Below are 72,089 nucleotides of genomic sequence, written 5' to 3' on the forward strand. Positions count from 1 at the left end.
CTGCGCCCACTGCTGCCACGCTGCCGATTCCCCGCCCGCCGCCATCTTGTTTCTCCTGCCTCGCACCTTTCTCTGCTCCAAAGCCGATTTTTTAACCACTCCGCTCCTGGTCCAGTACATCCACCGGCAGATAAGCGCAGTGGATGTGTTCCCACACCGGGAAAAGTCCAGCCAGCACTGCTACGGGCCCTTAAAAGAGCCCAAAAGACCGAAAATAGCGGGAGCTACCGAACGTGCGGCTTAGCTCCGCATCACCGCAACCGGAAGTGATTAATATCCTCATTGATACCTGGCCAATTGGTCTTTTCGGCGGGAATTCAGCTGCTGGAATGGGCGGAGCTACAGAGTCGAGCGGTGAGTATTTAAACTAGCTGCTTCGCGGATTTGAGTCTTTTCGGTGGGAATTCAGCTGTTGGAGTGGGCGGAGCTACAGAGGCGAGTGCTGAGTAAAATCTTTATTCCTTTCACTTATTCATTATTTGTTTTATATTTGTAATCAGTTAAGGTAAAGTGTAAAAATGGCAGGAGATCCCAAACCCGTGTTATGCTCCTTGTGCTCAATGTGGGAGTTCAGGGTCGCGGCTGATGCCCCTGACTCCTTCATGTATCCAGCTGCAGCTCCTGTTAGACCGCATGACGGCTCTGGAGCTGCGGATGGACTCACTTTGGAGCATCCGCGATGCTGAGGAGGTCGTGGATAGCACATTCAGTAAATTGGTCACACTGCAGATTAGGATTGGTGAGGGAGACAGGGAATGGGTGACCAAAAGCAGAGAAAGAGCAGGAAGGCAGTGCAGGTGTCCCCTGTGGTCATCTCCCTCCAAAACAGGTATACTGTTTTGGATACTGTTGGGGGAGATGACTCACCAGAGGAAGGCAGCAGGAGCCAGGCTCATGGCACCGTGGCTGGCTCTGCTGCACAGAAGGGCGGGAAAAAGACTGGCAGGGCTATAGTCATAGGGGAGTCAATCGTAAGGGGAGCAGACCGACGTTTCTGTGGTCGAAAACGAGACTCCCGAATGGTATGTTGCCTCCCGGGTGCACGGGTCAGGGATGTCTCAAATCGGCTGCAGGACATAATGAAGGGGGGAGGGTGAACAGCCAGTTGTCATGGTGCATATAGGCTCCAACGATATCGGTAAAAAAACAGGATGAGGTCCTACAATCAGAATTTAGGGAGTTAGGAGATAAGTTAAAATGTAGGACCTCAAAGGTAGTAATCTCAGGATTGCTTCCAGTGCCATGAGACAGTCAGAGTAGAAATTAAAGAATAGTCTGAATGAATATGTGGTTTGAGAGATGGTGCAGGAGGGAGGGGTTCAGATTTTTGGGACATTGGAACCGGTTCTGGGGGCGGTGGGACCATTACAAATCGGATGGTCTACACCTAGGCAGGACTGGAACCAATGTCCTAGGGGGTGCTTTTGCTAACACTGATGAGGAGGTTTTAAACTAATGTGGCAGGGGGATGGGAACCAGATTAGGAGGTTAGAGGTCAGTAAAGAGGCAACTAAAGCCAGTAAGGTACTAGATAATAAACTCAATGTGACTAAGGGGAACAGTAGACAGGGAAGAGATGATGAACGCAAAGGGACAGGTGGTCTGAGGTGCATTTGTTTTAATGCGAGAAGTGTAGCAGGTGGTCTGAGGTGCATTTGTTTTAATGCGAGAAGTGTAGCAGGTAAGGCAGATGAATTTAGGACTTGGATTAGTACCTGGGAATATGATGTTATTGGTATTACTGAGACTTGGTTGAGGGAAGGGCAAGATTGGCAACTAAATATCCCAGGGTATAGATGCTTCAGGAGGGAGGTAAAAGGGGTGGAGGAGTTGCATTACTGGTCAGCTGTGATTAAGGAGGGCACTATGGAGGATACAAGCACTGAGGCAATATGGGTAGAGCTAAGAAATAGGAAGGGTGCAGTAACATTGTTGGGACTTACTACAGGCCTCCCAAAAGCTAGCGTGAAGTAGAGGTACAAATATGTAGACAGATTATAGAAAAATGGAGGAGCAATAGGGTGGTCGTGATGGGTGATTTTAACTTTCCCAACATTTAATGGAACTCATGTAGTGTTGGAGGCGTAGATGGAGCAGAATTTGTAAAGAGCATCCAGGAGAGTTTTTTTAGAGCAGTATGTAAATAGTCCAACTCGGGAAGGGGCCATACTGGACCTGATATTGGGGAATGATCCCGGCCAGCTGGTTGAAGTTTTAGTCGGTGATTACTTTGGGAGTAGCGATCACAATTCCGTAAGTTTTAGAATACTCATGGACAAAGACGAGAGTGATCCTAAAGGAAGAGTGCTAAATTGGGGAAAGGCCAAGTTTAACAAAATCCGGCAGGAGCTAGGGAATGTGGATTGGGAGCAGCTGTTTAAGGGTAAATCCACATTTGAAATGTGGGAGTCTTTTAAGGAAAGGTTGATGAGAGTACAAGACAGACATGTCCTTGTGAAAATGAGGGATAGAAATGGCAAGATTAGGGAACCATGGATGACGGGTGGAATTGTGAGACTAGCTAAGATGAAAGAGGAAGCATACAGAAGATCTCGGTGACTTAAAACTGATGAAGCTTTGGAGGAATATCGTGAAAGTAGGACAAATCTCAAACGCTCAATAAAGAGGGCGAAAAGGGGTCATGAAATATCTTTGGCTAACAGGGTTAAGGAAAATCCCAAAGCCTTTTATTTGTATATAAGAAGCAAGAAGGTAACTAGAGAAAGGATCGGCCCACTCAAAGACAAAAGAGGGAATTTATGCGTGGAGTCAGAGGAAATGGGTGAGATTCTTAATGAGTACTTTGCATCGGTATTCACCAAGGAGAGGGACATGACGGATGTTGAGGTTAGGGATGGATGTTTAAATACTCTAGGTCAAGTCGGCATAAGGAAGGGGGGAGTTTTGGGTATTCTAAAAGGCATTAAGGTGGACAAGTCCCCAGGTCCGGATGGGATCTATCCCAGGTTACTGAGGGAAGTGAGGGACAAAATAGCTGGGGCCTTAACAGATATCTTTGCAGCATCCTTGAGCACGGGTGAGGTCCCGGAGGACTGGAGAATTGCTAATGTTGTCCCTTTGTTTAAGAAGGGTAGCAGGGATAATCCAGGGAATTATAGACCTGTGAGCTTGACGTCAGTGGTAGGTAAACTGTTGGAGAAGATACTGAGGGATAGGATCTATTCACATTTGGAAGAAAATAGACTTATCAGTGATAGGCAGCATGGTTTTGTGACGGGAAGGTCATGTCTTACAAACCTAATAGAATTCTTTGAGGAAGTTTTCATTTCATTTTTTTTAAAATTTCAAGTGACAGTTAATTGACGAGGGAAGGGCTGTAGATGTCATATGCATGGACTTCAGTCAGGCGCTTGATAAAGTTTCCCATGGCAGGTTGATGGAAAAAGGTGAAGTTGCATGGGGTTCAGGGTGTACTAGATAGATGGATAAAGAACTGGCTGGGCAACAGGAGACAGAGAGTAATGGTGGAAGGGAGTGTCTCAAAATGGAGAAAGGTGACTTGTGGTGTTCCACAGGGATCCGTGCTCGGACCATTGTTGTTTCTGATATATATTAATGATCTGGACAAAGGATAGGTGGTCTGATTAGCAAGTTTGCAGATTATACTAAGATTGGTGGAGTTGCAGATAGCGAGGGGGACTGTCAGAGAATACAGCAAAATATAGATAGATTGGAGAGTTGGGCAGAGAAATGGCAGATGGAGTTCAATCCAGACAAATGCGAGGTGATGCATTTTGGAAGATTCAATTCAAGAGCGGACTATACGGTCAATGGAAGAGTCCTGGGGAAAATTGATGTACAGAGAGATCTGGGAGTTCAGGTCCATTGTACCCTGAAGGTGGCAACGCAGATCGATAGAGTGGTCAAAAAGGCATACAGCATGCTTACCTTCATCGGCCGGGGTATTGAGCACAAGAGTCAGCAGGTCATGTTACAGTTGTATAGGACTTTGGTTAGGCCACATTTGGAATACTGCGTGCAGTTCTGGTCGCCACATTACCAGAAGGATGTGGATGCTTTAGAGAGGGTGCAGAGGAGGTTCACCAGGATGTTGCCTGGTATGGAGGGTGCTAGCTATGAAGAAAGGTTGAGTAGATTAGGATTGTTTTCATTGGAAAGATGGAGGTTGAGTGGGGACCTGACTGAGATCTACAAAATTCTGAGAGGTACGGACAGGGTGGATAGCAACAAACTTTTTCCAAGACTGGTGGTGTCAATTACAAGGGGTCACGATTTCAAGGTGAGAGGGGGAAAGTTTAAGGGAGATGTGCGTGGAAAGTTTTTTACACAGAGCGGAGCTGGTAGAGGCGGGCACGATAGCATCATTTAAGATGCATCTAGACAGAAGTATGAACGGGCAGGGAACAGAGGGATGTAGATCCTTGGAAAATAGGCGACGGGTTTAGATAAAGGATCTGGATCAGCGCAGGCTGGGAGGGCCAAAGGGCCTGTTCCTGTGTTGTAATTTTCTTTGTTCTTTGTTTGTTCTAATATGTGGACTGACGATCTCTTCGTTAGCATTTTTCCATCCCCAGGTGGCCTTCATGCACCTTGCTGCGGATCATGTGTCTCAACAAAGTCGGAATTACCATCCGGCCTTGTCCAAGCAGGAATCCGTACACACTGCTCAGATCCATTCATATGTTCCTGTAGTCGGAACAAATTCCGTTGGGCCAACCGTCTTGCATGTAATGCAACACATGTTGGATTGTTTCATCTTTGGATGTTTCTTCCTTGATGAGTTTCATCTTTTCTTCAGAGACAGGGAGACATTTTTGAATCAAGGTTGCTTGAGCTTCGATGACCCGGTCGATGTTGGTCGTCCTTGGATCGTCAGTTGCACGCGACAGTGAATCCGCTACAATGATCTCTTTACCCGGTGTGTAGACTAGCTCAAAGTCATACCTCTGAAGTTTCATAACCATTTGTTGGAGTCTCGGAGACATGTCATTCAAGTTTTTCTTTATAATGAATACGAAAGGATGATGATCAGTTTCTACCATACACATAGTTATAGAATTAAAAAAAAAAAATTCAGAGTACCCAATTTTTTTAGGGGCTATTTAGCGTGGTCAATCCACCTAAACTGCACATCTTTGGGTTGTGGGGGTGAAACCCTCGCAGACATGGGAAGAATGTGCAAACTCCGCAAGGACAGTGACACAGGGCCGGGGTTGGAACCCGGGTCCTCAGCACCACAGTCCCAGTGTTAACCACTGTGCCACATGCCGCCCTATAGTTATGGAATTTGTCCATACCATGGAGGAAATCCAAACATTCTTTTTCAATTTGCACATAGCGCTGCTCGCTTTGTGTCATCGCTCTCGAGGCATATGCAATCGGTTGCCAATGCCCGTCACATGTCTGCTATGACAGCACAGCTCCTATGCCGTCTTTGCTAGCATCTGTAGATATTATTGTGTTCCTCTTGAGATCAATGAAGGCCAGAACTGATGCTGTGGTGAGTGCTGTCTTTAGGTCAGACCACTCCCTCTTGTGTTCTTCAGACTAAGTGAAAATGACATTTTTCCGTATTAGCTGTCTCAGCGCTGTGATACGTGATGACAAATTCGGAATGAACCTTCCCAGAAAGTTTACCACGCCTAGCATTCCAATAACTGCTTTTTTGTCTTTAGGAAAAGACATGTCGTTGATGGCCGCAACCTTTTCAGTGTCTGGCTGCACATCTTGAGCTGTAATCTGATCACCTAAAAACGTAAGTTTGGAGATGTCAAATTGGCATTTGGCTCAATTTAGTTTCAAACAAACTTCTCAATTTGTTGGTTGACTTGAAGAAGTTGTGCGTTGTGTTCTTCTTCATTTGCTGACCATATGATGATGTCTTCAACATATACTCTGACGCCTGCAATACCTTCTATCATTTGTTCCATCTCTTGATTAAATATTTTGTCAATTAGAGGTTTTGTTTGTAGTTTGGCCGCGTCTGTTTGATTTATGAGATTGGCTTCTGCACCGGTACCCAACTTGATTTGAATATTGGTTCCGTTGATTTTTAATGGAATCGTACATTTTAAAATGTCATCAGAAATTGTGTTGATCTTTGTCTACACTTTCAACTATATCGACAAAGAAAGAGTCTTCTAAATTGAATACATCTTGCACAGTGTCAGGTCTACTTGCTTTATTTTCATGTTTTTAAAAACTTATTTCCTGTACAGATCTTTCCTTGTTAACTATACCCATTTTCTTAAATTGTTGCAATGTAGTTCCCGTTCTACACTGAGAAGCAAAGTGATTCAGTCTGTGACACTTTGCACAAGTTTTACCGAACGCAAGGTTTTTTTTACTTGGTGGGCGTTGCCACAGCGTTTGCACGTCATAACGCTCCTGACGTCATGCGCAAAATGGGCGCTGTCTGGAGCGCGTTTCTTTTTCAAGTGTGTCAAAGCATCAATGTTGTTTGTTTTCGCGCCACTTTCACGGACCAACATTTTAGAATACTGGTATTTCACAAGTTCGATTGCTCAGCATATACTAATGGTGTCTTCTAACTTTAACTTTGATTGTCTCAATAATCTCTCACGGAGCTTTTCGCTTTTAGCTCCATACACTATCAGATCGCGCAGAAGGGAGACTAAGAGAATGGAAAAATAACAGGTCTGCTCTTTAAGCCTGAGATCTGTAATAAAGCAGTCAAGTGTTGCACCTGCTTTCTGGACTCTTTGTCTGAAAATATATCTTTCAAAAGTTTCATTTATCTGAAGCTCAATGATTATCTCAATCAATGCTTGTCAAATATTTTACTATATATTTTTTTATCAGCCTCATTCTCAAAGTGGAATGAGTTGAAAATTTCTGGGGCTTGCGGTGCAGCCATTCACAATAAATCAATCAATCTAGGGTGTCACGTGATCTATGTGACTGCTCTTAAGAACAGAAGAACATAAGAACTAGGAGCAGGAGTAGGCCATCTGGCCCTTCGAGCCTGCTCCGCCATTCAATGAGATCATGGTTGATCTTTTGTGGACTCAGCTCCACTTTCCCGCCCAAACACCATAACCCTTTATTCCTCAAAAAACTATCTATCTTTATCTTGAAAGCATTTAATGAAGGAGCCTCAACTGCTTCACTGGGCAGGGAATTCCATAGATTCACAACCCTTTGTGTGAAGTTCCTCCTAAACTCAGTCCTAAATCTACTTCCCCTTATTTTGAGGCTATGCCCCCTAGTTCTGCTTTCACCCGCCAGTGGAAACAACCTGCCCGCATCTATCCTATCTATTCTCTTCATAATTTTATGTTTCTATAAGATCCCCCCGCATCCTTCTAAATTCCAATGAGTACAATCACAGTCTACTCAACCTGTCCCCGTAATCCAACCCCCTCAACTCTGGGATTAACCTAGTGAATCTCCTCTGCACACTCTCCAGTGCCAGTACGTCCTTTCTCAGGTAAGGAGACCAAAACTGAACAGTTTTGTTCTGAACAGCACGGTTCGATTCCCGTACCAGCCTCCCCGGACAGGCGCCGGAATGTGGCGACTAGGGGCTTTTCACAGTAACTTCATTGAAGCCTACTCGTGACAATAAGCAATTTTCATTCAGTTGCAGCATAACCTCCATAGTCTTAAACTCCACCCCCCGCCCCTCTAGCAATGAAGGCCAAAATTCCATTTGCCATCTTAATCACCTGTTGCACCTGTAAACCAACTTTTTGCGACTCATGCACTAGCACACCCAGGTCTCTCTGCACAGCAGCATGTTTTAATATTTTATCATTGAAATAATAATTCCTTTTGGTGTTATTCCGACCAAAATGGATAACCTCACATTTGTCAACATTGTATTCCATCTGCCAGACCCTAGCCCATTCACTTAACCTATCCAAATCCCTCTGCAGACTCCCGGTATCCTCTGCACTTTTTGCTTTACCACTCATCTTGGTGTCGTCTGCAAACTTGGACACATTACACAGGGACCCTTGGTCACCATCTGGTGGTTAGATGCATTTACATAATATTGTCAATCGTTCATTTACCATACAATATCCATATTGTCACACTTCGGACTGTGGGAGGAAACCGAAGCACTCGGAGGAAACCCACGCAGACACGAGTAGAATGTGGAAACTCCACACAGTGACCAAGGTCGGAATTGAACCCGGGTGCCTTGTGCTGTGAAGCAGTGGTGCTAAGCATGGTGCCACCCTCTTTCCAATTTCCTTTTAAAAGTTACTATTGTAACCGTTTCCACCACCCTCTCATGCAGCAGACGGTATATCTGCCCAGATACACCCATTGAGCCATCACTTGGCTGCAGAGTGTGCACCTCCTCCTCAACCAGAAGGGGTCAGTGTCACAGACCAACGTGAGGCCAGGCCTAGCCGTCACTGCGCCGACGTCACGGTCACGTGCCGTACCCTCTCCCCAGCACAAACAACAGGAGAGGCGGCGGCCGCGAGAGCGCAGGGGCGGAGTCTCCCAGCAGCGGCGGCCGCGAGAGCGCAGGGGCGGAGTCTCCCAGCAACAGCGGCGGCCGCGAGAGCGCAGGGGCGGAGTCTCTCAGCAGCGGCGGCGGCCGCGAGAGCGCAGGGGCGGAGTCTCCCAGCAACGGCGGCGGCCGCGAGAGCGCAGGGGCGGAGTCTCCCAGCAGCGAAGCGGCCGCGAGAGCGCAGGGGCGGAGTCTCCCAGCAACAGCGGCGGCCGCGAGAGCTTAGGGGCGGAGTCTCCCAACAACGGCGGCCGCGAGATGTTTGGAGCCGGGTTCCTGGGCGCCATTTTACTGTGTTTCCTCAGCGAGGGAGCTCTCGGCTCCTCTTCCGCCTTTGGTGGCGGCCCGCTGGGAGGTGCGGCTTTCCGGAGCAGCGATGACCTCTCGCCGGAGAGGCCGGGCCCCCCGCCGATCGGGTGGGACGTGTTCCGGGCGGATGGGCCTCTGCCCCGCAGGGTGCGGGAGGCCGGCGGCGGGCCGCCTGATTGGGACAACGCCGCCGCCTGGTGGATGACCTCGGGCCCCGATCGGCTGGACTTGAGCGAGAGTTGCCGGCAGCTGCTGCGGGGCTTCGCCCGGAGCAGCGCGGCTCTGATCGGCTGCGTGGCGAGGAACGCGCGGCCGGTGCGGATCTGTGAGGAGTGCATCCCGCAGTTCCACAGCTTGGGGGAGGCGTTCAATAACATCTCAGTAGGTGCCTTGGTAGCGAGTGTTTGATGGCCTCACAGTTCCACCAAGTCTCTCACTGTCCCTTCCTCCTAGTCTGTTGAACCGCATCCGCTATTGCGTGTTAATTTGTCCTGTCTTGTTCAAAATGCACAAAGAAAGGATGTGTGTTAACCTTGCTTGGCTCCCCTCCAGCACCCACCTCTCCCACCTGCTGATGTGGCGCCTTTTCATCAAGATGCATATATTCTTTACCACTGAAGATGAGCAAGAGGTAGTAAACGTTGTGAATCATGTTATCAAGGTACTGATTAGCAGGACTGTGTTTGCGGCTTGTATTGTGCCGACAACCCAGAAAATGTTCGGAATGGCTTTGGAGGGAAATGGTGCTGACTGATCAAACAACTTGAGGAAGAATTGGCTGTTGAAATCCTCACATAGCTCTCTGCCTTTGGAACAGTCAAGTTTAGAGGAAACAATGTTCTTTCCTAGTCAGCTTCCGATTTTCCACTCGTAACCCCCCCCCCCCCCCCAATAAGATTGAACTGATCCCAAACTCTACTGCCTGTGTATCCTAACTCTCATTTGAATCCTGTTCACCTGGCACCCCTGTCTGTATTCACTGATCTACAATGACTCACTTCCCTTCTGACAATGACAAATGTTAAAATTTTCATCCTTGTTTTCAAATCCCTCTGTGACCCTCTGTACCAGGGGTGGGCAAACTACGGCCCGCGGGCCGCATGCGGCCCGCCAAAGGTATTTCTGCGGCCCACCAAGTCATTAAAAAAAAAAAAAAAAATTTTTTTTTTATAAATATTTTTTTTTTTTTTTTTAAATTTTTTTTTTAAAGGTTAATGGGTGGGGGGGCTGTTGGGTTACTTACTGGTATAGGGTGGATACGTTGACTTGAGTAGGGTGATCATTGCTTGGCACAACGTCGAGGGCCGAAGGGCCTGTTCTGTGCTGTTCTGTTCTATGTTCTATATGAGGCGCCCAGAATCATAACCGGGTGAAGTAATTATTTTACTTAATATACTATGCGGCCCTTTGTGAATTGTGAATTTCTGAATGCGGCCCTTGCACGGAAAAGTTTGCCCACCCCTGCTCTGTACCTTTCTCCAGCCCGACCACCATCTGAAATTTCTGCTTTTCCACTGCTGGTGCCTTGTAGTTGATTTTTAATTGCTCCACTATTGGTGACCATGGCATGCCCCCAAATTATCAAATTTTGTTTGATAATGTTGATGTGAAGGGCCGTGGAATGTTTTATTCAATAAAGGTGTTATCTAATTGCATGATATTGTTGAAGTAACACCAAGTCAACTGCTAAAAGTCTCTTGAAATGCAGTACTCTGACATTGATATGACATAGGGGCTGGTTTAGCTCACTTGGCTAAATCGCTGGCTTTTAAAGCAGGCCAGCAGCACGGTTCGATTCCCGTACCAGCCTCCCCGGACAGGCGCCGGAATGTGGCGACTAGGGGCTTTTCACAGTAACTTCATTGAAGCCTACTCGTGACAATAAGCGATTTTCATTTCATTTCATTTCATTTCATTTGTCAAAGTTCCACATTTAAAAAGTAATAACTCAATTTGAAACAAGTGATTCAGGACCATATCTGGGTATTGATAAGAAATTAGCTGAAGGGTAGGAGAAAAGTACTGGTTAGAGGGACAGTGTGGTGCTGGGAGAAGTACAAAGTGAGGTCCTCCAAAGCTCATTTTGGCACCACTGGTGTTTTTAATTTATAATGTGGAGTTGCCAGTGTTGGACTGGGGTGTACAAGAGGTCTTGCAAGACGAAGTTAAAGTCCAATAGGATTGTATGGAATAACTAGCTTTTTAATTATTCAGTAACTTTCAAGTGCGTATTTGCACTTGATAGGAAACTAGGATCGAAACAGGCAGTCCAAATGTGGCGGTGGAAGATTGGTGATATTTATTGTGGTCAAGTGTAAATAACAACTTTCATTTATAATAACTTCAACATCACAAAGTGTCCAAAAGCACTTCACAGGAGCAACATCAAACAAAATTTGACATGAGCCACATGAAATATTAAGATTCAGTAAGTGACTAAAAGCTTGGTCAGAGGTGGGTTTTAAGGAACATCTTGAAGGAGGAAAGAAAATTAGAGGGGGAAAGTACGTCACGAAGGAAGGAAATAACAGAGGATGTACAAAAGTACATAAACTAAAATGAGTATTAAGTCAATTATGTGTTATTGTAGTTAAATGTAACAGCCAGTGTGCATACAAGGTCCCACAAGTACTGGTAAAAGAATAGAGATCCGAGTTTCAGGTTGGAAAGGAATTTAGAGGTATATAAAGTGCTATGAAATAGCTTAATCTGGAATACAATTTTAAATTGGTGGATTAAATGTTGAAAGTTAAATAGCCTAATTTAATGAAAGTTGACTTCATGTTACACAAGAACGTAAACTTGTGCCTTGTTTTTGAATTACAAAATCGCACGTAGTGAATTCATGTCCTATTCCAGGTGCAGGAAGAATAGAAAATAATGTTCTGAATGTAGGTGTGACCAGGGGTGAGTGTACTCTCTCTCTTGTTCCCGCTCGTTTTCGCTTTCTCTCCCTGTTTTAGACTTTGTTCTCTGTTTTCCTCTGTGTTAATCTCTGAAGGAGATTTGAAGGAGAAAAATGAATGCTTAAGAAGGATTAAATGGAATGATTGTGATAAATTGCAAGGAGCATGTGTTGAGATCTAACACTATATTGATGAAATACAATCTAGGTATGATGCAAGCCATTGAGGATGCCAGTATGAGTTCCTGGCTGATATTGTTTATTGTGGTTCACCATGCCACATGATTATTGAGTAATTTTATTAATTGGTGATCGCAGTGTTGAGAATTTGTACATATTTCCCTATCCTGTGACTTTTCAGCCCCAAGACAGCTTGTTACACTCAAAAGTGACTTTCATAATTATTGCTGATATGTTCAGAGCACATTAGTGCACTGATGCTGTATTGCAGGGTGGTCTTTAGTAGGTTCTATTTCTCCACAAAGTTTTCTTATTACCTGTCTTGTGGGATGGCACAACAAAGTAGAGGCAAGGGAAGAATAGATTAATGGAGCCTGTTAGCAGCATGTATTGTTATGAAAACTTATGGCTTTTGTCATTCATACTCCCCAAAATGTGCTGCAGCTTGGTAAGGCTGGAAAGCTAAGTAACCCATCCATTAATATTTCAATAAATTGCAGTGATTTCTACTCTGGCAATTATTTGTATATTTTGTGGAAACTGACCGTTGGAGTATTTGTGGGCCGCCTTGTTGTTGCTAAATCAGTCTCCATTAACTTTTGCATCGTGTTGCTAGTAACGCTTAAAATTGGTTTAAAAATCAGCATTTTTTGTTAATAAACCCCTTGTTTAATTGCTCTCAATAACTCCTTGCATTAGTTTAGTGAGTCTGAATCCATTTCAGAAATGGATATGCTGGGAATTGACGGACTGTCGACTGTAGCTCAGTTGGCAGCATGCTTGCTTCTGAGGCACAAGATTTTGGGTTCATACCTACTCCATTTCTTTAAGTGTAACATTCAACACTGATACTCCAGTGAGGGAGTGAAATTTTGATTTTGTTTTGTTGTAATATTCTTTCTTGGGATGTGGGTGTTGATGACTAGGACAGCATTTATTTCCCATCCCTAACTACTTTTGAGAAGATGGTGGTGATCTGCTTCCTTGATCCCTGCAGACCATGCATACTTTACATTCCTCCAACTCTAACCTCTTGTACAGCTCCCCATCCTTTGTCCCAACATTGATTGCTATATCTTCACTGCCAAGGAATTCCACCCCAAATCTCTCCAATATCTTCACATCCTTTAGGCCGCTCCTTAAAATCCACTTCTTTAATAAAGATTTTGGTCAGTCCTCCTAATGTATTTTTGACTGTTGATTTTTTTAAAATTCTGATTACACAACTGTGAGGCTCCTTGGTGCGTTTTTCTACGTCAAAGGCCCTCCTGTATGTAAGCACGTGCCAATAATGAGATGTGTAAATCTATACATTTTCTTGCTGGAGATGGCTGTAATTCGGCACTTGTATGATACAATTTTCACCTTCCACTTTTCAACCCAGTTCTGGAGGCTTTGTTGACAGTTAATTAGAGGAATTATTAAAGGAGCCAAACATAGGAATTATCAATCTCATTCCTTTATGATGAAAGGAAGGTCATTGATGAAACTGTGAAGATGCTTGGACTGAGAAACCTCTCCTGAGAATCTCCCTCCCTGATGTTCACCGGCCTCTGACTAATCCAGACTCTTGCTGTGTCAGCATGATTCCAACTACTGATTTTCCTGCCCCAATCTCATTCACACAGTTTTGTTTGATTTTTTTTCATGTTGTATTCGGCGGGATGCTGCCTTAGTGTCAAGGGCAGGCTATCGATTCTTTGTCACTTTTAACGTGATTGAAAAGACACATAGATTTTATGTAGATCCATTTTCTTTATAAAGTTGCTGCCAGAAAAAGTCCTGCTTTTGGCAGTGCCTTGGGTCAAATTGTAAGTTGTAAAATCAATTAGATGGCACTGCTGAGGTCACCTAAAGAGGGGTTTTGATGCAGAAACTCATCTTTTATGGTTGTGGATCCATTGTATAGCAATGGTACATTTGGGTTTATTGTCATGTGCACTGAGGTACAGTGAAAAGTATTGTTCAGCGTACAGTCCAGACTCCAGACAGATCGTTTGACACATGAACAGCATAGGGCACAAGATAAACACACAAAGGAAATACATAGACATCGGGTGAAGCATAGGAGCGTAGTGCTGATACTCAGTAGAGAAGATGTGTGGAGTGATCAGTTCAGTCCATAAGAGGGTCATTCAGGAGTCTGGTAACAGCGGGGAAGAAGTTGTTCTTGAATCTGTTAGTGCCTGTTCTCAGATTTTTGTATCTTCTGCCCAATGGAAGAGGTTGGAAGAGAGAATAACCCGGCGGGAGGGGTCTTTGATTATAAGAACATAAGAACTAGGAGCAGGAGTAGGCCATCTGGCCCCTCGAGCCTGCTCCGCCATTCAATGAGATCATGGCTGATCTTTTGTGGACTCAGCTCCACTTTCCGGCCCGAACACCATGACCCTTAATCCCTTTATTCTTCAAAAAACTATCTATCTTTACCTTAAAAACATGTAATGAAGGAGCCTCAACTGCTTCACTGGGCAAGGAATTCCATAGATTCACAACCCTTTGGGTGAAGAAGTTCCTCCTAAACTCAGTCCTAAATCTACTTCCCCTTATTTTGAGGCTATGTCCCCTAGTTCTGCTGTCACCCGCCAGTGGAAACAACCTGCCCGCATCTATCCTATCTATTCCCTTCATAATTTTAAATGTTTCTATAAGATCCCCCCTCATCCTTCTAAATTCCAACGAGTACAGTCCCAATCTACTCAACCTCTCCTCATAATCCAACCCCTTCAGCTCTGGGATTAACCTAGTGAATCTCCTCTGCACATCCTCCAGCGCCAGTACGTCCTTTCTCAAGTAAGGAGACCAAAACTGAACACAATACTCCAGGTGTGGCCACACTAACACCGTATACAATTGCAACATAACCTCCCTAGTCTTAAACTCCATCCCTCTAGCAATGAAGGACAAAATTCCATTTGCCTTCTTAATCACCTGTTGCACTTGTAAACCAACCTTCTGTGACTCATGCACTAGCACACCCAAGTCTCTCTGAACAGCGGCATGCTTTAATATTTTATCGTTTAAATAATAATCCCGTTTGCTGTTATTCCTACCAAAATGGATAACCTCACATTTGTCAACATTGTATTCCATCTGCCAGACCCTAGCCCATTCACTTAACCTATCCAAATCCCTCTGCAGACTTCCAGTATCCTCTGCACTTTTCGCTTTACCACTCATCTTAGTGTCATCTGCAAACTTGGACACATTGCCCTTGGTCCCCAACTCCAAATCATCTATGTAAATTGTGAACAATTGTGGGCCCAACACGGATCCCTGAGGGACACCACTAGCTACTGATTGCCAACCAGAGAAACACCCATTTAACCCAACTCTTTGCTTTCTATTAATTAACCAATCCTCTATCCATGCTTCTACTTTACCCTTAATGCCATGCATCTTTATCTTATGCAGCAACCTTTTGTGTGGCACCTTGTCAAAGGCTTTCTGGAAATCCAGATATACCACATCCATCGGCTCCCCGTTATCTACTGCATTGGTAATGTCCTCAAAAAATTCCACTGAATTAGTTAGGCATGACCTGCCCTTTACGAACCCATGCTGTGTCTGCCCAATGGGACAATTTCTATCCAGATGCCTCGCAATTTCTTCCTTGATGATAGATTCCAGCATCTTCCCTACTACCGAAGTTAAGCTCACTGGCCTATAATTTCCTGCTTTCTGCCTACCTCCTTTTTTAAACAGTGGCGTCACGTTTGCTAATTTCCAATCCACCGGGACCACCCCAGAGTCTAGTGAATTTCGGTAAATTATCACTAGTGCATCTGCAATTTCCCTAGCCATCTCTTTTAGCACTCTGGGATGCATTTCAACAGGGCCAGGAGACTTGTCTACCTTTAGCCCCATTAGCTTGCCCATCACTACCTCCTTAGTGATAACAATCCTCTCAAGGTCATCACCTATCATAGCCTCATTTCTATCAGTCGCTGGCATGTTATTTGTGTCTTCCACTGTGAAGACCGACCCAAAAAACCTGTTCAGTTCCTCAGCCATTTCCTCATTTCCCATTATTAAAACTCCCTTCTCATCCTCTAAAGGACCAATATTTACCTTAGCCACTCTTTTTTGTCTTATATATTTGTAAAAACTTTTACTGTCTGTTTTTATATTCTGAGCAAGTTTACTCTCATACTCTATCTTACTCTTCTTTATACCTTTTTAGTAGCTTTCTGTTGCCCCCTAAAGATTTCCCAGTCCTCTAATCTCCCAGCAATCTTTGCCACTTTATATGCTTTTTCCTTCAATTTGATACTCTCCCTTATTTCCTTAGATATCCACGGTCGATTTTCCCTCTTTCTTCCATCCTTCCTTTTTGTTGGTATAAACCTTTGCTGAGCACTGTGAAAAATCGCTTGGAAGGTTCTCCACTGTGATTCCCGCTTTCCCAAGGCAGCAGGAGATATAGAGAGTCAATGGATGGGAGGTGGGTTCACGTGATGGACTGGGCTGTGTTCACGACTCTGTAGTTTCTTATGGTCCTGGGGCGAGCAGTTGCCATACCAGGCTGTGATGCAGCCAGATAGAATGCTTTCTATGGTGCATCTGTAAAAATTGGTAAGACTCAATGTGGACATGCTGAATTTCCTGAGGAGGTATAGACGCTGTTCTGCTTTCTTGGTCGGAGCATTGCAGCTGTTTAGTACTGTTGAGCTGCCTGTAATTATAAGTAGTGTGGATTTCAAAGCTCTGGGATGCACAGTTCTGATGAAAGGTCATCAAACTGGAATGTTCTCCCCACTGATGCTGCCTGGCTTGCTGAGTGTTTCCAGCATTTTTTGTTATTTTGCATTTCCAGCAACTGTAGGATTTTACTTTTGCTCAGACAATATGGGCAGTCCTTAATTATAAATAGTGCAAGTGTCCCATTTCACAAGCACAAGAAGTGAGTCTTGAGGTCTTGCAGAGTACTCTGAATTGGGTTATATTTCGCCATACATTTAACAACAATTGTAAACTGTGACCAGTGGGAAGTATACAGTTTTAGCCAGGAAGCTGTTGGGAAGCCATTTTCAGGAATATATGTTTTGCAATGATAACAGTAAGTACGTTTGTGCTTTCTGCATTGTAGACAAGTCACCTATTGTTTGCTGGCGATTTTGGAGTATTTTTGTACTTCCATGCACAAAAGCAGATTCATTTTAGAGTGCTTTTAATGTTTACTGTGTCCTCCTAACATGTTAAGTGGTGAATTGTTGTCTGCCTGCAGTATAGAAATAATGTTTCAATACTTGTATTTGTGAAGCCTGAACAAGTTTTGCCTTGTATTCACCTCATTATGTGAAAAACTTTATATCTATTCCATTGCTGTTGAACCTTTTTGTTAATATTTATGTCTTGCCCTTTACAGGAAAGTTCAGGGAACATCAGCTGTTCAAAGCAACTTTTGAGCTCAGACCGTTTGCAAATAGTCCTGAACATGTATCAATATCTGCACTCAATTTGGACCGACTCTGTGTGTGATGGTATGTCTGCTCACTTTGTGTTAAGGATTGTTGGTTTGTTTTGAAATGATTTGTATTGATGATCTATTGCAAATGTATAGCTACGCTCAGTTGTACCTTTTTAAAAATCAACTACATTTAGTTTTTGCTAATGCTTTCTGGTGCATCATGTGGTGTCCATCATCTTGTTTCCAGATTTATCTTTATTTGATTGGGCTACCTACTCATGTATTTCCAGAATGTGATAACTCTGTCACCTCAGAATAATGGACGAAGGTCAGAGTAGGGAGCTAGAAGTGCCAGTCACAAATGCTGTTTATTTAGAGTGGATCTTGCTTTCAAGTCCTGCATTATCCCATCGCACTTGAACCAGGCAACAATTATAGTAAGAAGTTGTATAAAATAACATGCTGACCATTTAATTTTTCACATCAAATGCTTTTCTATTGCTTCTTTTATGCTAAACTGGTTTGACTTATACTCAAGTTTATGATTCCAAGCATACCACTTAAAAATAAACATTGATGGGATGTGGGCATCACTGGCTGGGTCAGCATTTATTGTCCATCCCGAATTCCCCTTGAACTGAGTGGCATTTCAGAGAGCATTTAAGAGTCAACCACATTGCAGTGGATCTGGAGTCACATGTAGTAGACCAGACCAGGTGAGGATGGCCGATTACCTTCCCTAAAGGGCACGCATGAACCAGATGGGTTTTTACAACAATTGACAATGGTTTCATGGTCATCATTTGACTCCTAATTCCAGATTTTTATTTTATTTAAATTTCACCATCTGCGCCATGGAATTTGAACCCAGGTCCCCAGAGCATTGTCCTGGGTCTCTGGATTTCTAGTCCAGTAACAATACCACAAAGCCACCACCTAACCTGTCTCTTGTCCTAGAAGATGGATTAATTTAAAATGCTAACACCAACATCTGATACCTGGTGAATGTTGGAGTCTGCTTGTTTGGTATGCTCTTTGAATTGAGGGGGCATCAGATTTTGCACCTCAGTCACATTCCATTTTGCAATGAGGTCTTTGGGCATTTTGCTTGGGTTGCAGGGATGGGATTTGGGCACCCATTTCTGTTAAGCAGGCATGTTTTGTTTTTGTGTATCACCAGCATATATGAGTTGCGTTGGTTAATTTTTTTTTAAGAAGGGGACAATAGTTTTTCACAACCTATTTAGCCTTCATGGTCCATCCAGCAATAATCAATCATGTTCACTTCACTCTGTCTTGGGTATTTTCTTTTTACCCTGGCCATGTTTTTCTCTGTTGAACATGAGCTACGTTGCACAAAGTGTTTGATTTTGTAGCTAAAATATTGTGTAGGCTTACAGTACCATTAAAGTTCTCAGATTTGATATGTAGCTGCTTTCTACTAGATTTGAAAATATTTTATTAACTTTGCTTTCATTCAAACTTCTTAATGGCATTATTTATGAATTCTTTATATAACGTTGGCATATAATGTCACATTTTATTTTGGAGAGCCACAGTTGAAGATGATATGGTCTTTTTGTGCAGAACTATAAATACAGTTCATTTTTACCAAACCCCAGTACCTGGCAGAAGCTTACAAGTTATTCCGTGTGGTTTCAGGAGGTGATAATTTTACGGCAATGCAATGAGAACAGTTAGTTTTAGGAGGTAGAATTTGTCATTTTTAAAGTTTTGGAGCTTGAACCAGCTCCAAATGTGGATTTAATTCACTAATTGAAGCTCTGGACTATTTTTCTCTTTTTGATTTTGGCTGTTGCTTGGTCTTTAGCTTTTAGCTGGGAAGGTCAAATTTACTTTCTACCCTGTGTCCCAGTTATGTACATAGGGTTGCTTGAGATATCTGGCACAGAAACAGGGCCATTCAATCCAACCAGTGTATGGCAGCATTTATGTTCTACCTGGGAGCCTCCTCCCATCTTTTCTCATCTAAATCTATAATTGCAGGCCTCTATTTTTCTGCAATTTTTTGTCTAGTTTTTCCCCTTAAAAGCATCTATACTATTCACTTCACCCACTTGCTGTATAGCGAGTTCCATGTTCTCTACGCTTTTTGCATAAAGAAGTCGCTTCTGAATTCACTATTGGATTTCTTTGTTACTATCTTCTATCAACAGCCTCTCGTTATGTACTTCCCTACAAGGAAACAAATCTCTCTCTCCATTCTAACAAACTACATAATTTTAAAGACTTCTCTTAGGTCACCCATTAACCTTTCCTTTTCAACAGAAAATTGACCCAGCGTGTAAACCCACATCATTAAAAATCTCCTTTGTACACTCTCCAGTGCCTCTATATAATTTTTATAATGTATCAACCAGAACTGTGTGCAGATCATTAAGTGAGGTTCAACGTCGGTTTAGCATAGCTTCCCTACTTTTCAATTCTGTCTCTAGAAATAAAACCTGGTGCTTGGTTTGATTTTTAAAAAATAGGCTTACTGACCTTTGTTGTGACTTCGTAATTGAAGTATGTACACTCCAATATCCCTTTGTAAATCCACATAGACCTGCACCTTCCACCTAATAAGTGCCTCCCCTGTTCTTCCTACCAAAATGTACTGCCGCACCTTTATAGGGTTACTTAAGATTTAAAGGATCAACATTAAGTTTTCTAGTAGAATTTTATGGTCTTATAGTAGACTTCCTGGATAATTGTAAGAAACGTTTAATTGCATTGAGTGATACTACTTGTCCCGGCCATAGCATTGATAGAATCACAGAATCTCTACAATGCAGAAGGCCATTCAGCCCATTGAGTCTGCACCGAGCACCCTATCTAGGCCCATTCCCCTGCCCTAACCCCATAACCCCACCTAACCTGTTCATCCCTGGTCACTCAAGGGGAAAATGTAACATGGCCAATCCACCTAGCCTGCACATCTTTGATTGATGATTGGAGACTACTGCTGTAAGTGATTGGATTTGATTTTATGCAGCTACTTTTTTCAGGTTTCTTAACTTTGCTTATTGTCGTAAAGTGTTTCAATTTACTAGTGGGGCACATGCAAAAGTTGAGTATTTTACACTTATACACTTTTAGGAGGTTTTACACTTCCCGTACCCTCCCCGAACTGGCGCCAGAATGTGGCGACTAGGGGCTTTTCACAGTAACTTCATTTGAAGCCTACTTGTGACAATAAGCGATTTTCATTTCATTATATTCCGATAGTTAATGTACTGCTGACGTTAAGGTTGATTTTATATATTTGTGAGCCTCACGTGTTATAAAGGTGGGCATGTTTTCCACAATTTGTTTTTGCCTGTACATGAAAGCCAATTATTTTGCCTGCCTTTAAGTTGAGATTTCTTACAGAAACATAGTTTGCAAAGTTGTTACTGTAGTGTGTTCATGACACGCTGCCTTCTGTTCAAATAAATACCACAAACGTTCTGTATCAGGAATGTCCCACTATTAGCTGTGGGACTGGTGGCCAGGTGGTTTATCTGTGTTGATGTTGGCTGAAAGAAAAATGTCACGGCTATGTGATATAAATATAATGGGTGGAATTGAGCCCGTGTTTGCCTTCAGTGAGATTGGCAATGCGGGTGAAAAATATGGCGAGAATCAGGAAATGTGATTCTTGTAGGCGAGATTGCGTTTCCTGATTTTCCAGGCCCCGAAGGGGATATCGAAGGTGAGTGCTCAGGTCGCCATCACCCTCCAGCTTAGCGGCCCTTCATGGCTGTGAGCCTCAAGATTTCAAGGGGTCTTGCAGCTGGTGTGTGGAAGGCTTGTGTCCTTGCTGGTTGTGTGGCGATATAGCCACTGAGGGATTGCCCTTCTAGGGTGATAGCTGGAAAGTGGGTAAGAAGAGGTAAGTCCACTGTCAGCACAGGGGACAACTGAGAGGTCTATGGATGGGGTGCCATTAGATGCCAGGCTGCATGGGCTGAGTGGGGACTCTGACAACGGTTGTTTTTCAACCTCATCAGGCCTGACGACCTTCACACAATGCAATGGGAATGAACCCCTTAATTGGAAAAAAAATAATTGGGTACTCCAAATTTAAAAACAAAGGAGTGATGACACCATCTCCTCTGACATATGGTTTAAAAAAAATGTAAATTTGCCACAGTCCCAGAGAGCTATAGGCTGCTATCCCCATTGAGGGTGAGCTGACTGGTGGTGATTTAACCTGAGTATCACCACACCTTGGGTGAGGGACAGGGTTGAGAAGGCAGGGCATTTATGATTAACCTCATATGGTATGATATAAAGTATACTTGCCTTATTAGCCGAGGCATAGAGTTTAAGAGCAGGGGAGTTATGTTGTAACTGTATAAAACATTGGTTCAGTCATAGCTAGAGTATTGTGTGCAGTTCTGGAACCCAGATGAATTGTGGTGCTGTCTTCATGTTAGCACTGGACTTGGAACAAGGGGAGGAGTTTGAAAGGAGCGTCCCACTGATTAAAGAGATTCAATTTTCCCAGGGCAAGCGTATCCGTGGTGAGCTGGCACGAGTGCGGTGTGAATCATATGTGGAAGTTTTTTTTGTTAAATTGGCTGAATGTATGCGTTTTCCTGGAGTTGGCATCTGCATGATTTTCCCTGTTTTTTTTTCAACGGAACCGGCATTTTGGTAAATAAAAAATGGGAAAATTCCACCTAACTTGGTGCCATCTAGGAAGAATCAGCCTGCTTGATTGGCACATCATTCACCACTGTAAATAGAATTTAGAATTTAGAACAGTACAGCACAGAACAGGCCCTTCAGCCCTCGATGTTGTGCCGAGCAATGATCACCCTACTTAAACCCACGTAACCCGTATACCCGTAGCCCAACAACCCCCCCCATTAACCTTACACTACGGGCAATTTAGCATGGCCAATCCACCTAACCCGCACATCTTTGGACTGTGGGAGGAAACCGGAGCACCCGGAGGAAACCCACGCACACACAGGGAGGACGTGCAGACTCCGCACAGACAGTGACCCAGCCGAGAATCGAACCTGGGACCCTGGAGCTGTGAAGCATTGATGCTAACCACCATGCTACCGTGAGGCCCCTTATTGCTTATAATAAATACGTATTGCTTCCACCATTGGCGTACTGGCTGCACTGTGCACCAACTACAGGATGCACTCCTCAAGACTTCTTCGACACCACTTTCCAAACCAACTACCTCTACCACCTAGAAGGAGAAGGGCAGCTTGTCCATAAGAACGCCAACACATGCAAGAGCCCCCCACGGCAGCACACCATCCTGACTTGGACATCTATTGCTCCTTGTTCATCGCTGAGTCAAAATCCTGGAACTCCCTCCCTAAAGCATGGTGGGCATAACCCCACCAAATGGACTTCAGTAGTTTAAGAAGGTGGCTTAACCATCACGTTCTCAAGGGCAATAAATGCTAACAGTGTTGGTGAAGCCCACATCCAGTGAATGAATAATGGAAAGAATCTTGCATACCCCAATAATTTTAGTTTAACTTTTGCATGGGAGGGGGGTTAGATTGTTCATAAAGTTGAAGAAAACTTTGATTTGGGATTACTTTACAGTCTGGAATTGCTCTATTTTTATTTAACTTTTATCATGAATAAATGTCATGCAAGTATAGAATTTTTTAAAAATATTTTCATTCGGTTTTTAAAATGTAAGTATTGAATGTTTGAAATATTTTCTACAATTCTAATCTATGTGCAGCAGTGCTGAACTGTCTTTATTTACTAACCTGATGTCTCCTTTTCCTTCAACAGCCTGTTTAAATAGTAACGGAACAGCACCATCAGTGGACACAGTAATCTTTCAGAAGATGCTGAATGATTCTTTGAATTGTTTTGACCGTTATTCGGTAAGTTACATATTAATCTCACTTGCTCTGCTTGTATCAAAAGAGGTTGCAAATGAAAATAATGGATCCACAATACTGTTTTGCAATAAATCCACAATCTTAAAAATTTTTTAGAATACCCTAATTATTTTGTTCTAATTAAGGGGCAATTTAGCATGCACATCTTTGGGTTGTGGGGATGAAACCCATACAGACACAGCAAGAATGTGCAAACTCCCATGCGGACAGTGATTCGGGGCTGGGATCGAGCATGGGTCCTCAGCGCTGTGATGCAGAAGTGCTAACCGCAGTGCCGCCCCATAAATCCACAATCTAAACACAAATCACCAAAAATTCTGGGGCCCAGCGTCACTAACTTATCTCCTTAAAGTTAACTGCACACATTCTTGGGTCAGAATTTTGTATTTAGTATGTAGACATTGCAGCAGCCAGGTCTAGTTTGTTTTTCTTCAGCATGCGCTTTCATTGCATTTCCTTGCCTCCACCCCACTGCTGTGTATATGCATTTATTAGAATGTTGTGGTGCTACTCTGTAGAGTACGAGATGCTTGTTAAGATTTCTGTTTTTGTACTGGTGGGATTGGACCGTAGAGCACAAGCTTGCAGCAAACTAAACTGCAAGGAGAAAGGGTGTGAAAGTAGAGCATCCAGAGAAGAGAGTGAAAGAAAAATATTTATAAATTTGTAATAAAGCAACAATGTGTCTGTTTTTGTATTCCAGAAGATAAAATGAGACAAAATTCTAAGGGTGCTCATTTAAAAAAATATTTGGTATTTAAATTTGCGAGATTATGTACATGTTAATGGAACAGCTTTTAGAAATACTTGTGTTTGTGTCAATGCCAAATGTAATCCATGTCATTAAAAATCTATTTTATTCAGTAGAATGAAGCAGAAGTTGGCACTAAAATATTCAATAAGTTAATTACAATGTATTTCCCAGTGTGCAGGGGAGAGTGATCTTGTTTGGGGATAAAACATTTAGGATCGCATTTCTTATTAGTTAGAGCAATAAAGGAAACAAAATTATGTAAAATTGGCATCAATGCACTTGCGAGCTATTGATTTCATGGGCTTGTTGAATAAAACACAACTTTAGTGTGATGCCTGGGTCACTTAAATTGTAGAAAAAAGTGCAACCCAATCACTGTTTATAATTATTAGCATTACCCGTGATTATTATAGTAGCATTACCCAAGATAATTATGGGGTGGCACAGTGGTTAGCACTGCTGTCTCACAACGCCAGGGACCCGGGTTCAATTCCAGCCTCTGGTGACTGTGTGGAGTTTGCACTTTCTCCCCGTGTCTGCGTGGGTTTTCTCCCGGTGCTCCGCTTTCCTCCCACAGTCCAAAGATATGCAGGTTAGGTGGATTGGCCATGATAAGATTGCCCCTTTGTCCAGGGATGTGTAGTTTAGGTGGGGTGGAAGGGGAACTGGGTGGGGAGATGGGCCTAGCTGGGGTGTGGGTCAGTGCAGACATATTGGGCTGATAGCATCCTTCTGCACTGTAGGGATTCTATGGGCGAGGAAGGCCATTTGGCCCACCTTAGTTGAGCCAGAGAAGTGAACCTGACATTTCCCTCCCCCATCCCCAAGTTGTTGCAACCAGTTGTTGCCTTGACGATCTTTGTTTTTTGTCGCCACTATTTTAACTGGTTGTTTATTCTATACCAAAGGTCAAAATATGTATTTTTTTTGGGAATCTTTTTTTATAGATAATATTCTAATTCTCAGTTGATAAACATATAAAATATTCAACCAGATTCATACAATATACAAAAAATATCCCATGCCGCCCAAACCGTGAACCCCCCCCACACCGTGGAAAAAATATTAATTAACAGTTTTCCAGAATAACTCCAATACAACCATTTATGTACAATGGTTGACAGTATTCTAATCTTTTCATCCACCCCCATAAACCCAAAAGAAACAACAACCAATCTTGCGGCTCTTCCTGAGGTTTACGTTTTGATTTTCAGAATCTCCTCTTTTGTTCTCATTGGCTGGGTCTAAGAAAATGCAAAATGTTTGCATGATTGTCTTTAAGACAGTCACTACACCACAAGTAGTTCACAGTATGTGAAGTGGGCAGTACGGTAGCAGAGTGGTTAGCACTGTTGCTCCACAGTGCCACGGTCCCAGGTTTGATTCCCCGCTTGGGTTACTTTCTGTGTGGAGTCTGCACATTCTCCCCAAGTCTACTTGGGCTTCCTCTGGGTGCTCCAGTTTCCTCCCACATGTCCTGAAAGACATGCTGTTAGGTAATTTGGACATTCTGAATGCTCCCTCCTCCATGTACATGAACAGGCGCCGGAATGTGGCAACTGGGGGATTTTCACAGTAACTTTTATTGCAGAGTTAATGTAAGCCTACTTGAGTCAATAATAAAGATTAGTATTATAAATGTGTAACTAATAAATACAAGTGCTTCTTATGAAGTAAAACTGTTCAGTATTAAATTATACATGTTCTTTATAGTAGCTTGTGCTATTTTAATTTTCCCCCATTCAGTAGCGCCTGAACCTACACAGCCAAGCTAAAGATTCCACATTAATTTGAAAGGAATTTGTTACCTCAGTGACTTCATGTTTTTCTGGTCCAGTTAGCTGTGAATTCCTTTGTTGATTAGTATAAAACTGCTCTACTTCACAAATATTTTTCTCTCTTTCCCTCCCCCCAGCTAAGAATTGTGGCATTTTACTCTACATTCCTGCTCCATCTTTCTGATCGTTAGGTAACCCCCTCACAAATATTCATGGTTTTCTGCCCTTAAATCCGTTGCTTTATTTAATGTTTGCCCTGAATTCCCATAACTAAGTTTAATTAATGACCTTTCATGTGGAACTTAGTCAAAAGGTTTTTGGATGCTCAAACTCCGGTTCACCAAGTCATGAGGGGAGATCCTTTGGCTTCATTGTAGCGTTCCCACCTCTAGTGTCAGGTACAAGGTTTGTACCCTGCTCCGCACATCTTGCATTTCGTGGATGTGTGTGGCTGTTCCCTCACCAAATTGGTTGTAGGAGCCCATAAAACGCTCAAGCTGTATCAACTAGCCATACTGTTGGCAACTATAAAAATAGGTTAAAGCCATGGAAGAAGTGGACTGTCATGGATTGTTGAACTGTTAAGAGCCGACAAATTTTTCCACTGCTTCAACCTATTCTCCAATGAAAGAGCATAAAAATAATAGAATAACAACAGGGTCACGTGGCTAACACAGTCCCACTTGGTTGGCACTCCTTAAAGAAGCCAAGGAGATTAATGAGATCCCTTTCAGAATTCATGCTGACTCCTATTGATGAGGTTACTGATATATAGATTATCGTCAGGTTCATTCGTGATAATCACTTTCATTGCTTTACATAGAATGGAAGTAAAAGTAATGGGTCTGTAACTTTCCTGTATTCTTTTTATCATTCTTCAATATATGCAAGTTCCACTTAACAATTGCTACTTCCTACTCTCCTTAGTTGTTGATATGGCCCCTTGTGCTTAAATTCTGTATACTTCACGGCGCCGAGGTCCCTGGTTTGATCCTGGCTCTGGGTCACAGTCCATGTGGAGTTTGCACATTCTCCCCATGTTTGCGTGGGTTTCGCCCCCACAACACAAAGATGTGCAGGGTAGGTAGATTGGCCATGCTAAATTGCCCCTTAATTGGAAAAAATGAATTGGGTACTCTAAATTGTTTTTTAAAATAAAAAGAAAATTCTGTACACGGCAGGAAAGCTTGGCTGGACCTAAATTTTGCAAATTGTAGACACTTTTAGCACATTCCCCTGTCAGTCTTCACTTTACAAATGAGAAAGATCCAGGGTAGTCATCTTTCTTCCCAAGATCTGGGATCTTGGAATTCTGTTGTCCTCCAGTAACTGATTGTGAGATAGAAGTTCTAAAATGGGGAGGCCGAAACTAAACTGCGTACGCTCGACGTATTGGGTCAAGAGGCACCTATGTATGATACCTACTAACTCTGCCTCCAAACTGCTTGCATTTTTTCTGTAATATCAAAGTAATATAACAATAATAACCTTTTATTGTCACAAGTATGAAGTCACTGTGAAAAGCCCCTAGTTGCCACGTTCCGGCGCCTGTTCGGGTAAGCTGGGACGGGAATTGAACCTGCGCTGCTGGCCTTATTCTGCATCATAAACCAGCTGTCTAGCCTACTGAGCTAAATCAGCCCATAACCCACGCAAACACAGGGAGAATGTGCAAACTCCACACGGACAGTGACCCAGAGCCGGGATGGAACCTGGGACCTCGCCGCTGTGAGGCAGCAATGCTAACCACGGTGCCACCGTGCTGCCCTTACATACTATGCCCTTGTATACTATAGATGCTGGAAATGTAAAATAAAAACAAAATGCTTAGGTTAGAGGTTAGGCAGCATCTGTGGTTTGTGTCGGCGTTAACGTTTCGAGTCAGGGTGATATTTTTCTGAACTGAAGATGGAAATAAATGTAATGCATTTATTTACAGTTCTGTACTATCAGTTCTGATTGAATGTCACCTCAACATGAAACATTATTGCTGTTTTTCTCTGCGGATGCTGCCTGGACCAAAGTAGTTCCAACGTTTTTTGTTTTTACTTACATTTTTGCAGTTTAGGTTGATCAAAATATCCTATTAAAATAACTTTCCTGCTCTCCCACATGCCTTTTATTTCTTTGCAGAGCTAATTGTCATCCACCTCTTTACAATTGAGGCAAAAGTAGCATACCTCTAATATTATCTTGGGAGTGTTTTGGTATTTGAGATGTCTAACTGCACTAGTTTCAACAGGACTGATTCTTCTTCCCTGACACAAGCTGCACCTCTTTGCCTAGCTTGACGTATCTAAACATACTCTGTATTAAACCATGATTCAGATATTCCCACTACAAAGAACAAAGAAAATTACAGCACAGGAATAGGCCTTTCGGCCCTCCAAGCCTGCACCGACCATGCTGCCCATCTGAACTAAAACCCTCTCCGATTCCGGGGACCATATCCCTCTTCCCATCCTATTTATTTGTCAAGTCGCCCCTTAAAAGTAATATTGTATCTGGTTCCTCTGCGTCCCCTGGCAGCGAGTTCCAGGCTCTGTGTACCACCACCCTCTGTGTACAAAAAACTTGCCTCATACATCTCCTTTAAACCTTGCCCCTCGCACCTTAAACCTACGCTCCATATAATTGATTCTTCCACCCTGGGGAAAAAGCTTCTGACTATCCACTCTGTCCATGCCTCTCATAATCTTATAGACTTCTGTCAGGTCGCCCCCTCAACCTCTGTCGTTCCATTGAGAACAAACCAAGTTTCATCACCTCCTAGCTAATTACTACATTGTAATTTCCTACTAACGTTTTTTAATGCATTTTTAAAAATTCATTTATGGGATGTGGGGTCGCTGATTAGACCAGCATTATTGCCCATCCCTAATTGTCCTTCAGAAGGTGATGGTGAGTTGCTTTCTTGAACCGCTGCAGTCCTTGAGGTGCAGGTACACCCACTGTGCTGTTGGGGAGGGAGTTCCAGGATGTTGTCCAGCGACAGTGAAGGAACGGCGATATATTTTCAAGTCAGGGTGGTGAGTGACTTGGAGGGCAATCTCCAGGTAGTGAGTTTCCCAGGTATCTGCTGCTCTTGACCTTCTAGATGGTAGTAGATGCTCTTGTCCTTCTAGATGACAACAGGACATAATCTCGCCCTGGCATGAGTAGCACGGTAACACAGTGGTTAGCATTGTTGCTTCACAGCGCCAGGGTCCCGGGTTCAATTCCCAGCTTGGGTCATTGTCTGTGCGGAGTCTGCACGATCTCCAGCCCCCCCCCCCCCCCCCCAAAACCTGTTGCCTCCGGGTGCTCCAGTTTCCTCCCACAAGTCCTGAAAGACGTGCTGTTAGGTAATTTGGACATTCTGAATTCTCCCTCAGCGTAACCGAACAAGCGCCGGAGTGTGACGATGAGGGGATTTTCACAGTAACTTCATTGCAGTGTTAATGTAAGCCTAGGTGGTTAGGTGGATTGGCCATGATAAATTGCCCGTAGTGTCCTAATAAAAGTAATGTTAAGGGGGGGTTGTTGGGTTACGGGTATAGGGTGGATACGTGGGTTTGAGTAGGGTGATCATGGCTTGGCACAACATTGAGAGCCGAAGGGCCTGTTCTGTGCTGTACTGTTCTATGTTCTATGTCCTACTTGTGGCAATAATAAAGATTATTATCTTATTTTTAATGCTTTTGCCATTTTTTTGTGTAAACATTTTATTTGTTTCATTTCCTGTTTCCCAATGTCTACATATTCTTTGTGTCTCGTTCATCTGAGCCCATACCCCGGTGTTTTATTACTTTCTAATCTATGATCGGTCTCATGCGATTCTGTTATCTTGAGTGTATATGTGTGCTGACTTGGTGGGCTAACATGTTCCACAAAGTGAAATATGATTTTTGTTTTGCAGAAATACCCAGATCATGGCAACCGTTCTGATCTTTGCATTAAGTGTAAAACGTCTTACAATAATTTAACTAAATGGTACAACAAAATGGCAGATACGCAGAGCATCATGTGTATAGACATCGTTGATGCAGTAAGTAAACTGAGAACTATGCAATATCTATCCCCTCTACAGTGCTGTCATACCTCAGTAGCAATCTAATTCTAAACCTATTTTGATGCAAAGGCCATTGGATATATTTGATTGTTGGATTTTTCAGCAAGTTGGAACTAGCTGAACATGTGCCGATTAAAACAGACACAGAACCAGGGCTGTATGTAGGACTTTAAGCCAAAAAGGCAAAATGTAGGTTAAAGTGAGGGGAAATTCATAATATGAAAAAAATAGGTCAAGGCTACAGATCAATGTAGCAATTGGGTAAGGATGAGCAGAGAATTGGGTAAGGACGAGCAGAGTGTGACACTAAGTTTAACAATAGTTTTGCATGAATGAATAAAACCAAATTATGAAAAAATGGTAAGTTAAAATTAAGGCACTTATCTGAAGGCACAAAGCATTCATATAACAAGATTGCATAAATAGAGATGAATGTTTGATCTAATAGCCTTTACAAAAGCATACTTCCATGGTGAACGATGTTGGGAACTAACTTTTCCAAAATACTTGATGTTTTGAAATTAAAGAAGATGGATAAGTAGGTGGGATGGCCCTGATAATCAAGGATGATGTATGGTCAGTAATGAAGAAGAATCTTGGCTCAGAAGAGCAGGATGTAGAATCCGTAATATTAGAGATAAGAAATAAAGGTCAGAAAACACTGATGGGAGTAGCTTAAGCTGTGGGGGTAACGATTACATACGATCTTCTAATCCGTCCCTTTACATAAGGAATCACTGCACTTCAAAAATTATTAATTGTATCTGTGGAATCCAAGTCATTTTGGCTTGGTAATTAAGTACATAAAATGTCTCATTATTAAGTACTCTGCAAAACTATCCATATAATAATTTACAAAATGTAATTTAGACACAATAATTTGACCTGTTTTGTTTATGTTTTGATGCCATCAGATGAACTTGACGCGGCAGCTGTGGAGCAAAACCTATAACTGCACTGTCCCCTGCAGTGACACCGTTCCAGTCATTGCAGTGTCAACGTTTCTCCTTTTCCTACCTGTCATCTTCTACCTCAGCACCTACCTTCACTCTGAGCAGAAGAAAATGAAGCTTATGGAGCGTGAGTACCTGGTTTACACTTTTAGAATTAGATCAATAAATGAGATGCCTGTGTAGCCATCTCAGATGGCCACCTGTAAAGGACCATGGAAATTATGGCCAACCCAAGACTCAGACAGACTCAGAGCTTGTGTGTGTATTTGCAACCCAGCTAGCTAGACGCGATCGAAACCCCCACTCGTTTGCATTCTAATGGCTCATTTCCCCAGAACAAAAGTACGGTACTCAGGTAACCAATACAAATGCAGACTAACCGGCGCCACTCCCTTTGCTAAGAAAGCCCAAACGGCCAAGGGCAATGACCGCTCAGGATATGTCCAGCCATCAAGGCAAGCGCCCCTTTATTGGCCAAAATCGAAGGCAGTGATTGAAGCCTGTTGAATTATTGGGTCCAAAGCCAAGGACCGCCCCAAAGAGCGCAAAATCCCAGAGGGATAAAAAAGAGACACAGCCATGTGTCCAGTCTCTCTTGGCCCCGGCCTACGCCTAAAACAAAGTGTAGCATTACGACCAGAAGACAAGTTCAAGACCAACGATCGCTACCAGACGGATAAGCCCAGCAGAAACAAAGCCACTTCTACCGAGCCACGCAAAATCTGAACAAAGGCCTTGTTCATCTGCATAGAGCTGGTTACCCTGAAGTTAAGTATTGTTTTTTAGGACAGCACGGTGGCACAGTGGGTTAGCATTGCTGCCTCGCAGCGCTGAGGTCCCAGGTTTGATCCCGGCTCTAGGTCACTGTCCGTGTGGAGTTTGCACATTCTCTCTGTCTTTGCGTGGGTTTCGCCCCCACAACCCAAAGATGTGCAGAGTAGGTGGATTGGACACACTAAATTGCCCCTTAATTGGGAAAAATGAATTGGGTACTCTAAATTTATATTTTAAAAATGTATAAGTTATTGTAGTTGTTAGGTGTAGTTTAACTTCTAGTGTTTTATGTTGCATGTCGAAGTAATCCTTGTGTGTGAATAAACTATCTTTGAACTTGAACTGACTAACTTGTTTGGTCTTTGATTGATATCCGGTAAAGCCTTGTGGTGGTATCATTTGATACCTGGCAACTCTGAAAAGCAATATTATCATTAATAACTGCCATATCTAGTTAATTTGGCAACATTATTGGTGACGCTGGTGGGATAGTAGTCCACTCATTAAAAGGAGCAACATTATTGGCATCTCCGGTGCTGATTGGCAACACTTGATAGTTATTGGCAGATGCTAACTGCTACCAAATGTGTACTTCAAGTAGAATATTTGACTCAGTCCACACAAACATTGGGCTACATTTTACGTGCCCCCAAGAAGGTCACTTTCTCAGCAGAGCGGAAAAGAGGCATGTAAAATTGGGACAGGTCCTAAGATCGGCAGCACGCTACCGTATTTAGGTAGATATGATCACGGCTCAATTACCCAAATAATATGCTGCCCATAGCATGGTCAGTTGAGTGGAAGTGAGCAGCTTGATTATTTGTTTTAAATAATCTCTTCAAATGGGGGGAAGGAAGGAGGGGAGTGGTGTTCTATCTTCTGTTAAAGGACATCAACCTGAAATGTTTTTCTCCGCGGAAGCTGCCTGACGTGCTGTATTTCTAGCAGTTTCTGTTTCTAATACAAGGATAAATGTAAATGGCAGCTGCCATCAGCAGATGGTATCTTTCGTTGGAGCTGGCAGAACATTGCTGGCAGACCTTCCTCAGCGGAGAAACTCAGGCAGCTAGATGTTTCTGCGAGTAACATGAAACTTCCTCTAATATAAACAGCAGATTACTCAATAATTTCCCAACATTTGACCTGCAGATTGATTTGGCCCATTGATGAGAATTGTTCCCTTCTCCACTACCGCCATCTCCAGCAGAGTGCAAAGTCACCAGAATACGGCCAGACCTTTTTGTTACTTGTGCTGTTATCAGCATTCTGAATAGGGAGACCGTAGATGCTGCTTCCCCTAGCTAGAAATCTAGAGTTAGGGCCATAGCTTTGGGATAGGAAGTTGGCCAATTAAAGCAAATAAATTTCCCTTTGTCTCAGTGCTAAGCGCTGTGACCCTTTGGAATTCTCTACCCCAGAGGACTGTGGACACTCAGTAATTGAGTACATTGAGATTGAAATTTTGGGCAGTAAAGGAATCAAGATAATAGAGTTGGATGGGAAAGTGGAATTGAGATGGACGATCAATCATGATCTTATTGAATGACAGAACAGGCTGAAGTGACCATATGTGCCTGGTCTTGCTCCTTTCATGTGTATTAAAATATTATACTAATTTTTCTTTTGATATCCACTTGTAGCAAAACGCTTGAAGCCATGCAGCAGTGCAGCACATATTGAAGACAGACCTTCCTGAACCTCCTAATATATTTAGAAAACAATTGACCAGGATCATCATGTGGTGCAGGAATAAGAACATGAGGAAATGTTATAACATTAAGAATTGTTTTTTTCAAAATGCATCTTGATGCCTTGTAATTTAAACGACTACCAGTGTTTTAAGAAACTGTCTACTGAAAATTTGCACATTGGAAATATGTTCCGATTATTTTTTATGCTCGTACTGTGATCTTGTCAATATTTAGGCAAGTGCGCAGCTTTCAGGTTGAATTGAAGCTAGATCAAGACTGCTAAAACTATTCACTTTAGCTCATTATTGCCATTTTTTCTTTTGCCTCTGCCATAAGTTTAGTTATGTTATTAAGGAAAAATTCATGCTTGAGCCTGGTTTTGTTGAACTGCCCCAAGTTTGAGTAGACCCCAACTTCAGATTAATGTTTACATGTTAAAAGTAAAAAAATATTGAGTGAATTGCAAGCTTTTAAAACTAAACTGTTTGGATTTATTTTCTGTTGATTAATTGATAACATCGAATGGAGCTTTCTGAAACACAGCTGAATTAAAGCATACTGGATGTTGTCCCAGGAAAGGCATCTCTTTTCCTGGTTTGATGCTGCCTTTATATTTTAACCCTGCTGATATTAAATTATGCACTAATCTTTCAAAATGTGGGAGTCCTGTAGTAGCCTGTGTGACACTTTTTAATTCAGCATTTAGTTTGCTAATTATTTTTTATTTTATACATTGTAATTTGACAAGTGTACAGCAATGTGGCATTTAAGTATGTAAATAACATGGTAATGGTAGATTCAGAAAATTCCTTTAAATTGAAACCAAAAATAGAACAGAAGTTCAAACAGGTGAAGAGCACATTTTGCATTTGTGATGAGATATCCTTCACACAAACACCGTTAAATCCATGCCATGGATGTCCAGGTCGCGATCTCTATAAAATCCCTGAGATATTTTTTAAGAAACCAATTGAATGCTGTAATCATGGAGGTTGGAGAATTTCTATGGAAGGCTTAGTGTAGATCTTGCAAATAGTTTACCTCACCTATTTACCTTGTGTTCTGCATTAAGTGCTTGTCTGAAAATTATATTTTTAAAATTGCATATTGAATCAATTGTGAGCTTACTTTGGGGACCCATTCAGTTTTTGTTTCTGTTTACCATATTTGTGGTTTTGGGATCACTTTTAAAGCAAGAATGATGCATTCCATTTACTTTTTATGTTTACCTGCTGACTCGTGAAGTTTGTGTGCATTATTTTCTTCTCTGTTATTTAAGTAACCCCCGACATGTAACCTTTTGTTCTTCTGGTTAAAGCTTATGGATTGAAGTAACCACATTTTCAATTAAAGTGTTTTGGTAATGTCATCAGAGTTTGTTTTTTGTTCTGAATCTTTTTTTCTTCTGTAATTGTAAAATGTGCAGAAGTTTGTCTGATATTTCAAAATAAGGCTATGCTCACAAAAACAACCGTGCTGTTTCAAAAAAAAACGATCTGGGAATGATGGTGAAGTTGTCATTTCCTGTCAGATTCTCATCTGCTGTCGTGTTCATTTCTAGCATTTTCAAGCTTATTTCAGATTTTGTGGTAAGGAAGCTGTTTAGCCTATCAGCTAGTGACAGTGATGTCAGTTCACCCATCGCTGTCCAACCCCAATGTACAACATGGCTCAGTATAATTATTCATTTTGTGTGTTTGTTCGTGTATTCTATTAGTGAAGCTCTGAACTGGATAATATGATTCATTTTTGAAGATATTAGCAGATGTTTAAACATATTCTTGTTTTATAAACCAAACATGCAGATATAGAACATAGAACATAGAACAGTACAGCACAGAACAGGCCCTTCGGCCCTCGATGTTGTGCCGAGCAATGATCACCCTACTCAAACCCACGTAACCCGTATACCTGTAACCCAACAATCCCCCCATTAACCTTACACTACGGGCAATTTAGCATGGCCAATCCACCTAACCCGCACATCTTTGGACTGTGGGAGGAAACCGGAGCACCCGGAGGAAACCCACGCACACACGGGGAGGACGTGCAGACTCCACACAGACAGTGACCCAGCCGGGAATCGAACCTGGGACCCTGGAGCTGTGAAGCATTGATGCTAACCACCATGCTACCGTGAGGCCCCAAATATATTATGGGATACTATAAACACTTGACTAAACAAGTTTTATAGAGTCTTTGTTCATCTATTAAGACCTTGAACAAATACCAAAATTGTGTCAGTGGTTATGTAGCACATTAGATCAGGTTGCAATATTATAAGATGATTTCCTCTAAAATCCCTGAGAATTTATACAGGCTTCTGGAATTTTTCTCTTGCCCAATCCAACTTTTCCACCACTGTGGTTTATCAAATGCACTTCTGTGCAGAATTTTTTTTAATAAACATTTTATTGAGGTATTTTTGGTACAGAAACAGCAACAAAATAGACAAAATACATGAAACCATAAACATAGTGCAAAAACCGTTTACCTTTCGTACAAGTCTCACCCTTATTGACCCCTACTCTTACCCCCCCCCCCCCCCCCCCCCCCCCCAACCACTACCCCCGTCTGCTGACGATTAATTTTCCGTAAGGACACTTTGGACACTCTCAAAACGTGGACATGGTTCGCTGGCCCTCCTGTGCATTTTGTGCACCTGTCCACCACCCCAAAGAATCTGCTCATCCGGGCCACTGTCATGTGAGCCACACAACCATAAGCCTAGCACATACTGCAGACGTGTTGACTCTAAACGCGTCTGCCCATAAACCATTCTCTATCTCACCTCCCAACTCCTCCTCCCATTTACGCTTCAGCTCCTCAGTCTGTGTCTCCTCCAACCCCATAAGCTCCTTATAGATGTCCGAGTGCTCCCCTACCCACCCTCTGGAAATTACCCTATCCTGAATCCCCCTCAGCAGTAGGAGCGAGAAGGTTGCCACCTGCTTACGACGGAAGTCCTGCATCTGCAAGTATCTGAATTTGTTTCCCCTCGCCAGCCCTGAATCCCCCCCCCATCCATACTCCCTGGGGCAAACCGGTGGTTATCACAAATTGGGGCCCAGACCGATGCTCCCACATGCCGCCTACACTGGCCCCAAACTCCCAGGGCCGCCAACACCATGGGGCTTGTGGAGTACTGCACCGGCGGGAGCAGCAGAGGCACAGTTACTAATACCCCCAAACTGGTGCCCTTACAAGAAGCCGCCTCCATACGCACCCACGCCGACCCCTCCCCCACTGTCATGTGAGCCTGTGGAGCCCGTGCACAACCTTAAGCCTGGCACATGTTGCTGACGTGTTGACTCTACTTAATGCGTCTGCCAATAAACCATCCTCTATAATGGCTATGTTAGCCGCCCAGTAATAATTGGAGAAAGTTGGCAGCGCCAGCCCGCCCTCTCCTCTGCTCAGCTGGAGCCTAGACGAAGCCCGTGATCACCCTGTTGACCCGCTTTAAAAAGGACCGCGGAATAAAAATGGGGAGACATTGAAATACAAATATGAACCTCGGGAGGGCTGTCATTTTCACCGTTTGTACCCCCCACCCCCCACCTCCCCGGGCCAGTGACAACGGGAGCGTGTCCCATCTCGGGAAATCGTCCTTCATTCGGTCCACTAGCCGGGGCCAGATGCAATTTATGCAGCCGGTTCCATTCCCGCGCCACTTGGAAGCCCAGGTACCTAAAACTACTCCCTATTGACCGAAACAGCAGCTCCCCCAGTCACCCCTCCTGTCCCCTCGCCTGAACCACAAACATCTCACTCATCCATGTCTAGCTTATACCCTGAAAAACGGCCGAATTCCGCAAAAATCTTCATGATTTCCTCCATCCCATCTATGGAAGCAAATAATCCGCATAGAGCGAAACCCTATTCCCCCCCCCCCCCCCCGGGTACCAGTCCTCACCAGACTCTTGAAGTTCTCAAAGCAATTGACTACAGCTCTATAGCCAGCGCAAACAACAGTGGGGAGAGGAGGCATCCCTGTCTCGTCCCCTGGTGCAGTCTAAAATAGGCCGAAGTTGTCCTGTTTGTCCGCACACCTGCCACAGGCCTCTGATACAGTAATCTGACCCAGTCACTAAAGCCCCGTCCAAATCTGAACCGTCCCAGTGCCCCCCCCACAGATAGTCCCATTCTACCCGATCAAAAGTCTTTTCTGCATCCATTGCAATCACAACCTCAATCTCCCTACCTTCCAGGGGCATCATGATCACATTTAGCAGCCTTCTTGCATTGGCTACCAACTGCCTACCCTTAAACCCCATCTGGTCCTCCCCAATAACGTCCAGAACACAATCCTCAATGGAGGACAAGATTTTGGTCAGCAACTTGGCATCTACATTCAACAGGGAGATCGGCCTGTAGGACCCGCACAGCGCCGGGTTCTTGTCCCGCTTAAGAATCAGCAAAATCATTGCCTGTGACATCGTCGGGGGCAGTACCCCCTCTCTCCCTTACCTCATTGAACATCCTCAACAACTCTGGCCCCAATATCCCCAAGAGCTTTTTATAGAACTCTACTGGGTACCCGATACGCCCTGGGGCCTTACCCGACAGCATAGCCTTCAGACCCTCTATCTCCTCCAGCCCGATTGGGGCTCCCAGCCATTCTACTCGCTCTCCATCCACCGTTGGGAAATTCAGCCCGACCCAGAAGTGCCTCATCCCCTCCAGCCCCGCAGGGGGCTCCGACCTGTACAGCCTGCTGCAGAAATCTCTAAATGGCTTATTCACCCCTGCCGATTCCGCAACCAGGTTCCCCTCACCGTCCTCTACTTTCCCTATCTCCCTGGCTGCCTCCCTCTTCCTATGCTGATGTGCGAGCATTCTACTGGCCTTCTCCCCATGTTCATAAATTGCCCCCCTCGCCTTTCTCAGTTGCTCCACCACCCTACCTGTGGTCAGCAAGCTAAACTCCGCCTGCAACCTCAACCGTTCCCTCAGAAGCTCTGCCTCTGGGGTTTCCGCATAAGTCCTATCGATCTGTAATATCTCCTTTCCCAGTCGGTCCGTCTCTGCCCTGTCTACCTTCTCCCTGTGGGCCTGTATCGAGATCAGCTCCCCCCTTACCACCGCCTTCAGTGCTTCCCAGCCCACGCTGCTGAAATTTCCCCCGTGTCATTGACCTGCAGGTAGTTCTGAATGCATTTCCTCAGCCGCTCGCACACCCCTTCATCAGCCAAAAGTCACACATCCAACCTCCAGTGCAGGCGCTGGTTACTGTCTTTACTAACCTGCAGGTCAACCCAGTGCGGAGCATGGTCTGAGATTGTGGTCGCCGAATACCCCGTGTCCACTACCCCAGCCAGAAAGACCCTGCTCAAAATTTAAAAATCAATCCGGGAGTACACTTTATGCACGTGTGAGAAGGAGAACTCCTTCACCCTTGGCTGCCCAAATCTCCATGGATCCACTCCCCCTATCAGCTCCATAAACCCTCTTAGTTCCTTTGCCATTGCTGGCAACCTGCCCGTTTTTGAGCTTGACCGGTCTAAGCGAGGGTTCATAACTGTGTTGAAGTCCCCTACCAACCTGTGCGAGTCCAGATCCGGTATCTTCCCCAGCATCCTCTTTATGAACACCACATCATCCCAATGTGGCGCATGCACATTTACTAATACCACCTGCACCCCTCCAGTTTCCCACTAACCCTAATGTACCGACCTCTCACGTCCGAGGCTATTCTACCCGCCTCAAACACCACACGCTTATTAATCAGGATCGCGACCCGTCTAGTCTTTGAATCTAGTCCCGAGTGAAAGACCTGACTGACCCAGCCTTTCCTCAGTCTAACCTGGTCCATTACCTTAAGGTGCGTCTCCTGCAACATCTCTGCCTACAATCCCCTAAGATGCGAGAACACATGTGCCCTTTTGACCGGCCCATTAATCCTTGAACATTCCAGTTGATTAGGCTAGTTGAGGGGCTCATTGCCCCCCCCTCCCCCCCCCCCCCCCCCACCGCCGATCAGCCATCCCCTTTTTTAGGCCCGCCACCAGCCATTGATCCATGCCTCCACCGGTCCATCCCCAGGCAGCCCCCGCCCACGACCTCCTCTCTGTCCCTCTGCCCAAGTCCCTCCGTCAGCAGAACATTCACCCTCCTCGCCCCCCCCCCCCCCAGCAACACCCTGTAACCCAATCCATACACCCCCCCCCCCCCCCCACTGTGCTTCTGAGAACTAGCTCACCCAGCTAGCTTGGTGGTCCCCATCCCCGGTGCCAGATAGTCTCCCACCTATTGTTCCCCCCCCCCCCCCCTGCTCATGCAAACAAACTCCAACATCAAACAATCCCCACACAATTGCCCAACAGAAAAACACCAAGAACAAAACTAGCACACCTTCAACCCCCAACAGTGCAAATGAAAACCTAAACTCGCCCAGCTCTACCGCTGGTTCCAAGCAAAACAAAAAACTTTTTACAAAAACAGAGAAAACAGAAACACGAACGTTGCAGCCAAGTTCAAAAAGTTCTCAGTCCTTCGTCAGCCCTTTCTTTCTTGCAAAGTCCAACGTGTCCTCAGGCGATTCAAAGTAAAAGTGCTGATCTTTGTGCGTGACCCAGAGATGGGCTGGGTATAACAGTCCAAATTTCACCCTTTTCTTGAAAAGGATCTCCCTGATCTGATTAAAGCCTGCTCTCCCCTGGCCACCTCCTCGCTCAGGTCTTGGTAAACCTGCAGGATGCTATTGTCCCACTTACAGCTCTGTGTCTGCTTGTCCCACTGCAGAATACGCACCTCATCCGAAAACCTGTGGAATCTGACCACCATAGCCCTCAGGGGATCTCCCATTCACGGCTTCTTTGCAAGTGCTCTGTGAGCCCTATCCGCCCCCAAGGGCCGGGAGAATTGATGACGACTGTCTGAGAGCTCCCAGAGGCTCCATTTTCTAATTGTACTAGCTATTAGTAAATGAGAATTCAAGCGGTTTGCATAGAATAGAATCCCTACAGTGTAAAAAGAGGCCATTCGGCCCATCGCATCTGCACCGACCCTACCTCGGCCCAATCCCCCACCATATCCCTGTAACCCCAACCTTTGGACACTTGGAGGCAATTTAGCAGAACCAATCCACCTAGCCTGCACATCATTGGACTGTGGGAGGAAACCGGAGGACCCGGAGGAAACCCATGCAGATGGGAAGAATGCAAACTCCACACAGGCAATGAACCCAGGTCGGAATCGAACCTGGGCTTTTGGCACTGAGAAGCAGCAGTGCTATCATTGTGCCATCTTGCTGCCCTCTTACAGATATGCAATCTTCTGTGCCCAATGCTGCAATATATGCTCCAGGTTGTACAAAATTAGGAAAGCACTCCTGGATTATGGGAACAACTTCTAAATTAATAGGAATAATGTTACACATGAATTGTTATTAAATCCTTTTAGAATTATAGGCTTGGAGAAAGTCCAGTAAAGGCTCATCAGGATGAATGGACTTCTCGATAATGAGACACTAGTTACGTTTCCTAGTGAATAATGGATGATTTGATAGGGGTATGTAAGAAATAATAGATTCGGCATGATAAATCTTCCTCTATAAGAGAATGGAAATGAAGTGGGCACAATCTTGGAATTGCAACTGGAATTGCTCCACACGTGGGGTTCATAGAATCAAATCCCTACAGTGCAGAAGGAGGCCATTCTGCCCATCGAGCCTGCACTAACCCTCTGAAAGAGCACCCTACTTAGGCCCACTCCCCTGCCCTATCCCCACTTAACCTGCACATCTTTGTACCCTAACGTACAATTTTAACATAGCCAATCAACCTAACCCCCATATCTTTGGGACTGTGGGATTAAACCCACGCAGATGCAGAAAGAATGTGCAAACTCCACAAGTCACCCAAGGCCAGAATTGAACCCGGGTCCCTGATGCTGTGAGTCAGCAGTGCTAACCACTGTGCCACCGTGAGAATGTTAAATGTTTACCAAGTAGACAGATACTTATTCAGGAAGTACAGTTAAAATGAGAATAAGAATAGAACTATTAGCGATATGAGAGTTGAATAGTCTATTACAGCTACTGCGTTCTGATGCAAGTTAGCACAGATATTCAATTACTTTAATAGAAAATTCCCTCCATGTTGTGTCAAATTGCTCAATGAAATCTCCTTAATTTCATTGTACTGCACTTGGAGGCCATTTCCTAGATTTGACATGTCATGCCTGAAAGACCTAAATCCTCTTTTTTATTGCAAGTACTTGTGGTGACATAGCACTTTTGTATGATGCCTTTTAGAACACATGGTTTGGAGCTGTGTTCTGTTCTTATGTTAATACAGTCATCTTCGAACTCCAAGAAAGTGTTGGTTAACAACACTGCATTTTGTTTGTGCAGCTGCTGAGTTAAGATCTTCCTCTTGATCAGAGTAAGAATTCACAAACATATCAGTAGGGAAAACAGTTACTGATCCACTCCTGTTCTATATAACTTTGGGGTATTAAATTTAGCAATGGCTGAGTGGTACCACAGACTTGGCTGCACTATTTTCCAAAATCCACTGATTTATCTAATGACTTTCAAGATTAGTAAAGATGCCAATCTGCTGGATTTGTAATCTGCCTTTTGCATCGCTGAGTGAGTCATTTTGAAACTGGGAAGGGAGACAAAGATGCAACAGCATATATAAATTACTTTTTTAAATTGTTCATTTACATTTTCTATCTTGAAATAAAAGACAAAACAATTTTTCTTCACTTTTGGTGCATTTGCTCACAAGTTCAAGAACTATTCCTTACCATATTGTTGCTTTGAGTGTGGTATCTATTAATTTCTTTCAAAGGACGCGTGTGGCATTGGAAAGTTCAGCATTTGATGCCCATCCCTTATTGCCCTTGAGAAGATGGTAAGCCACCTTTAACTGCTGGAATCTATCTGGTGTAGGTAAAACTACCGTGCTCTTGGGGAATTCCAGGAATTTGACCCAGCGACAGTGAAGGAATCAGGATGGTGTATGGCTTGGAGCAAAACCTGCAGGTGGTAATGCACTCATGTGTCTGCTGCCTTTGTCCTTGGCTAAAGTGATAAGGGATGACTAGTTAAAAAGTATTATTGTAGAGAAGCAGTGGCCAGCATTTAAGGAGATAATTCATAAAGGAGATAATTCACAAAGCAACAAAATCTATTCCATTGAAGAAGAGAAGAATGCACCGTCCATGGCCATTACCATCTAGAAAGACAAGACACGCAAAGATCTTGGAACCCCATCACCTGGATGGTCCTCTCTAAGTCACTCACTACCCAAACTAAGACATATATTGCCATTCACTGTCACTGAGCCAAATCCTGGAACTCCCTCCTTCACAGCAGTGTGGGTGTACCTACACCTCGGGGACTGCAGCGGTTCACGGAGGCAGCTCACCACCATCTCCTGACGGCAACTAGGAATGGGCAATAAATGCTGGCCTAGTCAGATGCCCACATCCTGCAAACAAATTTAAAGTTAAGGATAGCATAAAATTGAAAGGAAATGCTGAAGGTTAGTGATAGGTGAGAAGTTTGGATCAATCTTAGAAACCAGCAAAGAGGACCATGTGATGCGGCTTTCCCATGGGCTCTGGTGCCACTCACTTTATAATCTGTCTTTTAACCTGTTTGCCCGGCACATGCTCACCTAATCTGAGTGCTAATACGTGGTAATTATTCCGTGGAAGACTTCAGGAACAGTATTGGAGAGAATATGTTGAAAAAGGTGAAGTAAGCCGGCGATAAAACAGTGCAGTCAGATCAGATGGGGGTGGAGCCGTCTTTTCAATGTGGCGACTTGATCTTCAAACAGTCTCTTGACCCAGCATTCTCTGAGGCGCTGGAAATGATGACTGCAAACATTATCCCAGTAATAGATTAGAGATTTGGCTTACTGCCACAAAATGTAAGTGCTCATGGGCCCGAGCTGCAGAATATTAACAAGAGGCTTGCAGTTAAACAGAGCAAAGAATCCTGAAAGTCGAAAATGTTGCTCCCTCAGCTGAAGCTCATAGTCAATCCTTGGAAAACCAGCTGTGTGGCATAATAATAATAATCTTTATTGTCACAAGTAGGCTTACATTAACGCTGCAATGAAGTTACTGTGAGAAGACCCCAGTCACCACATTCTTGCGCCGTTTCAGGTACACTGAGGGAGAATTCCGAATGGCCAATTCATCTAACAAGCATGTCTTTTGGGACTTGTGGGAGGAAGCTGGAGTACCCGGAGGAAACCCACGCAGTCACGGGGAGAACGTGTAGACTGCACACAGTCACCCAAACCGGGAATCGACCTTGGGACCCAGGCGCTGTGAAGCAACCGTGCTAACCACTGTACTACATCATCGCCCACTGTCATGAATCCTTGAAGATTTGGAGAACCGAGACCAGAAAAAGAATATCCGGGTTATCGGTCTACCAGAAGGAGTGGAGGGTAAGGCTTTCAAATTGGAAAGGACGCACCTTATCCTGTCTTTGATGCCAAAGGAGCAATCAACATCCCAGGCCTATAATTATTCGCTTCCACAATTTTAAAGATGGCCTGTGGGTCCTGGAGACAGCGAGGTGTGGTGAGGCCTAATTCCATGAGAGGACGAGGATCTCCTTTGTCATAATTTTTCGGCAGCGATGCAGCCAAATTGTTGAGGCTTTTGTGAAGTTCGAAGACAACTTGAGGTAACCGGAATGAATTATGTGATGCATTATCTGCGACCCTGGAAGTTACAACCAATGACTCCGTTAAGCCTTTTGATGATCCAATTAGTGCCTTGGCCTTTGTGAAGCCTATGGAGTGCAAGGAGTTGGACTGATAATCTGTAGCTCGGAAAATTTCAAATCCGGACTTTCTCCTTATTGTGATGCCACCCTGGCAAGTGTGCACTAAATTCCAGCCCCACATGCCCCTGAGTCACAAGTGAATGAACCAGTAATTTTTATAAACATTTCCGAAATCTTTGGCTCTTGGCTGCCCAATAATTACAGTCACCAGGTTTGTAAGTTGAAACATAATTACTGTTTATTTATAACAAGATTAATGGTGAAATACGTAGCAGATACAGTTGGTCCAATATTAATAAGTACCTTTTTAAAAAGAAAAATCAATTGAGGGATAATTTAGCGTGGCCAATCCACCTGCCTGCACATCTTTTGGGTTGTGGAGAAGAGACCCACACAGACATGGGAAGAATGTGCAAACTCCACACAGACAGTGCCCTGGAGTCAGGATCAAACGTGGGTCCTCAGCGCCGTGAGGCAGCAGTGCAAACCACCGCACCACCCTAAATATTAATAAATACCTAACGCCTACTGTAACATCCCCCACCCTCTAATAATAATAATCTTCATTAATGTCACAAGTAGGCTTACATTAACACTGCAAATAAGTTACTGTGAAAAGCCGCTAGTCGCCACATTTTGGCGCCCGTTCGGGTACACAGAGGGAGAATTCAGAATGTCCAATTCACCTAACAGCACGTCTTTCAGGACTTGTGGGAGGAAACTGGAGCAAATCCACACAGACACGGGGAGAACGTGCAGACCCTGCACAGACAGTGACCCAAGCCAGAAATCAAACTCAGGTCCCTGATGCTGTGAAGCAACAGTGATAACCACTGTGCTACCGGGCTGCCCTACACATTTTTAAATGCCGTCACAATCTCTCAATTCCCCACTGCGGCCTCCGAACCCCCCAACTTACTTGTTCCCCTCGCCTCTCATAAGGCCACCTCCAGGTCGGACCCCCAGCCCAATGTGGAGGAAAGACTCCTAAGGGGAGGAAGAAGTTTTTTTTTATTCATTGGATATGGGTGTCACAGGCTGGGCCAGCATTGCATTTATTGCCCATTGCTGTTGAGCGCATCACTCAGGAATCAGGCCAAAGGATCATAGAATTTACAGTGCAGAAGGAGGCCATTCGGCCCATCAAGTTTGAACCTGCTCTTGGAAAGAGCACCCTACCCAAGGTCAACACCTCCACCCTATCCCCATAACCCCATAACCCAGTAACCCCACCCAACACTAAGGGCAATTTTGGATACTAAGCGTAATTTATCATGGCCAATCCACCTAACCTGCACATTGGACTGTGGGAGGAAACCGAAACCCACGCACACACAGGGAGGATGTGCAGAGTCCGCACAGACAGTGACCCAAGCCGGAATCGAACCTGGGACCCTGGAGCTGTGAAGCGATTGTGCTAACCACAATGCTACCGTGCTGCCCACAGTGGCAGATGTCCTTCCCTATTGAAAAATGAAAGTACAGAGTACAATTGCTTATTGTCACGAGTAGGCTTCAATGAAGTTACTGTGAAAAGCCCCTAGTCGCCACATTCCGGCGCCTGTTCAGGGAAGCTGGTACGGGAATCGAACCGTGCTGCTGGCCTGCTTTAAAAGCCAGCGATTTAGCACATTAACCAGCCCATTAGCGAACCAGATGGGTTTTTACAACAATTGATAATGGCTTTTAATTCCAGATTTGTTTTTTATTGAGTTTAAATTCCATCACCTGCCGTGATGGGATTTGAACCCAGGTTCCCAGATCATCACCCTGGGTCTCTGGATTAATAGTCCAGCAACAGCACCACTATGCCACCACCTTCCCACTACCATGGATAACCAAGTTAAGGAGGGTGTTAAGTTTAAAGCCCAAACGTAAAGTTAGTGGTAGGCCAGAATAGCCCAGGTTGTGGCTAATCCACTAAAGCACAACGCCATATTTGGAAAAGGAGACTGGGAGACACCATATACTGATGCCGCCATGTTGGGCTCTCTTTTAATCTTTAAACCCTTTCTGCACAACAGCAACAGCAGAAAGGGCAGCAACACTTATGCCTTCGGGGCTGGAGATTGTAAAGTCTCCAAGTCTGTTCCTTTTCAAGTCCACCAATACAGAAAACTGTTCCAAGGAAAATAATCCCAACCTCTCCAAACAGAGTACATGTAACTAACTTTGTGACCTGTAGAAAGTCATCTCTTTCAGAGAATCCTGCAATGTCTCTGATCTACAACTTCGACTATGAGGAACATATGAGCAGGAGTAGGCCATTCAGCCCATTGAGCTTGCTCCACCATTCGGTTTGATCATGGTTGATCATTTACTTCAACGCCACTTTCCCACACTATCCCAATATACCTTGTCATTGCGCTCCAGCAAGCAATCAATTTGTACCTTGTACATGCTCAGTGACATCTTCCTCAGCCTTCTGGGGTAGAGAATCATAATGATTCACCAGCCTCTGAGTGAAGAAAGTCCTTCTTTTTTTGGTCTGGAATGACCTACCCTTTATTCTGAGGTTATGTCCCCTGGTTTTAGAGGGGCTGGTTTAGCACAGTGGGCTAAAACAGCTGGCTTGTAATGCAGAACAAGACCAGCAGTGCGGGTTCAATTCCCGTACCGGCCTCCCCGAACAGGCGCCGGAATGTGGCTTTTCACAGTAACTTCATTGAAGCCTACTTGTGATGATAATCAATTTTCATTTCATTTCATTACCTTTGCCAACGCCTTTCCATTTGCAAGTGCAGCCATTGAATATTACCCGTTGTTTCCTGTTACTAAGCCAACTTTTTATCAACATTACCTTGTATCCTATGGGCTTTTACTTTTTTGATGCCATGTGCGATCTTGTCAAACACTTTGCTAAAACCCATGTACACAACATCCACTGCACGATCTTCATCAACCTTTCTTATCACTTCCTCAAAGAATTCAATTAAATTTCTGAGGGAAGTACTTCCTTTAACAAATCCATGCTGACTATCCTTGACTAGTCCATGCCTTTCCACGTGACAGTTAATCCTATCTCTCAGGATTGTTTCTACTAATTTTCCCACCACCAAAAGACTAATTGGCCTATAATTGTTTTGCAATTTCCTTCGATCCCTTTTTAAACAATGAAACTATGTTTGCATTTCTCCAGTCATAGAACATAGAACGATACAGCGCAGTACAGGCCCTTCGGCCCTCGATGTTGCACCGACATGGAAAAAAACTAAAGGCCATCTAACCTACACTATGCCCTTATCATCCATATGCTTATCCAATAAACTTTTAAATGCCCTCAATGTTGGCGAGTTCACGACTGTTGCAGGTAGGGCATTCCACGGCCTCACCACTCTTTGCGTAAAAAAACCCACCTCTGACCTCTGTCCTATATCTATTACCCCTCCGGTACCTCCCCTGTATCTAGTGACGTTTGGAAAATCATCCTCCGAGCATCTGCTATCTCCTCTCTGACCTCCTTCAGCAGCCTCAGAAACCATCCATCTGGCCCTGGTGACTTATCAACTTTCTAGGATTTCAATCCTTTGAGTACTTCCTCTCTCTTTATGATTATCCCATCCAATATCTCACAGTGTTCCTCCTGGACTACTATATCTGCATCAACTATTTCCTTTGTAAACAGGGAGACAAATATTCATTTAAAGCCCTTCCCACAACCTATGCAACTACACACAAATTTTCCTCTTCAACCCTGATATGTCCAACTTTTTCCTTAACCAACCTTTGTCCGTTAATATATTTGGGTTTTCTTTAATTTTACTTGCTAATCTTTTTTTTAATGCCCTCTCTTTGATTTCCTTATTTCCTTTTTTACTTCGAACCTGAACTTTCTATACTCATCTAGGCCAGCTGCAGTGCTTAGCTCTTTCTGCCTATCATACACTTCCTTTTTCTTCCCAAGGAAACTCGGGAGGCCCACACCTGAGGAACAAAGAAAGGAAATAAGCAGGGATGAGATTTTATAGTGACAGGTTTCAAAGCGTTTTTCCCCACTGGGCTTGGGAATATTAGGGAGTAACCAAACAGGATTTCCAAGCGATGAAAGGTCTTCAAGGATAAACAGCGGAAACTAATTTCCACTGGTTAGTGAATTAGGTTCCAGGGATACAGCTACGGATTACAACTGGAAGAGTTGTTTCCACTGGAGAGTTATGACAACATAACTACGCGCAGGTATTAGGTCAGAGACTAAACCATCTTTTAAACCAAAATCAATTAAGTAATTGAAAAAGCACAGGCAACTGAGATTCAAACATGCTGCACTAGTAAAAGCTGACCAACCACGTCAAAAGCTGTCAACTGAAAGAGCAGAGTGAGTGTTGGTTCGATCATGAGGATGAGAGCGATGTAGAGTAACTTAGCGAGGTAACTCCAGAGCTAAAGGTAAGACCACCAGTGGTGAACGAAAGGAGTGAGGATGTTGTTGAGGACAGAGCTGGAGGAATGCAGAGTTCTCAGAAGGATTTTAGGAGAGGCCGTGGAGGGATTTAAGTTGGAGATGAAGTAGTGGAGAACTGAGTTAATATAGGTCAGCAAGCAGAGGGGTGATGGATGACCATGCCTTAGATGCAAGGTCGGATACAGGCAGCAGACGTTTGGGTGAGCCGATGTTTAACAAAGGTGGAGTATAGGAGGCCAGTCAGGAGAAAATTGCAATAGTCTGGAGATGGCAATGTATGGCTAAGGGTTTTGCCAGCAGATGGGCTAAAGTAGGGGCTAGAGGCAGGCAATGCTATGGAAGTGGGTGATCTTTAAGATATGGGACATGGGGCCAGAAGCTCGGCTCAGGGGCAAATAGGGAAACCAAGATTGTGAACAGTCTATTTCAATCTAAGATTAGCTGGAAAGGAGGATAGAATTAGTGGTGATGTGTGGAATTTGTGTTGGGAATAAAGATTACTTCAGTCTTCTCAGTGTTTAACTGGAGGAAATTAAAGCTCATCCGGGATTGTCTGATGAACAAGGAGTCTGATAAAGTGGCAGTGGAGAGATCAATGGAGATGGTGGCGCCACTGAGCTGGGTATGAAGAATGTGCAAATTTAGGTTTTCCAGTGGACACCTTAGGAGTCATAGGGCCAGCATCCTAACATGTTTCCCACATATGTAGAGGACAATTCCGCTTAATGTTCTTTAATGTAGCAGAACAACTTGCAGAAGTGGTGGCACGTCTGTGCTGGAATAATGATAAATGGACTCTGAATGACCATTCCTTTTTGCTTGCAATAAATCTGGGCAGTCTATCCAGCTGAACCAAATAATTAATTTATCAGTTGTAAAGTGAGGGTAAAATCATAGATTGTTGCTTTTAAAAAAGAATGACGTGCCATTTTGATTTTTTGATGGTTATTTCTTTATGGATTACAATTGTTACCCATTATACCATGTATAATAGCATTATGTATATATCCTGCATCATATGATTGCTGGGCCCTGAAAGCCATCATTCATTCCTTCTGCTAAAGCCAGTTAATGTGGTGGGTTTAAGAATGGCAGCTTTGATACTGTAAGCAGTTGCTTTTTGAACACGTTCATGTTAAGTAGGTCTGAAAGTCATTACATTACATCTGTAAGTGGCGAAGAAAGCGGCTTCCCTTGCCTTAGTAGCTGCTAAGCCTGAAGAACGTATTCATGTGACTTGAAAGAAAAGTTCAAACAACAAGGCAACTCCAAAGAAAAATTGATGGTAGACCCTGGTAGTTTTGCATTGACATAATGCTTTGGGTTCAGTATGTTTTTAGGGTGGTGGGGGTACCGGTTAAGACATTGTAAACATTATCAGGTTATATCTTTTGTTCTGTATTTGCAAACACTTAAAACTATGCATCAGCTTCCATTGTGTTGGATGTTACATAACCATCGCTTCAGACCAACCTAGTTAATATTTAGTTTAACTTGTAACTTGGACCTGCAGAACAATTCCTGTAATTAAGTATGTCTTTTGGTGTTATGCAAAGCTAGACGCAGGAGTCATTTAAACCAAGACCATTTGTCTCATCCTTAGAAGGTTTTTAAAAAAAAAACACTGACTGGATATGAGTTTCGAGAGGCCTGCCTGACCTGGTAATTTCTACAATTAGGGAGGGGTGTCCAGTGATATGAGTCTAAGGCGGATAAATGGGTTTGCGGTACAGATCTAATTGAACGGGAAGGAGGCTCAAGCAGGCTGAGTTTCCAACTCCTGTTACACAATGCCTAAATCACAGCTGTCATCTTTAAAGGTCTGAATGACAACAAATTGCCAGTAAATTGATTTTGAAATAAAATGTAAATAGTTTCCTTCATGCTTGACCTCTGACCAGGAACATAAATGGCTCTTGCTCCAACAGTCATGCCAGAACAGTTAGTATAAGAATGAGGCAATTATCAGGAGGGATCGTTTCTAACGTGCTTCTTGGGCAATGTTCCCACCTGTCTAATCTTTTTAAATTTCCATGAAATAGCTTTGACAGTATTGAGTACCTCTTTCCCAAATAATAAATTACTTTAAAAAAATTAGTATGATACTATGAAATGATTTAATGTGACAGCCTCACATAATTAACTTATTAATAGTAACTGTGCCAGGAGCTTGGCTGTGTTATTAAAAGGAAGCGAGATTAACAACTGATTCTTAAATGTTTGGGATTAGCAGGAATTTACCAGGGCCCAATTTTCCCAAGCAAGCAGCCCAACATCCGTAAGTTATAGAATCAAAGAAAAGTTTCAGCACAGAAGAAGGCCATTCAGCCCGTTTTATCCATGCCAGCCCAAGGACACCCAGGTGGCCTTTCTAATCCCACCTTCCTGCACCTGGTCCATAGCCCTGTAGCTTACAGCACTTAAACTGCAGATCCAGGCATCTTTTAAAAGTTTCGGGTCTCTGCCTCCACCACCAATTTGGGCAGCGAATTCCAGACTCCCACTACCCTCTGCCTAAAAGAGATCTTCCTCATGCCCCCTCTACACCTCCTGCCACTTAATTGAATCAGAATTTGAATTAGAATTCTCCACCAAGGGAAACAATTTTATCCTGCCCACTCTATCTCTCCCCCTCATAATTTTGTCCACCTCAATTAAGTCATCCCTCAGCCTTCTTTGTTCCAAGGAAAGTGAACTCAACAGATACTGAGAATTGAAATTGAGACCACATTGTTTGATTGGCTTTGTAGATATTTTGCTGAATGACATTAGATTCAGATTCTGCCCACATTTGCTTCAAGTTCCTTTTTCTGCAATTATAGTGGAAGTTTTAGCTTACCTAAAATTAATAAATTACCACCACTAAATAAATATTTTGGATTAATGCATTACGATTTTTTCAATTTGCTATTATGAAAAGGGGTGAAATGGTTGGCGATTTCCACCTCTCGACTACCTGCAACGAGATGCGTTCCAAAGCAAAGTGTTTGACCCCTTTAGTGCTGTGACTTTAAAGGGTGGTCACAAGACTGGCTTTGTCATAGGCTTGAATTAAAAGAAAGAACCAACTTTTATTTTATTAACACCTGCATTGTGCACATAACAGTATTCATTCACATAATACACACACTTGTTACACTTGTCAAGAAACAGAGAGTCGTGAGCACAGTCCAGTCCATCACGGGACCCGCATCCCATCCATTGAGCCTGCCTACACCTTCTGCTGCCTGGGGAAAGTGGGCAGCATAATCAAAGACCCCTCCCACCCGGCTCATTCACTCTTCCAACTTCTTCCATCGGGCAGGAGATGCAGAAGTCTGAGAACACGCACGAACAGATTCTAAAACAGCTTCTTCCCCACTGAATGGATCTCTTCACACATCTCTACTGAGTAGTCCTACACTCCATATGCTTCACCCGATGCCTGTATCTATGTATTTACATTGTGTATTTATGTATGTCCTATGTTTTTTCATGTGTGGAACGATCTGTCTGGACTGTACGCAGAACATACTTTTCACTGTACCTCGGCACAAATCCAATCCAAATAAATCAAATGCAATCCAAATCAAATCCATTCCAATTAAAAAGATGTAGTATGCACTTCAATTTCAGAAAGAATCCAAAAAGGCAATGTTACTATTAGTTATCGAGATGGTAACAGAAAACTATGGCAGACCTGAGGATCCTCGCTTGGTTCACTGGAGACAATGAAGATTGAAGGGGTTCGATTCTCTGTTTTTGGGACTATGTCCCCACGCCGTCGTACAAACTGTGGACTTCCATGCCAGAAAAACTGGCGTGAAAGAGCCATATATTCCTAGCCCTGGAGGGAGCTAGCACTGAACCAGCATAAAACTAGCAGCTTTTGCTGCAGATACGGGGCCCCGCACTTCAGGGTCAGAGGCCGTGCTGTACTCCACAGTGGACTCAGACTCACCTGGATCGTTAAAATAGGCCTCACCATCGGCCGCACGCCCGACCAAGACCGCCTGCACAAAAATTGCCCAGCAGTGCATAAGGCCCCACCCGCCCTCCGATTGCCCAGCCTCAACCAGGGCTGCCGCGGATTGAGTGTGAATGGCGGATGATATCAAAAGGCGTGCACCTTTTGAGCACCGCTCTGGGGGGGAGTTTACAGCTGATTCCACAGCTCATGGAGGAGCTCTACGTACTCAGGGGGTTGACTTGGGTTGGGATACTCGGTATGACTCAGGGGCCACCGGGCTTTCACTCACTGCTCACCAGACTTTGTGGCGATGGTCACTGGGCTTTGACCACAGACAAAGCTGTGGCTATTCAGTCATCTGGTTTGGGGCAAGAATGGTGTGGGGTCTTGCCAAAGCTCAATGTGAAGTAAGGTCTGGACATCAATGCGGTGGTCAAGCACGTGTGTCAGTGAGTTTTGAGAGATGATGAATGGGTCAAGGGTCATTCTAAGGAGATAAATGCTAACTGTCAAGTCTCGCTCTTTGATACTGCAGTGAGAAGAAAATCCGAAACATTGATCCTGTTGATCTTGCTGTCATTTTTCTCGTTCATAGGCAGGAGAGAAGAAGACATCAATGGAGATGCCTGGCTCACCAAAGACAGGGAGCAGAACAATGAAGAGGAAAGGGTGGCAGCACCTGCTCCGTATGCAGAGTATGACCCCCAGAGACCTGTCGCTCAGAGGTGCTGTGCCAGACTCGGGGTCCACAGATGGTGCCTAACATACCTACAGATGTCCAGGAACTGTCCAGGGAGTGTGCACAGCTCCTACATTCTGAGCTGCTCTGACATGTTTCAGGGTCCACTGAGGCTGCAGGGCTGGCTCCTTGGGGACATGGGCTACCCACTGAGTAGATGGCTGATGACGCCTGTACAATGATGTTCATGCTGCAACTCCCAATCTGGTGGAGCAGACTATAGGGGTGCTGAAGATGGGGTTCCGGTGCCTGGAACCCTGCAACACAATCCGCAAAGGGTGTCACGCATCGTGGTCACCTACTGCACCCTGCACAACCTGACCCTGCAATGGGGGAGGGGGGGGGGGGGGGGGGGAGAGAGAGAGAACTACCTAAGGAGGTGGAAGAGTGGCATGTTTCTGCTGCTGAGGAGGATGTCAAGGGAGTGAGGCTGAGGAGGACATTGAAGGAGAGGGGTGGCCATGAGGCAATAGATGAGGTAGACGAGCTTGAGTGTGGGCGAGCTCAGTGATGGTTCTTCTGTTTAGAATCCCTCCCTGTGCTGCTCGGGGCTGAAGTCGAGGACCTGGCTGGCAGACTCCCTGTGCTGCTTCCCAGTTGAGCCCGAGAAAGAAAGGAGAGGACATTAGTACATGTCTGGGGCCTAGAAACAGGAGACATGAGTCGTTGCATTGTTGGTTGGTGGATGTTGCAGTGCTGGATGCTCACTTGGTTTATCGCTGCCGACCTCACCATCAACACAGGAGTGGTTGACCCCTCCCTGGCCAGCTGAATGGCTCTGTTCTCGGAGTCTGTGAGGAACTTGAGTTCTGGCATCCCTCCGCCCATCTGGGATCTCTCCCTCTTGCTGTGAGCCAGCTTCTCCTGCCTGAAGACAGACGGAGAGAGTGTAAGCAGGAGGTTTGCTGGGGAGATGGTAAGAATGGCTGGCGTGTGTGGATGGTGAGGGGGAGCAGCGAGGTGATGAGGACACGACCCGCAGGGGAGGTGAAGATGTGAGTGGGAGAGCAAATGATGGTGACAGTGAGTGAGATCCCTGTGGATGTGTAATGGCTGATGAGAAGGGTGACTTACCCTGGCAGAACGGAGCAGATCATATATCCTTTTGCGGCACTGAATGGCTGTCCTCTTCTGCAGGGTGTTTGCACTCACAACTGCTGCCACTGCCTCCCCGGCTGGATTTGGGACCTAGCTAGCAGGTTTTCATCTTGAGGCCTCTACAGCACCCAAGACTCTCTTTAGGAAGCCGCCAGAGAATTTCGGAGCAGATTTCCTGGCAGCCATCACTTCCTGACGACCTGTGAAGTGTGGCTGCTGTGCATTGGGGAAGCCTCGAAATGTGCCCTGATGATTGCAGTGCTGAGGTGATGTTGGGGGCGAGTCAATCAGAAGCCAGCGATACAGTGTGGAACACCTCATAGAATCATAGAAATCCTACAGTGCAGAAGGAGGCCATTTGACCCTTCGAGTCTGCATTGACCCTCTGAAAGAGCTTGCCACCTAGGCCCACTCCCCCACCCCAGTCCCGAAACCCCACCTAACCCCAGAGAAAAAAAATCTACAGTGGCGACACAGGAAAGCGGTAAGATGATTGGTTGGTGAATAACTGTGTAGGAATAGCTGACACTTAAATGACTGAAAAAGTCAACAGATGTGGAATGTAGCTGGGATGATCAAGGAGATGGGAATCTGAAAGTAGTATCAGGAAATCGAAGGAGCTGAGTGGGTGAGTAAATTTATATATTCTATAATAACAAAGAGCAGAGAATAAGGGCCCAAGTTAATATTAGTTAATACCAATTAATATTATTTGATATTAAAAGGATAAATTTAGTTCAAAAGGTAAGGCATGGCAGAAGATCTCCAAGCTGTGGTCTGCTCTTCTTGCTCCATGTGGGAAACCAGGAACGTTTCCAGTTCCCAACACCAGCATGTGTGCAGGAAGTGTCTCCAGCTGCAGCTCTGGGAAGCCCGAGTTTCAGAGCTGGATCAGCGGCTGGGGACACTGTGGAGCATCCGCGAGATGGTGATTATCATGGATAGAACGTATAGAGAGGTGGTCACACCGCAGGTTCAGACTCCACAGGCAGGAAGGGAATGGGTGACCACCAGGCAGAGCAAGAGAACTAGGAAAACAGTGCAGCAATATCCTGTGGCCATTTCCCCTGCAAAACAGATATACTACTTTGGATACTGTTGAGGGGAATGACCTCTCAAGGGAAAGCAGCAACAGCCAAATTCTAGTAGCCTGTAACTCAGTATTCTCCTCGACGACATTGTCTTTTTCCTGCGTGAATACTGACGAAAAATATTCATTTAGCACCTCTCCTATCTCCTCGGACTCCACGCACAACGTCCCACTACTGTCTTTGACTGGCCCTACTCTTACCCTAGTCATTCTTTTATTCCTGACATACCTATAGAAAGCTTTAGGGTTATCCTTGATCCTACCTGCCAAAGACTTCTCATATCCACTCCTGGCTCTTCTTAGCTGTCTCTTTAGGTCCTTCCTAGCTAACTTGTAACTCTCGAGCGCCCTAACTGAACCTCATCTTTACATAAGCCTCCTTCTTCCTCTTGACAAGTGATTCAACTACTTTAGTAAACCACGGTTTCCTCGCTCGACCACTTCCTCCCTGCTTGACAGGTACAAACTTATCAAGGAAACGCAGCAGCTGTTCCTTGAACGAGCTCCACATTTCAATTGTGCCCATCCCCTGCAGTTTCCTTCCCCATCCTATGAATCCTAAGTCTTGCCTCATCGCATCATAATTGCCTTTCCCCCAGCTATAACTCCTGCCCTGCGGTATATACCTATCCCTTTCCATCGCTAAAGTAAACGTAACTTTGGTCACTAAAACCAAAGTGCTCACCTACCTCCAAATCCAGCACCTGTCCTGGTTCATTACCCAGTACCACATGCAATGTGGCCTCGCCTCTTGTTGGCCTATCAACATACTGCGTCAGGAAACCCTCTTGCACACATTGGACAAAAACGGACCCATCTAAAGTACTCGATCTATAGCGTTTCCAGTCAATATTTGGAAAGTTAAAGTCCACCATAACAACTACCCTGTTACTTTCGCTCCTATCCAGAAACATCTTTGCAATCCTTTCCTCTACATCTCTGAAACTTTTCGGAGACCTATAGAAAACCTCTAACAGTACCTCAGTATTTGAGTCCTCATCAAACGTCCTTTCTGCCACCGTAATACTGTCCCTGACTAACAATGCCACCCCTTCCCCTCTTTTACCAGCTTCCCTGACCTTACTGAAATATCTAAACCCCGGAACCTCCAACAACCATTCCTGCCCCTGTTCTAGCCATGTCTCCGAAATTGCCACAACATCGAAGCCCCAGGTACCAACCCATGCTGCAAGCTCACCCACCTTATTCTGGATGCTCCTGGCGTTGAAGTAGACACACTTTAAACCATCTTCCTGCCTGCCGGTACACTCCTGCAACCTTGGAACCTTACTCATGACCTCACTACTCTCAACCCCCTGTATACTGTAGCTACAATTCAGTTTCCCAACCCCCTGCTGAATTAGTTTAAACCCTCCCGAAGAGCATTAGGAAATTCCCCCCCCCCCCCCCCCCCCCCCCGGATATTGGTACCCCCCCTGGTCCAGGTGTAGACAATCCTGTTTGTAGAGGTCCCACCTACCCCAAAATGAGCCCTAATTATCCAGGTATCTGAAACCCTCCCTCATGCACCATCCCTGTAGCCACGTGTTCAACTGCTCTTTCTCCCTATTCCTCGTCTCGCTAACACGTGACACGGGTAACAACCCAGAGATAATAACTGTTTGTTCTAGCTCTAAGTTTCTACCCTAGCTCCCTGAATTCCTGCCTTACATCCCTATCCCTTTTCCTACCTATGTCATTGGTGCCTATGTGGATCATGACTTGGGACTGCTCCCCCTCCCCCTTACGGATCCCGAAAACTCGATCCGAGACATCACGGACCCTGGCACCTGGGAGGCAACACACCAACCGCGAGTCTCTCGTTCCCACAGAATCTCCTATCTATCCCCCTAACTATGGAGTCTCCAATGACTAATGCTCTACTCCTCTCCCCCATTCCCTTCTGAACAATAGGGACAGACTCTGTGCCAGAGACCTGTACCCCATGGCTTACCCCTGGTAAGTCCCCCCCCCAAACCATATCCAAAGCGGTATACTTGTTACTAAGGGAAACAACCACAGGGGATCCCTGTTATGACTGCTTCCCCCCAGCCCCTCTCACCGTCACCCATCTATCTTCATTCTTCGGAGTAACTACATCCCTGAAGCTTCTATGACCACTGCTGCCTCCCGAATGATCCGAAGTTCATCCAACTCCAGCTCCAGTTCCCTAACACGGTTTCTGAGGAGCTGGAGATGGGTGCACTTCCCACAGGTGAAATCAGCAGGGACACTGACGGCGTCCCTCACCTCAAACATTCTGCAGGAGGAACGTTCCACTGCCTTCCCTGCCATCCCCTCTAGATAAAGCAAGAAAAGAAAGGAAGAGCTTACCTGATATTCCCTCAACCCCTTAGGTTAGAGGAGGTGGAAGGGTGGGGGGACACTACAAGTGTAGTGTCTCGGGTTTAGCAACCGCCCAACTTATACACAGGTACTACACACCTTCCCAGAAATCCCCACGGCTGACATCCGGTTTCCTGCTGCTCTGAAACGAGAAAAAAAACAACTCCGAAAAAGAAGGTTAGTTAAAAAACAAAGGCCGCTTCTCCTGTAAGGTAGGTTTTAAAAACAGGAAACTTACCTTCCCGACAGACCCCTGGTTACTGCTCTCGCTGCCACTACCACTGAACAACTGAAGGCCGCTTCTCCTGTCTCCTGTTACGCAGATAGATGTATAGGGGTATGATATAGTTGGGATTACGGAGCCATGGCTCCAAGGTGACCAAGGATAGGAACAAAACATTGAGGGTTATTCCGTTTTTAGGAAGGACGGGCAGAAAAGAAAAGGTAGAGGAATTGCATTGTTGATTAAAGAAGATATTGATACAATATTGAGGAAATTATTATCACAAAGGATGTGGAACCTGTATGGGTCGATTTCAGAAACATCAAGGAAAAAAAACATGCATACAGACCACCAAATTGCAGTGGTAATGTTGGGAATAGCATTAAACAGGAAATCAGAGATGCATGTGTTAAAGGAACATCTGTGATTATGTGTGATGTAAATCTGTATATAGATTGGGTGAGTCAAATTAGTCACAGTACAATAGAGGAGGAATTTCTGGAGTGTATATAGGATGGTTTTCTGGACCAAGACATTGAGGAACCAAAAAGGGAACAGGTCACCTTGAACTGGGTGTTGTGCAATGAGAAAGGATTGTTGGCAATCTAGCTGTGAGAGAACCCTTGGGGATGAGTGACCATAATATGACAGAATTCTTTATCAAGTTTGATAATGAGGCAGTTGATTCTGAGACCAGGGTCCTGATCCTGAATAAAGGTCACTATGATGGTATGAGACATGAGTTGGCCATGACAGACTGGGAAACATTATTAAAAGGAAGGACAGTGGACAAGCAATGGCAGGCATTCAAGGAACGAAAGTTGTTTCTTTACATTCGGCACAAGGGTAGAAAGGGAACTGTAGCCATACCAAGGGAAATTTGAGATAGTATTAGATTCGAAGAAGAGGCATCCAAATGATCAAAACAAAGCAATAGATCTGAGGATTGGGAACAGATTAAGAATCATAAAATGCGAACCAAGGGATTGATTAAGAAGGGAAAAAATACAATATGAAGGTAAGGTAGTTGGGAACATAAAAACTGACTGCAAAAGTTTTGATAGGTATGCAAAGAGAAAAAGATTGATAAAAACGAATGTAAGTCCCTTATAGTCAGAACGGGGGAATTCATAATGGTAAACAAAGAAATGGCTGAGGAACTAAATTCATACTTTGTTTCTGTCTTCACAAAGGAAAACATGAATAATGTACTTGAAGTTCTGAGAAGCACAAGTTTTAGTGAGGTGCTGAAGGAAATTAGTATTAGTAGAGAAATGGTTTTGGGGAAATTAATGGGATTGAAGGCAGATAAATCACCAGGGCCAGATAATCTTCATCCCAGAGTGCTTAAGGAAGTGGGCCGAGAAATAGTAGATCTATTGGTGATCATTTTCCAAAATTCTTTGGACTCTGGAATGGTTCCTACAGATTGGGGGGTAGCCAATATAACCCCGCTATTCAAAAAGGGAGGTAGAGGGAAAACAGGGAACTACAGACCAGTAAGCCTAACGTCGGTAGTAGGGAAGTTGTTAGAGTCCATTGTCAAAGATTTCATGGCAGCATTTGGAAAGCAGTGGTGTAATCAGACAAAATCAGCATGGATTTATGAAAGGGAAATCATGCCTGAAAAATCTGCTAGAATTCTTTGAAGATGCAACTGGTAAAGTCGACCAGGGAGAACAAGTGGATGTGGTTTATTTAGACTTTGAGAAGGTCTCACTTGGCAGATTACTATGAAAAGGAAAGCACATGGGATTGCAGGTAGTGTCTTGAGATGGATAGAAAGTTGCTTAGCCAACAGGAAGCAAAACGTTGGAATAAATGGATCTTTCTCCAATTGGCAGGCAACGACTAGTGGGGTACCACGGGGACCTGCTAGAACCCCGATAGTTTTCATTATTATTAATGCAGATGATACAAAGTTGGGCGGGAAGGTGAACTGCGAGGAGGATGCAGAGGTGTTTCAGAGGTATTTGGACAGGATGAGTGAGTAGTTATATGCATAGCAGATGCAGTATAATGTGGATAAATGTGAGGATATCTGCTTTGGTAGCAAAAATAAGAAAGATTATTATTTGAATGGTGGATGCTCAGCGTGATCTTGGTGTCCTTTTGAATCAGTCACTGAAAGTAAGCGCACAGATGCAGCAGGCAGTAAAGAAGGCAAATGGTATGTTGGCCTTCATAGTGAGAGGTTTTGAGTATAGGAATAGGGATGTAATACTGCAATTGTCTCGGGCATTGGTGAGACCACACAAAGAACAAAGAAAAGTACAGCACAGGAACAGGCCCTTTGGCCCTCCAAGCCTGTGCCGACCATGCTGCCCATCTAAACTAAAATCCTCTGCACTTCCGGGGTCCATATCCCTCCATTCCCATCCTATTCATGTATTTGTCAACATGTTCCTTAAAGATCACTATCGTCCCTGCTTCCACCACCTCCTCCAGCAGCGAGTTCCAGGCACCTACTACCCTCTGTGTAAAAAACTTGCCTTGTACATCTCCTCTAAACCTTGCCCCTCGCACCTTAAACCTATGCCCCTAGTAATTGACCCCTCTACCCTGGGGAAAAGCCTCTTACTATCCACCCTGTCTATGCCCCTCATAATTTTGTAGATCTCTATCACATCGCCTCTCAACCTCCGTCGTTCCAGTGAGAACAAACCAAGTTTATTCAACCTCTCCTCATAGCTAATGCCCTCCATACCAGGCAACATCCTGGTAAATCTCTTCTGCACCCTCTCTAAAGCCTCCACATTCTTCTGGTAGTGTGGCGATCCGAATTGAACACTATACTCCAACTGTGGTCTAACCAAGGTTCTATAAGCTGCAACATGACTTGCCAATTTTTATACTCAATGCCCCGGCCAATGAAGGCAAGCATGCCATATGCCTTCTTGACTACCTTCGCCACCTGTGTTGCCCCTTTCAGTGATCTGTGGACCTGTACACCTAGATCCCTCTGACTGTCAATACTCGTGAGGGTTCTACCATTCACTGTATATTCCCTACCTGCATTAGACCTTCCAAAATGCATTACCTCACATTTGTCCGGATTAAACTCCATCTGCCATCTCTCCGCTCAAGTCTCCAAACGATCTAAATCCTGCTGTATCCTCTGACAGTCCTCATCGCTATCCGCAATTCCACCGACCTTTGTGTTGTCTGCAAACTTACCAATCAGACCAGCTACATTTTCCTCCAAATCATTGATATATACTATGAGCAGCAATGGTCCCAGCACTGATCCCTGTGGAACACCACTAGTCACAGACCTTCAATCAGAAAAGCACCCTTCCATTACTACTCTCTGCCTTCTATGACCTAGCCAGTTCTGTATCCATCTTGCCAGCTCACCTCTGATCCCGTGTGACTTCACCTTTTGTACCAGTCTGCTATGAGGGACCTTGTCAAAGACCTTACTGAGGTCCATATAGACAACACCCACTGCCCTACCTGCATCAATCATCTTTGTGACCTCTTCGAAAAACTCTATCAAGTTAGTGAGACACGACCTCCCCTTCACAAAACCATGCTGCCTCTCACTAATACGTCCATTTGCTTTCAAATGAGAGTAGATCCTGTCTCGAAGAATTCTCTCCAGTAATTTTCCTACCACTGACTTAAGGCTTACCAGCCTGTAGTTCCCTGGATTATCCTTGCTACCCTTCTTAAACAAAGGAACAACATTGGATATTCTCCAGTCCTCCGGGACATCATCTGAAGACAGTGAGGATCCAAAATTTCTGTCAAGACCTCAGCAATTTCCTCTCTAGCCTCCTTCAGTATTCTGGGGTAGATCCCATCAGGCCCTGGGGACTTATCTACCTTAATATTTTTCAAGACGGCCAACACCTCATCTTTTTGGATCTCAATGTGACCCACGCTATCTACACACCCTTCTCCAGACTCAACATTCACCAATCCTTCTCTTTGGTGAATACTGATGCAAAGTATTCAGTACCTCGCCCTTTTCCTCTGGCTCCACACATAGATTCCCTCGCCTGTCCTTCAGTGGGCCAACCCTTTCCCTCACTACCCTCTTGCTTTTTATGTACGTGTAAAAAGCCTTGGGATTTTCCTTAATCCTGGTTGCCAATTACTTTTCATGACCCCTTCTAGCCCTCCTGACTCCTTGTTTAAGTTCCTTCCTACTTTCCTTATATTCCACACAGGCTTCAGCTGTTCCCAGCCTTCGAGCCCTGACAAATGCCTCCTTTTTCTTTTTGACGAGGCCTACAATATCTCTCGTCATCCAAGGTTCCCGAAATTTGCTGTATTTATCCTTCTTCCGCACAGGAACATGCCGGTCCTGAATTCCTTTCAACTGACATTTGAAAGCCTCCCAGATGTCAGATTTTGATTTACCGTCAAACATCCACCCCCAATCTGGGTTCTTCAGTTCCTGCCTAATATTGTTATAATTAACCTTCCCCCAATTTAGCACATTCACCCTTGGACCACTCTTATCCTTGTCCACCAGCACTTTAAAACTGACAGAATTGTGGTCACTGCTCCCGAAATGCTCCCCTACTGAAATTTCTACCACCTGGCTGGGGTCATTGGGGAAGTTAAAGTCTCCCATGCGAACAATCCTGTTGCTTTTAATCCTTTCCAAAATTTGTCTACCTATCTGCTCCTCTATCTCCCGCTGGCTGTTGGGTGGCCTGTAGTAAACCCCCAACATTGTGACTGCACCCTTATTCCTGATCTCTACCCATATAGCCTCGCTGCCCTCTGAGGTGTCCTCCCGCAGTACAGCTGTGATATTCTCCCGCCACCCCTTTTACATCTCCCTCTATCCTGCCTGAAACATCGAAATCCTGGAACGTTTAGACACCTGGAGTATTGTGTGCAGTTTTGGTGTCCATATCTGAGGACGGATATTCTTGCTATGGAAGAAGTGCAGCAATGGTTTACCAGGCTAATTCTGGGGTAGCGGGACTGTCATATGAGGAGAGACGAAGTTGGTTAGGATTATATTCATGCGGAGTTTAGAAAAGTGAGAGAGGATCTCATAAAAACTTATAAGATTCTGACAGGATTAGACAGGGTAGATTCAGAAAGAATGTTCCCGATGGTGGGGGAGTGCAGAACTAGAGGTCATAGTTTGAAGATAAGGGATGAACCATTTAGGACTGAGGTGAGGAGAAATTTCTTTACCCAGAGAGTGGTGAATCTGTGGAATTCAGTACCGCAGAAAGTAGTAGAGGCCAAAATGTTGTGTAATTTAAAGAATGAGTTAGATAACGTTCTTGGGGCTAAAGGGATATTGGGGGGTAGGCTGGGTCAGGGTATTGAACTTGATGATTAGCCATGATTATAATGAATGGTGGAGCAAACTCGAAGGGCCAAATGGCTCCTCATGTTTCTATTTTCTATGTATGTTTCTATTTATGCTTTTAACCTGCATGTCTTTGGACACTAAAAGGCAATTTAACATGGCCCATCCACTTAACCTGTACATCTTTGGACTGTGGGAGGAAACCGGAGAACCCGGAGGAAACCCACGCAGAGACGGGAAGAAGGTACAAACTCCGCACAGTCACCCAAGGCCAGAATTGAACCCAGGTCTCTGGCGCTGTGAGGCAGCAGTGATAACCACTGTGCCACTGTGCTGCCCTCCCAGAACATGCCGTTGGGGTTGCAGGGAGGTACATACCCCTACATGGCAGGAGGAAGAAGCCCACAGGTAAAACAAAGATTCCACAGCCAGAGGTTATCCGGCATGTCAGCACCGGAGATGAGGGGACAGGGGCCTCCCAGCTACCTGATGACAGAATTAGATAGCAAACAGCCAGCATGGAATATGACTTTCACTCATGTTGACTTGATGTCAGCAGTAAGTGAAGTATGATCATCTGCATTATGATCACTTAAGGCATTCTTACCTCAATAATTCTTGTCTTTAATTTTGCCTACCTTCTTCAAGAATCCTGTAAGAAGTGGTTTGGAGAATGAGAACGTCTCCTCAGAGGAGGTCTTTCCATCTGAAGACACACATTTATGTGGACAATGCATAATAGTCAGCTCAGAGAGTCACACATTGATGGACCCAGTCGGACCGATAGTTGGGTTTTCACCTCGTGAATACTAACTTAAATAGGATACATGATACACCAACCGTGGTTTTTTATGGCCCCATTGATCTGCAGCAAAGTGTTCTCCAGCTCATCGCCAGCAGTGAAGTGTAGGTGGGTCATAAAGGAAAGGAGACATCAAGGTGGTACTGGACCAAACTCCCAATTTATATCAGGAAACTGGACACGAAACCCCAACAATTTTTCAATTTGTAAACTGTGAGGAAAGGATACTTCACTGTTTTTCTGAATGGAAGGTTGTGACTAATGGTGTTCCACAGGGATTGGTGTTGGGCCCTCTGCTGTTTGTAGCGCACATAAATGATTTGGAGGAAAATCCAAGACCCCTCAAAGACCCCTCCCACCCGGCTTACTCACTCTTCCAACTTCTTCCATTGGCCAAGAGATACAAAGGTCTGAGAACACGCATGAACAGACTCAAAAACAGCTTCTTCCCTGCTGTTACCAGACTCCTAAATGACCTCTTATAAAACATACCGTGCAGAAGGAGGCCATTTGGCCCATCAAGTCTGTACCAACCCACTCAAGCCCTCACTTCCACCCTATCTATCTATTAACACTACACCCCGTATGCTTCACACAATGTCGGTGTCTATGTATTTACCTTGTGTACCTTATGTTCCCCTGTTATGCATTTTCTTTTTCTTTTATTTTCATGTACTTAATGATCTGCTTGCAACTGCTCGCAGAAACATACTTTTCACTGTACCTCGGTACACGTGACAATAAACATATCCAATCCAATTCAAAATGTAGCTGGTCTGGGGTGGCATTCTCCCCTACCCGGTGTGACGGAGGGTGCCGGCGTTGGGGAGTAGCGCCAACCACTCAGGGGTCGGGCCTCCCCAAAGGTGGGGAATTCTCCCCACCTTTGGGGGCCAGCCCCGCGCCGGAGCGGTTTGCACCAGAAGACTGGCGCAAAAAACCGGCGCCCCCGGCAGCGGGGCTGGCCGAAAGGCTTTCGCCGGTCGCCGCATGCGCCGATAGTGACGTCAGCGGCAGCTGGCCGCTGACATCACTGCCGTAGCATGCGCGATGTGGGGTTCTCTTCCGCCATGGCGGAGGCCGTGGCGGACACGGAGAAAATAGTGCACCCAGGGCACTGGCTCGGAGTCTGAGCGGGGGGCCCCGATCGCGGGCCAGGCCACCGTGGGGGCACCCCCCGGGGTTCGATCGCCCCAGGACCCCGGGGCCCGCTCGCGCCGCTGATCCTGCCGTTCCAGAGGTGGTTTAAACCTCGGCGGCGGGAGAGGCCTCCCAGCGGTGGGACATCGGCCCATCCGGGCCGGAGAATCACCACAGGGGCCTCTCCGATCGGAGTGGCGAGATTCCTACCCCCGCCACTTCCCGGGTGGCGGTGAATCTCTGCCACGGCGGGGGCGGGATTTTCGGCGGCCTCAGGCGATTCGCCGACCCTGCTGGGGGTCGGAGAATTTCGCCCCTGATTAGTAAGTTTGCAAATGACACCAAGGTTTGGTGGAGTGGCAGATAGTTTTGAGGATTGTCAAAGGATACAGCAGGATATAGATAGGCTGGAGACTGGGGCAGAGAAATGGCAAATGGAGTTTAATCATAGAATTTACAGTGCAGAAGGAGGCCATTCGGCTCATCAAGTCTGCACCGACACTTGGAAAGAGCACCCTATCTAAGCCCACATCTCTACCCTATCCCCACACCTCCATCCTATTCCCATAATCCCAGCTAACCTTTTTGGACATTAAGGGCAATTCAGCATGGCCAATCCACCTAACCTGCACATCTTTGGACTGTGGGAGGAAACCAGAGCACCTGGAGGAAACCCACGCAGACACGGGGAGAACATGCAGACTCCACACAGACAGTGACCCAAGCTGGGAATCGAACCTGGGACTCTGGAACTATGAAGCAACTGTGTTAACCACTATGCTACTGTACAATCCAGACAAATGTAAGATAATGCATTATGGTGGGTGTAACATAGAGGGGAAATATACTGCAAATGGCAAAAATCTTAGGAATATAGAAAATCATAGAGAACTGGGCGTGCAGGTCCACAGATCTTTGAAAGTGGCAACACAAATGGACAAGGTAGTCAAGAAAGCATACGGAATGCTTGCCTTCATTGGACGGGGCATCGAGTATAAAAATTGGCAAGGCATGCTACATTTGTATAGGACCTTGGTAAGGCCGCACTTGGAATATTGCGCATAATCCTGGTTGCCACACTACCAGAAGGATGTGGCGGCTTTGGAGAGGGTGCAGAGGAGGTTTACCAGGATGTTGCCTGGTCAGGAGGGTGTTGGCTCTGTGGAGAGGCTGAATAGACTCGGACTGTTTTCATTAGAACGACGGAGGTTGAGAGGCGACCTGATAGAGGTCTATAAGATTATGAGGGACATGGATAGAGTGAACATAGAACAAAGGACAATCCAGCACAGGAACAGGCCCTTCGGCCCTCCAAGCCTGTACTGGTCATGATACCCCCTGGATAGAGTGAATGGAAAGGCACTCTTTCCCAGGGTGGAGGGGTCAGTCGCCAGGGGCCATAGGTTTAAGGTCCATGGGGCAAAGTTTAGAGGAGATGTGTGAGACAGGTGGTGAGTGCCTGGAACTCGTTTCCAGGGGAGGTTGTGGAAGCAGATACATTAACGGCATTCAAAAGGCATCTCGATAAATACATGGATAGGATGGGTATAGAGGGATATAGCTCTAGGAAGTGCTGAGAGTTTTGGTCAAGGGGGCATCATGACCAGTACAGGCTTGGAGGGCCGAAGGGCCTGTTCCTGTGCTGTATTGTCCTTTGTTCTTTGTTCACCTCCAGGAGCGATTCCACTGACAAATAGGGATCTTTTGTATTAAAACAAATATAATTATTAACACAGGAATAGTCCCATTAACATTCAAGGAAAATAAACAGCTTTGCAATTCACAGTTAAACAGTTCATCAAAAAAATGATGAAAATCTTTGAGCTTACTTTCCCACCTACTGATAAAATTTCAATTAAGCAACATCCACATACACAGGTCAAATGCCACTTAATAATGAAATTAACACTTAGGGGCTTACAGATTTATTCATAAAGTTCTTGGAGAGAAGCTTTCAGAAGTCAATCTGAGAAACACACCTCCTTCCCTCAGAAACCCAGAACCGAACTCTAAAAATGAAACTAAAGACAACAGATGGCACAGTGGTTAGCACTTCTGCCTCACAGTGCCAGGGACCCGGGTTCAATTCCGGCCTTGGGTGACTGTGTGGAGTCTGCACGTTTTCCCCGTGTTTGCTCTTCCTCAAAAGTGCGCTCAAACTATACGGCCTGCTGCAGAAACCAAGGGGCTAAGGCCAGAGAGGGAGGGCTGGAAAGTAGATGGTGCCTTTATAAAGGAAGCAAAATTCGGTTTTGTTCGGCAGGAATAGGCTGCGAATGATGTATTCTTTTAAATTGTGGGGGGGATTGTGGATTGCTTTGAATGTTCGTCCTTCATATACATCATTAAAAGCAGTTGAAATCTGAAAAGAACAAAGAACTTTCCGGACCGATCATCAAAAGAAGGAAGAGGAGAAGTGGTGTCACAGACAGTGACACCCTCTTGACAATTGTTTGGTGCTTGGCGAGAGGTTTGGCGCAGCGCTGCACCAATTAGTGACCTCTTCAGACCAGCTCCTGTTGCTGTTTTGGCGGCATCTCCTCAGCACCTCCCTCCCTCGCGGAGTCTCAATGCGTGAAGAGAGGTCAGATGGTGTATTGAGTGCCGCTATCTTCCCGCCAGCAGCTCGGACCTCCCCCCCCCCCCCCCCCACTGATCCCACCATTCTGCGGGGAGCTCCTCTCACCCGGGGGGGGGGGGGGGCGGATAGTCAGTGAAGAGTTTGTGCCGTGACACAGACAAAAGTCAGGCGCTGCAGGTTTTGACATATGATCTAACAGCTGCGGTGTCAGCAACAGCTGAGACTGTCATGGGATCTTAGCCTGAGGGCCACAGTATTTAAAATTTCCCAGCCTCTTGCACACCAACAAACCCCCACCCCACCGCCACTTTGGAAATAGAAAGCTTAGCACAAGAGAGGAAATTTTAAATCAGTCCTTAATACCATAAGCTACAGCCCCACACAACTTGACCTGTGCGGATACAACGAGCGAAAGTTCATTTATTCAATTGCACATGCTGTAAAGCCACAGGAGCTTTGCGTCTGAATAATCCAAAGCATATTGCCCTGAAACAAAGCGCCATATTCATTGGTAAAATCTGCTGCTGCAGTTTAAAACCTAAACCTGCCCTCTTATTAGGGTAGTTAAATGATCCACATGCCAGGATGTGCTTGCTGTACGGATGTTCTAGAATCAATGCCATTCATATCAGAATGCATGTGGAGTCGGAACAATGAGACTCACTAATACTTTTCTGATCCTCAATTAAAGGCGCACCACTTTCATGAAAATGTGTTCGGCAAACATTTTTTAAATTTCTTCTCAAAGCCGTAAATCACCTTGAAATACACCCCTGCTTCAGTTCTGTACAGTTAAGTGATGCACATCTCTGGTTAAAAGTAAGGACCCACAACTTGGGAAGCTGGACTGCTTTCCTTAGAGCAGGGATGGTTAAATAGAACATAAGAATTAAGAGGTGGAGTAGGAAATTCAGCTCTTCGAGCCCACTCTGCCATTCAGTATCATCATGCCTGATCTCCTCTCAGCCTCAACTCCATTTCCATGCCCGTTCTCATAACCCTTCAACCCTATTACTAATTAAAAATCAATCTATCTCCTGTTTAAATTTGTTCAATTTCCCGACATCAGCCACACTCTGGGATAGTGAATTCCACAGATTCACATCCCTTTGAGAGAAGCAATTTCTCCTCTTCTCCGTTTTAATTCTGCTACCCCTTATCCTAAAACTATGACCTCTCGTTCTAGATTGCCCCACAAGAGGGACCATCCGCTCTAAGTCTACACTGTCAATAACTTTTCTCCTATATGCCTCAATTAGATCACCTTTCATTCTTCTAAATTTGAGAGAGCACAGGCCTACCCTGCTTGATCTCTCTTCATAAGACTCTTCATCTCTCTTCATCTCTGGCATCAGTCTAGCGAACCTCCTCAGATGCAACTATATCCCTCTTCAAATAAAGGGACCAAACCTGTACACAATCCTCCAGGTACGGTGTCACCGATGCCTTGTACAGTTGCAGCAACACTTCCCTACTTTTATACTCTATTCCTTTAGCTATAAAGGCCAAAATTCCATTTGCCTCCCTCATTACCTGCTGTATCTGCAGACTAACTTTCTGCGATTCATGCACGAGGACACCCAGATCCCTTGCACCGAAGCACTCTGAGTTTCTCTCAAGAACAAAGAACAAAGAAAAGTACAGCACAGGAACAGGCCCTTCGGCCCTCCAAGCCCGTGCTGACCATGCTGCCCGACTACACTACAATCTTCTACACTTCCTGGATCCGTGTCCCTCTATTCCCATCCTATTCATGTCTTTGTCAAGATGCTCCTTAAATGTCACTCTCGTCCCTGCTTCCACCACCTCCTCCGGCAGCGAGTTCCAGGCACCCACTACCCTCTGTGTAAAAAAACTTGTCTCGTACATCTACTCTAAACCTTGCCCCTCTCACCTTAAGCCTATGCCCCCTCGTAATCGACCCCTCTACCCTGGGGAAAAGCCTCCATTGAGATAATAAGTCATTCCATTTTTCCAACCAAAATGGATAACCTCACAATTATCCATGTTAAACTCCATCTGCCAATTCTTGGTCCACTCTCCGAACCTATATATATCTATTTGCAAATTCCTTATTTCCTCATTGCAACTTACTATCCCACCGAGTGTCATCTACAAATTTGGCTGTTGTACCTTCTATCTATACATCCAAGTCACTCATATGTACTGTAAATAGTTGGGGCCCGTGGTTAGCATTGCTGCCTCACAGCACCGAAGACCCGGAATCGATCCCAGCCCTGAGTCACTGTCCGTGTGGAGTTTGCACATTCTCTCCAAGTCTGCGCGGGTCTCACCCCCACAATCCAAAGATGTGGAGGCTAGGTGGATTGGCCATGCTAAATTGTCCCTTCATTGGAAAAGGTTTTTAAAAATAGTTGGGCCCGAGGATCAAATCCTGTGGCATCCCACTAGTTATACCTTGCCAACCAGAAAAAGACTCCTCTCTCCCGACTCTCTGCCTTCGGTCAGCCAGCCAGTCTTCTATCCAAGCTAATAAATTACCCCTCATGTGATCTTACCTTCTGTATTAACATTATGTGCGGTACCTTATGAAATGCCTTCTGAAAGCCCAGATATACTACATCTACAGGATCCCCATTTTCTATTTGGCTTGTTACATCTCTGAAGAACTCGAGCAAATTAGTCAAACATGATTTACTCTTCATAAAACTGACAAAGGTGTTCACAATTATGAGCGGTTTTGATGAGGGCATTGGTATTCTTCCATCTACAAGGGATGATACACATGCAGCAAATAATCCTTATGGTGGGATGCCTTCATTTGATGCACCTTTGCTGATGGCAATGGAGGCCAATCATTGAGGGGCCGGTTCTGCCATAAGTGTCACGTGTGAAGCTGCCAAGTAATGTTGTGGTTGTTGTTTCCAATGTTAGTGCCTGTTGCTAAGCTGTTGTAGCCACTGGTCATTGTGATACTCCACACCAACCAACAGGAGCTACCGCCATTTCCCTCTTTTGCCAGCTGGTGACCTTCATTTCGTTGCTTACAATCATGCTTGAAGAGGAGCCTTGGGCACCCCACACATCGTTTGACTCTGACTATCGCACCACACCGAGGATCCTTGGGTATACGACTGCCTTCCATCCTGCAGATGTGCCAAGCCACTGAAGCTGCCTGCATTTATTGCCCATCTCTAATTGCCCTTGAGAAGGTGGCAGTGTGCTGCCTCCTTGAACTGCCATGATGTGGAGATGCCAGCGTTGGACTGGGGTGAGCACAGTAAGAGGTTTTACAACACCAGGTTAATGTCCAACAGGTTTGTTACAAACACTAGCTTTCGGAGCACTGCTCCTTCCTCAGGTCAGACCTGAGGAAGGAGCAGTGCTCCAAAAGCTAGTGTTTGTAACAAACCTGTTGGACTTTAACCTGGTGTTGTAAGACTTCTTACTGTCCTTGAACTGCAGCAGCCCATGTGGTGTAGGTACACCACAGTGCTGCTAGGAATAGAATTTCAAGATTTGAACCCAGTTACAGTCTGATTCAAACAGCACAGTTGTTAGATCGGACAATATGGGGGTAACACATGAGGCTGGAGTCTCCAATCCTGTGGCTAAGTGCCAGCCTCAACGGAGAATCCATGGGAGGTTCACGACAGGAAAATCAGCACGAACCCCTCACCGATTACGGTACCGGTGAGGGGCTAGCACCGGCGCCGCGTGAAACTCCTGCGGATCGTGCCGAAAACAGCCGGAGAGTGACCGGGTCTCGGGCTGCGCATGCTCAGGGCTGATGGACTGCACTGGTCGTGCCGTAAAACATGGCGTGGGCCGTGCGCGAACGCTAACCCGCCAACCGCGACCCCACATCCCGCCCCCTGGCCACCCCCACCAGTCCCCCCAGCCCTAGCAGTGTGGCGCGCTGGACACATGTGGTCCACAGCTTCGGGAACTCGGCCCCTCAGAGGCGGAGCATTGTGGGTGGGCCAGCCGAAAACGCACCAACAGCGTCAAACTGGCGCCGGCCCCGATACTGGCATCGGAATCCATTCTCCGCCCGATCGCCAATCACAATTTCGGTGTCGAGCTATGGAGAATCCAGCCTACGGTTTCTCTCGCTCTCCATGTACTAACTAACCCTGGAAAGCTATATATCTTAGTTACTTTAAAAGTCCATTTCGCAGGCAGCACGGTGGCGCAGTGGGTTAGCCCTGCTGCCTCACGGCGTCGAGGACCCACGTTCGATCCTGGCTCTGGGTCACTGTCTTTCACTGTGTTTCACCCCCACAACCCCAAAAAGATGTACAGGCTAGGTGGATTGGCCACGCTAAATTGCCCCTTAATTGGAAAAAATGAATTGGGAAATCTAAATTTCTAAAAAAAAAATTTAAATGTCCATTTCACAGATCATACTTCATGATTTATCTGTTCTCTGGACCATCCCCAGCACAGCTTAAATTGTATCTGGCATTCATTCTACTTGACATGTATCATACTTCCCAGCAATCAATTATACAATCTGTATAAAATGTTCCCCATTTTCACTGTGCGCCCCACCCTCCCC

General features: G+C 44.9%; 1 protein-coding gene across 2 annotated transcripts; it reads left to right on the plus strand.

Annotated features, from left to right (window-relative positions):
- The first annotated feature begins 9,177 nt into the window (after positions 1-9,177).
- Positions 9,178-34,520, plus strand: ostm1 (osteoclastogenesis associated transmembrane protein 1). 2 transcript variants are annotated; one of them, XM_038799219.1, is made up of 6 exons: positions 9,178-9,440; positions 17,233-17,347; positions 23,038-23,132; positions 29,581-29,709; positions 30,648-30,813; positions 33,101-34,520. In XM_038799219.1, exons 1-6 carry the CDS (start codon positions 9,285-9,287, stop codon positions 33,154-33,156), a joined length of 717 nt encoding a protein of 238 aa, XP_038655147.1. In that variant the 5' UTR covers positions 9,178-9,284; the 3' UTR covers positions 33,157-34,520. The 2 variants fall into 2 exon arrangements, with proteins under 2 accessions (XP_038655147.1, XP_038655148.1); XM_038799220.1 differs by having other exon boundaries at positions 9,179-9,410.
- Positions 34,521-72,089: the final 37,569 nt, after the last annotated feature.

This window comes from Scyliorhinus canicula, chromosome 6 (genome assembly GCF_902713615.1).
Source record: "Scyliorhinus canicula chromosome 6, sScyCan1.1, whole genome shotgun sequence".
NCBI classification, from domain to species: Eukaryota; Metazoa; Chordata; class Chondrichthyes; order Carcharhiniformes; family Scyliorhinidae; genus Scyliorhinus; species Scyliorhinus canicula.

Bases quoted from the DNA above. Each gene is read 5' to 3' on its own strand.
- ostm1 (XM_038799219.1), top strand. From the start codon at position 9,285: ATGCACAAAGAAAGGATGTGTGTTAACCTTGCTTGGCTCCCCTCCAGC. The intron at 23,133-29,580 runs GTAAGTTACATA...TTTGTTTTGCAG, and splicing joins ATTGTTTTGACCGTTATTCG to AAATACCCAGATCATGGCAA. The intron at 29,710-30,647 runs GTAAGTAAACTG...TGATGCCATCAG, and splicing joins GTATAGACATCGTTGATGCA to ATGAACTTGACGCGGCAGCT.